The sequence below is a fragment of the Musa acuminata genome, chromosome BXJ1-3 (assembly GCF_036884655.1).
Source record: "Musa acuminata AAA Group cultivar baxijiao chromosome BXJ1-3, Cavendish_Baxijiao_AAA, whole genome shotgun sequence".
Lineage (NCBI taxonomy): Eukaryota > Viridiplantae > Streptophyta > Magnoliopsida > Zingiberales > Musaceae > Musa > Musa acuminata.
The window spans coordinates 28,460,801-28,532,889 of NC_088329.1; the positions used below are offsets into that span (position 1 = coordinate 28,460,801).

At 39.0% G+C, this 72,089-nt stretch overlaps 1 protein-coding gene and 1 long non-coding RNA gene across 4 annotated transcripts; both read right to left on the bottom strand.

The window, feature by feature from the left end:
* Window positions 1–25,133: 25,133 nt before the first annotated feature.
* LOC135624295 (alpha-glucan water dikinase, chloroplastic-like) lies at window positions 25,134–42,141 on the bottom strand. 3 transcript variants are annotated; one of them, XM_065127765.1, is made up of 34 exons: window positions 41,836–42,141; window positions 40,600–40,882; window positions 39,082–39,123; window positions 38,894–39,003; window positions 38,715–38,793; window positions 38,466–38,557; window positions 38,217–38,394; window positions 37,048–37,272; window positions 36,567–36,905; window positions 36,361–36,468; window positions 36,160–36,258; window positions 35,799–35,933; window positions 35,603–35,691; window positions 33,175–33,309; window positions 32,343–32,505; window positions 32,167–32,256; window positions 31,906–32,091; window positions 31,683–31,745; window positions 31,560–31,602; window positions 31,405–31,478; window positions 31,037–31,189; window positions 30,835–30,918; window positions 30,091–30,267; window positions 29,902–30,008; window positions 29,496–29,709; window positions 29,279–29,382; window positions 28,903–29,041; window positions 28,594–28,719; window positions 28,032–28,142; window positions 27,093–27,191; window positions 26,201–26,374; window positions 26,033–26,125; window positions 25,837–25,952; window positions 25,134–25,718 (listed from the first exon to the last, which is right to left on the bottom strand). In XM_065127765.1, the coding sequence occupies exons 2-34, from the start codon at window positions 40,876–40,878 to the stop codon at window positions 25,514–25,516; spliced, it is 4,431 nt and encodes a 1,476-aa protein (XP_064983837.1). In that variant the 5' UTR covers window positions 40,879–40,882; window positions 41,836–42,141; the 3' UTR covers window positions 25,134–25,513. The 3 variants fall into 3 exon arrangements, with proteins under 3 accessions (XP_064983837.1, XP_064983828.1, XP_064983845.1); XM_065127756.1 differs by having other exon boundaries at window positions 31,405–31,464; window positions 31,540–31,602; window positions 41,836–42,140; XM_065127773.1 differs by lacking the exon at window positions 37,048–37,272 and having other exon boundaries at window positions 31,405–31,464; window positions 31,540–31,602; window positions 41,836–42,140.
* LOC135624305 (uncharacterized) lies at window positions 34,542–35,594 on the bottom strand. The gene is made up of 2 exons (XR_010491642.1): window positions 34,831–35,594; window positions 34,542–34,711 (listed from the first exon to the last, which is right to left on the bottom strand). It is a non-coding gene; the product is annotated as an uncharacterized LOC135624305 (long non-coding RNA).
* Window positions 42,142–72,089: the final 29,948 nt, after the last annotated feature.

Here is a 72,089-nt window from a genome sequence, read left to right on the forward strand (position 1 = left end):
GAAACTTATTTACGTCTAAACGCTGATTCGGAAAGTGCAAAGCTTGAAACCCGATCGTATATGCGCAGAAAGCAGTAAGCTTTTGAGGAGGTTTGCAGTAAAGATAATATGCTCAAAGTAAATGCAAACCGAGATTTAGAGTGGTTCGGTCAATCTTGACCTACTCCACTTTTGGCTTCCTCCACCGACGAGGTCACCGACGTCAACTAGAGACCTTCCTTCAATAGTCGAAGGCGAACCACCCTTTTACAGTTTCACTCCTTTTGACGGGCTTAAGAGACAACCCTTACAGAATTTTTTCTCCTCTCTTTAAAGCTCAGAACTTGGAAGAAAAGAGGGAGAAGAACTTTTGGCCTTTACAACAATTTTGAGCTCTAAAAATCACATAACAAGATCAGGATTTCGGTGTATGTTATGTGCTTTCAGTGCTGAATGGGTGGGGTATTTATAGCCCCCAACCCAGTTCAAATTTGGAGCTCAAAACTGTCAATTCCCGAAATTCCGGGATCTGGCGGTTGCACCTCCTGACTGAGGCGGTTGCATAGCCTGGCAGAGCTCGAAGACTGAGCCTCTGGGCGGTGCCACCTCCTGTCAGGGGCGGTTGCACCACCTGCCAGAGCTCGAAGACGAAGCTCAGGCGGTGCCACCGCTTGACTGAGGCGGTTGCACCTCCTAGCAGAGCTCAAAGACCGAGCTCAAGCAGTGCCACCTCCTATCAGGGGAGGTTGCACCGCCCAGTCTCGCTCGTGTTAGGATCGGAGCGGCACTAAGAGGGGGGGTGAATTAGTGCAGTGGATTAAAACATCGGTTTTGACAAATCTTTCGTACGATAAAAATCGGAATCGGAAGTGCTTAACTTGAAAGCGTATTCGCAAAGTTGTGCAGCAAATGTAATGAGGAAATAGAGCAAGTAAGAAGGTTTGCAGTAATGTAAACAGCAGTAATGAAATGCAAACCGGAGATTACGCCGATTTTAAAGTGGTTCGGTCAAATGACCTACATCCACTTGCGAGGCTCCTCTTCGATGAGGCTCCCACCTTCCACTAGCAAATCTCTTGAAAGGAAAGGGTAAATACCCCTCTTACAACTTTTTACAAGCTGTTCACTCTCTTACAGATTTTCAGCAAGAAAGAAGGAGGTGAACACTAGCAAATTGAAAACAAGAAAGGCAAAGACTCTTCTAAGACTTTTCTCTCAATTACTTGCTGCTCAAAAAGTTGTATTCTCAGTTGAGACTTGAGGGGTATTTATAGGCCTCAAGAGGATTCAAATTTGGGCTCCAAAAATTTCAATTCTCTTATGTTCCCGATGCTGGCGGTGCCACCGCCCAGCGCTCGGGTGCTGGGTGCAACCGCCCAGCCCAGGAGGTGTCACCGCCCAGCTCTCGGGTGCTGGGCGGTGCCACCGCCTAGGCCAATTCAGCTCACTGGTTGGGCTCCAAACTTGGCCCAAACCAGTCCGAACTCGGGCCCAATTGGCCCCTACTTGGGTTATAAGATTAACACCTAATCCTAACCCTAATTAACGTGTTAACTACGAATTTAAAGACATTTTCTAAGCTATTACAAAGTCCATAAGTCAAGACTTTTTCCGGCGAGCTTCCGGCGAACTTCCAACGGTTTTCCGATAAACTCTCGGAAACCATTCTGCGGACTCCCGGTAAGCTCCTAGACTTCACGATTTGATCTTGACGAGTTCCAACGAGCTTCTTCAGCAAGCTCTGATCTTTCTCAGTGAGCTTCGCGAACTTCCAACGAACCTTTCGGTGAGCTTCCGAAAAACCCTTCGGTAAGCTCCCTACTCATTCTCGACTAGTTCCGGCAGCATTCCCGACGAACCTTCGGACTTCCGTCGAACTCTTGAACTCGCAATGAATCCTTCATGCTTGACTCCGACGCTTTGTTTTGCTTTATGTCTTCGTCGTTATCATAGTTAATCCTGCACACACAAGCTAAAATTCTACTCCGATCTAGACAATTATTACAACGCGAATTGACATTCTGTTGCCCGGCACGTCATTGGTTGGCGCTTCATCCGATTCTTCGGTGCATCGTCCTCTCTTGCAGCTTGTTGCCCAATCGGCGGTTGACCTCCGCAACGCCGATATCCTTGGCGTAATTTCGCTCTCCTTGGCCCGATGCCCAACGTCCGAAGCCTTCTGCCGTCCAATATCTTGATGTGATCTCCTCCGGCGCAACGTCAATTCCTCCTGCGTTAACTGTCTAATCCTGATCGAGTAGACCTGCATCACTCAAAATGCAGTTAAACATAAACATAATTATCAATTGGTTTCATCATCAAAATACGAGATTCAACAGCTCGGAGACTGAGCCCTAGCGGTGCCACCTCCTGGCTGGGGCGGTTGCACCGCCCAGTCTCCCTCGGAGACTCAGCCCAGGCGGTGCCACCTCCTGGCTTGGGCGATTCAACCGCTTGGCAGAAATCAGGGTCTGAATGGGTTGATCCATTCGGCCCAATTTGGGTTTTTCAGGGGCCCAATTGCCCCAAGATTAAGTTAATGGGATCACCTCCCATTTCCAACTTAATTATTGTGCTAACTACGATATTCCCTAAGACATTTACTGCAACTTGCTCCGGTGCGTCAATCGCTTCTTCCGGCAAGCTTCCGGCGAACTTCCGTCGATCATCCGATGAACCCTCGGTGATGCTCCTGCGGACTTCCGGCAAACTCCTGGACTTGCGAAGATCCACTTGGCGAGTTCCGACGAGCTTCTTTGGCAAGCTCATGGACTTCTCGGATTTGTTCCCGCAGAACCTCCGACGACTGTCCGCACTTTCGTCGAACTCTCGAACTCCCAACATGATCATTGTCCTGACTCCGACGTAACTCCTGCTGCATGTATTACTTTCATCGTAGTTAATCCTGCACACTTATCTCAACATATAGATTAGATAACAAATGACAATTGACTTCATCATCAAAATCTGAGATTCAACGTGAATAAGTTCTCAGATTTATACTTTGGCTCTTTTATCAAATTTAAAATGGATTCTTACATTACAACTAGAAATTTATATGAAAATTTAGAAATCAGGGATGTTACAGGTACCACCGCCTAGGAGACTGTGTCTGGGTGGTACCACTGCCTAGAGTGGCATTACCACCACCTAATAGTCTCGGAGACTGAGTCTGGGTGGTACCATCGCCTGACACAGTCTCGAAGACTATGCCACCGACGATTCCACTTGGTTGAATCTTATATTTTGATGATAAAACCAATTGATAATTGCTTATGATTTTAATCTGCATTTTGAGTGACACAGGATGCTTCAATCAGGATGAGATAATTAAAGCAGGAAGAATCATATTGGGCCAAAGGAACATGTCAAAAGATTGGACATCGGGCAGGAGGATCGGTCGACGTATCAACAGAAGGCTTCGGGCCATGGATTTAGGCATCATGCCAAAAAGAGTGGATATTGCGCCAAGGATATCGAAGTTGCGGAGTCAACTGGCCGATTGGGCAATAGGCCACAAGAGAGGATGATGCGCCGAAGAATCGGACGAAGCGTCGAGGGACCAATAACATGCCGGACAATATGATTAATGCTTAGTATTAATTGTCTAGATCGAAGTGTGTTTTACATATGCAGGATTAACTATGATAGCAAGGCATGAAGCAAAATGAAGTCTCGGAGTCAATGACGTGATTTCTTTGGGAGTTTGAGAGTTCGTCGAAAGTCCAAACATTCGTCAGAAGTTCTAGCAGAACCAACCGAGAAGTCTCGGAGCTTGCCAGAGAAGCTCATCGGAACTCACCAAGAAGATCATCGTGAAGTCCAGGAGCTTGCCGGGAGTCTGCCGGAACATTGCTAAGAGTTCGTTGGAAGTTCGTCGGAAGATCACCGGAAACTCGCCAAAAGAAACCAAGACATAGGGACTTGTTTAGCTTAGCAAATGTCTTAGGAATCATAGTTAGCATGTAATCGGGTTTGATTTGGGCCAACCCAATTAGGGGTCATCTAGGCCCATGTAAGGACTATGTTATGCCTAATAAGAGGCCCAAACAATGCCCCAAGAAGCCTCACCGTCGTGGCATAGTCTTCAAGACTATGTTAGGCGGTGGTACCACCCCTGGCAGGGTGCCAGGCGGTGGTACCGCTAGTCTGGGCAGTGGTACCACCCAGCACAGCCTCCCAAGCGATGGTACCGCCCAGTGTCAAATTGACACTTGCTGTGGTACCCCGCCCGTGCTTGGGAAACCCGGGATGAGATGTTTTTAGGCTCCAAGTTTGAATCAACTTGAAGCCTATAAATACCCCTCTCATCACTGGTTAAAATACATAAGCACTGAGAGCTTAAAAGTGAAGAAACGCTGCTACAATCTCTTTAGAAAATCCCTCCTCCACTCTACTCTAAGTTTAGAATTTTGTAAGAGAGGAGTGAGTGCTTGTAAGGGTTGTCTCCTAAACCCGTGAAAAGGAGAATAGAGGTGTAAGAAAGAGGTTGATCTTCACCTATAAAGGAAGATTGATAGTGGATGCCGGTGGCCTCGATGGAGGAGGAATCGGTGGAGTGGATGTAGGTCATGACAATCGAACCACTATAAAATTGGCGTGTTCTCTAGTTTGCATTTACTTCCTACCATTTACATATTGCAAACTGAATCTTTACTTGCCTACTGCATTCACTTCATAAACGTATGCTTTCAAAGTATTACCTTTACGAAACGGTTTATGTCAGAAACGGTTTTAATCGTATGAAGGTTTTTTGAAGATGTGATTTTACCACTACACTAATTCACTTGGCCTTTCACTTAGTGCCGACCTCTTGATCCTAACAATTGGGTCACTGTTTGGGCCTTTCACTTGGCCCAACACAGCCCAAACTTGGACCCAATTGACTCCTAATTGAGTTGGCCCAATTCCAACCCAATTATACCTGAAACCTACTTTGATCTAGACAATTATTACAAAGCTAATCAAATGTTGTCCGGTATGTCATTGGTTCATCGACACTTCATCTGATTCTTTAGCGTATCGTCCTCTCTTGCGGCCTATTGCCCAATCAGCCAGTTGACCTCCGCAACTCTAATTTCCTTAGTGTAATTTTCACTCTTCTTGGCCTGATGCTCGAACCCATGGCCCAAAGCCTTCAGCCGATACGTTGATCAATCCTCCAGCTCGATGACCAATCTTCTTACATGTTCTACTCCGGCCCAATATGATTCTTCCTGCTTTTAATTATCTCTCCTTGATCGAAGCTTCCTACATCACTCAAAACGTAGATCAGATCATAAAAAATATCAATTGGTTTCATCATCAAAATCCGAGATTCAATAATCTTTCCCTTTTTGATGATGACAATCAATTGATGGAGTTAACCTTAACTCCCCTTATCAATATGCAATATTGATAGAACTCTTGAAAAATCCAAGCAACATATCATCATAAAATCATGCATAACATCATCATACTTCTTCCCCTTTGTCATCAACAAAAAGGAGAAGTGTGACTATCAAATGTTGGAGATATGAAAGTTTTACAACATTTTAAAACATGCAAGCTAGCAAATTTTACATCATTTTAGAGCTTGCAAGCTAGCAATTTTACTTTCTTTGTAATGTTTAAGCTAGCAATTTTTACTTCCTTTGCAATGTTCAAGCTAGCAATTCTAGTAAGTTTTACATCATGCAAGCTAAAAAAATTTTATATCATTTTAGAAAATATAAGCTAGTAATATTTGAGATGTTCAAAAAAGAAACTTTTGCTTCTTGAAATATGCAAGTCAGCAATCTTTACTTCTCTTTTGAGATGAGCAAGCTAGCATGTTTTTGCAACTTTTGAATTATGTAAGCTAGCAAATCTTTCTTTTCTAAGATGTGCACACTAGCAATTCTTTCTCCTCCTTTGTCATTGGCAAAAAGAGGGGAATAATAAAACAATGGTGTAATTAATTTTCCTTTATATCAATTTTTAAATTATGACAAAGATAAAGTGTCATTCTTATTGTAATATGGCATAATTGAGATAAACCTTGAATTTAAGTCAGCAATTTTAATCATGATTCACATCATATGCAATACATCATACACATCATCATAATAAAATCATAAGTATTGCATGCATCATTCTAAATTATAAATATTTCAAATCATAATGGTATCAAAATGTCAAATTACATTACATCCTACCATTCATGATCATAACTTCTCATTTGTATGCATCAACATAATATCATGAGTATTGCATAATTTTATATAATCACATGAAGGATAACAAGAAAAATTTGGTGATGAGATATACTTTATGAATACAAGGAATTATAAAAATCATATCATTAAAGATAAGATCATGTGAATATCAAAAGACATAATTCATTTTGATAAATATTCTCTTTAGTAAATAGCAAAAAGAAACAAGAAGAAAATTATCTCAATTCATAGAAAGATCTTAAGTATCAAATATCGAGAAATTAAGATCGTGATTTGGATTAATAACTCATTTAAATCTAAGTCATCAAAATCACTTTAATAGTTCAAGAGATTTATAAAATAACATAAATAGATTCATTAATCTTCTTTTTTAAAAATCGATAAAGTAAAGAAAAAAAATTTCAAGGAGAAAGCTTTCCTCTTTTTAGTGTTTCAATTCATATGATTGATTTCATATAAGCATGCCCAAATTTTTATGCTAAATAAAAAACATGCATCAACATTTAAAAACGAAAAAGAACTTTCATTACGGTAATGATCGATAAGCCATAAATCACAAGAATCATCATGCATAATTTTGAAGTATAAACTCATTAAGCATGATCATTATGTATTATTAGATCATCAAGCATGGTTTCATTGAACATGAAGTATCTTTAATTAAAATCGAAAAGCTATACGAAAATCATCAAAATATACATTATTGCTTCTTAAGAACATACATAGGATTAATCTTATTAGGTGTACAAGCATTAGATTTAAATCTAATATTTTGTTCCTTTATCATAAAGAGATGAAATTGTCATGATTAATTTTTTTTAATTTTTCAAAAACACTAGAAAGAGAAGCATGATATTTTTTACCCTTTTTTTATTTTTCTACTAACTAATTTAATAACAACTCATGAAAAGCATCAAATTATTTCAAAATAAACTAAGAGGGTTTTGGTTACCTCATCGTCGAAAGCCATTAAGGCATAGTTCCCCACCTTGTCTTTGTTGGTTTGCTTCTCGTCTTCGGATGAGCTCGATTCGTCCCAAGCCGCCTTGAATACTTTCTTCTTCTTTGGCAGCTTATTCTTTTTAAGTTCATTTTTATTCTTTGATTCTTATTTTAAGAACTTTTTAAGCTTTATTGTGAGAAGTTTAAAGTCATCATCACTTGAGCTTTCACTCGAGTGGTCATCTTAAGTTCTAAGTATCAAATCCTTCTTGTTCTTTGAAAGGTTGTTCTCAAGTTCTTCATGTGCATTGCACGTCATTTCGTAGGTCATCAAAGACCCAATAAGTTCTTCAATCAGAAAATGGTTCAATTTTTTTGATTCTTAAATAGCCATTACTTTAGGATCTCAAGTTTTAGGAAGAGATCGTAAAATTTTGATCACAAGTTCAAGATTTGAAAAACTTTTTCCAAGTGCTTTTAAACTATTGATAACATCCGTAAAACGGGCGTATATATCAATAATAGTTTTGCTTAGTTTCATATGAAATAATTCAAAATCACGTATCAAAAAATTTGTCTTAAAATATTTTACTCTACTAGTGCCTTCGTGTGTGGTTTCAAGAGTGTGTCAAATATCGAAAGTGGTTTAGCAAATAGAAACATAATTAAATTCATTTTTGTCTAAGGCATAAAATAGAGCATTCATAGCTCTAGCATTCAAAGAAAAAAAAAATTTCTCCAAATCATTTCATTTATTCATTGGATTAGAAGACTTTTGAAAGTCATTTTCAATGATATTCCATATATTGAAATCTAAAGAAATCAAGAAAACTATAATCCAAGTTTTCCAATATGCGTAGTCCATCTCATTGAACATAGAAGGACGAATGATAGAATGACCCTCTTGAAAGCCGAAAAGAGTCATTTCTCTTGGGTGTTAAACCAAACGAGAAAGAACATAGCTTTGATACCAACTGTTAGGATCGAGTCGACACTAAGTGTTGAATCTCGAATTTTAATGATGAAATCAATTGGTAAAGTATTTGATCTAATCTATATGTTGAGATAAGTGTATAGGATTAACTACGATAATAGTAAGGCATAAAGCAGATGTTGGGCCGGAGTCACAGATCGGGCGATACGTCAAAGATTCGAATGATGTGTTGGAAGTTTGTCGGAAGCTCACCGAGAGTTCGTCGATAGCTCACCGAGTGTTCGTTGGGAGTTCGCTAAGAGTTCATCGGGAGTACGCTAGATGTTCATCGGAAGTTCATCGAGAAGTTCACTGAAAAATCACTGAAAGAGCAATCGACATACCAGACATAGATTGCCTGTTATATGTCTTAATTATCATAGTTAGACTTTAAGTTGAGTTAGTATTGGGAGGTAATTCCACTAACTCAGTTAGGGGTCAACTGGGCCCTTAACAGGGCTGAATTGGGCCAGTTGAATAGCCTATTCAACACCTGAAGTCACGACCGGTGGTGGCACTGCCAGGGCCGGTGGTGGCACTGCCAGGGCCGGTGGTGGCACTGCTTAGTGACTCAGTCTCTCAGGTGGTCTCGGTAGTGTTATTGCCCAGATTGGGTAGTGGTACCGTCAATAGTTAATGTTGCCAAGCAGTGGTACTGCCCTTGTCAGGCGGTGGTACCACCAGAGCTCAATCTCCGAGCTCTGTCAAGCGGTCGTACCGCCTAGATTGAGTGGTGGTACCATCCAATGTCAATCTGCATGCAGTAGTACCACCCAATAATGGCGATGGTACTGCCAGTATCCCGAAAATCTAGGATGAGACACTTTTTGGCTCTAATTTTGAAGTCATTGGGGCCTTTAAATACCCTACCCTTTTCTACATGAAAGGAAACGAAAGTGTGAAAAATATCTTGAAGTCTTGGAGTGTTAAAAGTGTTGTAAAAGTGCTAAAAGTCCTCCTCCTCTCTTTCTAGTGTTGTGACCATTCAAAAGAGGTGTGAGCCATGTAAGGGTTATCTCCTAAACCCATGAAAAGGCGAAAGCACTGTAAAGAGGGTGGTTGGTCTTCGCCCATTGAAGGAAGACCATTAGTAGACGTTGGTGACCTCGACGGAGGAGGAATCAGAAGTGGATGTAGGTCATAATGACCAAATCACTATAAATTCTAGTGTGCTCATTTCCATTCTGCTTTTTACTATTGCTATTACTTTCTAAGTTAACTGCTAGTTCATTTACTCTAAAGTCAAGCGCTTTTCGAAATTAGTTTTCAATGAACGAATATCTTATAAAATCGATAATTTTTTCGCTGCACTAATTCACCTCCCCCCTTCTTTGTGTCACTCTTGATCCTACCACTAAAAGGGGAGGGTGAATTAGTGCAACGGATAAAAACGACATTAGTTCTAAAAAAACTTTTATACGTTTGATGAAAATCGATATCGGAAAGATGTTAACTTGAAATAAGTTTATAAGCGTAGTGTAAGTAAGAATTTAGTTTGCAATAAAAGAAAATGGCAAGAGGTAAATGCAAACCAGATTTTTATAGTCGTTCGGTCGTCGTGACCTACATCCACTCCCGATTCCTCTTCTATCGAGGCCACCGGCTTCCACTACTGATCTTCTTTCAATGGGCGAAGATCAACTACCCTTTTATACTCTTTCTCCTTTTCACGGGTTTAAGAGACAACCCTTACAAGCCTCTCTTTCTTAGACCTGACTTCTCCCTTTAGGCAAACTTCTAAATACTAGGAAAAAGTGATCCTAAATTCTAAGAGAGTTTTTTAATTTTTTCTCAAGTATTTTTTCCCCTTTTTCAACTGAATTTCATGCTCAATTCTTACTACTCCATAAAGGAATTGTTGGCGCTTTTGAGGACCCCAAATGGCTTCAAAATTAAAGCTAAAAAAGGTCTCATCCTGGGTTTCCCGGGTCTTAGCGATACCACTGCCTATGTTAGGCGGTACCATCGCCTACAACACTAACACTAGGTAGTACCACTGCTTAGTCTAGTGATACCACTGCCTAGGAGACTGTGTCTGGGCGGTACCACTTCCCAGACTGGCGGTACCACCGGTTGACAATCTCGGAGACTGAGTCTGGGTGGTACCACCGCCTGACAAAGTCTCGGAGACTGTGCTACCGACGGTTCCACCTGTTGGGTCACTGTTTGGGCCTTTCACTTGGCCCAACATGTTAGTTTGGCAAGTCCCATAGTCCCACATCGGAAAAATCAGGCTTGTTATCTCCTATTGGAACTATAAATAAGGGTCTAGGCTTTGAAGTCAAATACACCACAAGAGGCACCACAAGTGGCACTACAAGAAAAAATTAAGTGTTTGCTTTGGGTTTAAGTCCACACTCAGTTAAATAGTTTGGGCATATAGTTTGATTTTTCTTGTTTAGTATTTTCGGATGTTTTATAGCCTAGGAACATCTTCCTAAGGCATTTGTAATTGTCCCTTTTATAGTAGTGATTTGCTCCTCTTTTGTCCGTGGATGTAGGTCAAAGTCAATTGACCGAACCACGTAAATCTAGTGTTCTTGTCGCTTTTATCTTTTCCGCTTTATTGTCTTTGTTGGGTTACCAAAATTATCCTTTGGTAAATTTCCTAGGGCTAGCTCTAACAAGCTGGTATCAGAGCCTGGTTCTAGGATCTTTTGGCAACAATGACTATAACAAATATCGTTGTCGAGAAATTCGATAGAAATGTCAACTTCGGCATGTGGCAACTTAAGATGGAGGCCATTCTGGTTTAAGACGGAGTTAATTTGACACTACAGGGAGCTGAGAACATTCCACATGGTATGTTAAAGGAAGATCTTGCCGGTATGGATAAGAAGGCCCGATCCAGCATTATTCTAAATCTCTCTGATGAGGTTTTACGGGAGGTAGCTACGGAGACTACGGCTAAGAGCATGTGGGACAAGCTTAAAGCCTTGTACATGAAGAGGACAGTGGAGAATCGTCTCTACTTGAAGCAGAGTTTGTATATGCTTCGAATGACTGAAGGTACATCTATACTCTTACATCTTAATAAATTTGATTCCTTGATTATGGATTTGGAGAATATAGATGCAAAAATTGATGACGAGAATAAGGCCCTATTACTCTTGTGTTCTCTTCCCAAATCTTTTAAGCATTTCCGTGATACTTTGATTTATGGAAAAGAAACAGTTTCGTATCAAGAAATTAAATCTGCACTGAAATCTAAGGAGTAGATAGACAGGAATATCACTAGGGAAAGTAGAGGGAATCAGGTTGAAGGTCTGGTTGTTAGGGGGAGAATAGATAAAAGAGAATTTGATAGTAGTAGATCTAAATCTAGATCTAAATCCAGACATACAAATTTGGAATGCAGACATTGTCATAAAATGGGGCACATTAAGACTGATTGCTTTAAATTGAAAAATAAATTAAAGCAAAAGGGAAAACTTGTTGAGAAAACTAGAGTCCGCTGAAGCTAGTGTAGCATCTGATAAGAATGTTGAAAATATTTTCTTTGCTACTGATGACAGGACGATGTTTAAAAATGAATGGATTTTAGATTCGGGTTGTTCTTATCACATGTGTCCCAATAGGGATTTGTTTTCCACATATGAATCTTGTAATGGTGGAATTATTTTGATGGGCAATAATGCCACATGTGATATTGTTGGTAGAGGCACAATCCAAATTAAAATGCATGATGGTATTGTGAGGACGCTCACTAATGTTAGACATGTTCCTGATTTAAAAAGGAATCTCATCTCTTTAGGCACCCTAGAGGCCCTTGGGTGTAAATACACAACTGAATGTGGAGTTATGAAAGTTTCTAGAAGTGCTCTTGTTGTTATGAAAGCTTGCAGGTCTGGTAGCTTATATATTTTGCAGGGAACTACTGTCACAGGCTCAGTTGCAGTCTCATCATCATCATTGTCTGATTCTGGCATCACCAAATTATGGCATATGCATTTGGGTCATATGAGCGAAAAAGGTTTGAGCATATTGAGCAAAAGGGGTCTACTTTGCGGACAGAGTACTGGGCCACTAGATTTTTGTGAACACTGTATTTTTGGAAAGCAGAAAAGAGTCAGCTTTAATTCTCCGGCAGTTCACAAAACGAAAGGTACTCTTGACTATATTCATTCAGATCTTTAGGGTCCAGCTCATGTTCAATCTAAGGGTGGTGCTAGGTATATGTTGACTTTCATTGATGATTATTACAGGAAAGTTTGGGTTTATTTTCTGAAGCATAAAAATGATATTTTTCTAACCTTTAAACAATGGAAGGCTTTGATTGAGAAATAAACAGGTAAACAGATTAAGCGGCTTCGAACAGATAATGGCATGAAATTTTGTGAAGGTGACTTTAATGAATTTTGCAAAAATGAAGGAATCGTTCGGCATCGCACTGTTAGGATGACGCCTCAGCAAAATGGTGTGGCCGAACGTATGAACAGAACACTCTTGGAGAGAGCGAGGTGTATGATCTCAAATGCAGGGTTGACAAAGGACTTTTGGGCAGAGGCGATTAATATGGCCTGTTACGTTGTCAACCGCGCTCCTTCTGCAATACTTAACTTTAAAACTCCGGAGGAAGTTTGGTCAGGTACTCCTGCTGATTACTCTGATTTAAAAATTTTTGGGTGTCCAGCATACATGCATATAAATAAAGGAAAATTAGAGCCTCGAGCTAAAAAATACATTTTCCTTGGCTATGCTTCTGGGGTGAAAGGTTACAGATTATGGTGTTCTGATCCCAAATCTCCAAAATTTCTAATCAGTAGAGATGTTACTTTTGATGAATTGTCTATGTTATCTTCTAAAGAAGAATTTACTAGTTGTATAAATGATAGTGCGTAGAAGCAGGTGGAGCTTGAGATTGGTAGTTCTAATTCTTTTAAGTCGAACTCTTATATTCAAAGAATGTCAGTAGATGGTCCCGAGTCTACTGACGCAGATGATCCAGAGGAAGAGCAATATTCCATAGCCAAGGATAGACCACGGAGAAATATTCGACAACCACAAAGATATGCAAATTTGGTTGCATATGCTTTGTCTGTTACAGAAGAAACAAGTGAAGTTGATGAGCCTACTTCTTACTCAGATGCAGTTTCTTGTGATAATTCCGCTAAGAGGTTGATTGCGATGAATGAGAAAATTGAATCTCTCCATCAGAATAGAACTTGGGATTTTGTGAAGCCGCCTTCGGGTAAGAAAATTGTTGGATGCAAATGGGATACCATTGCTGAGGGGAAAGTCCTTGTTTAGAAAATTCATACGAAGGACAATCCAGCTGATATGCTTACGAAGCATCTTCCAGTTTACAAGTTCAAGCGGTGCTTGGACTTGGTTGGTGTTTATTGTTGGTGATTGTGTTGGGAAATCATTGGGGGGCGACATCATATGCGCAGCGGAAGAACAAGAAAACAAAAATCTCCGATTCCCAAAAAGATGTTCGTCGTCGTGCGAAGATTGGTGCGCAAAAATCCGCAAAACACAAAACTGCGTATAGAGATTGTGTTACCTAGGGAGACCGTATATCCCTGTTTCTTTGCAGATCCTTAGGAGAGGGTGAAGGAGGCCAAGCGTCCTCCTCTCTAGCGGTGATCCACACAGCAGGATTGCGACGACGCTCCTCAAAACTCCAGGCCTACTCTGAGGTGGAGAGGGAGAGGAGAATAGGAAAGGCAAGCAAAGACTCTAGCCTATGAGGCTGTGAATCCCTCCTATTTATAGAGATCCCGTGTCAAACCCTAATGGGTCCTTCCCTAGTGGGTATTGGATCTGAATCCAATAAGACAAGGGCTCCGTCGGATATCTCATATCTGAACCTCTACTCATCGCAATGCCTACCATATGTATGTGACCCTCTAGGCCCAATATCGAGCTGGCCGTGAGTCATACCTGTCAGAACTCCTTCTAACTCAGTGAATTATTATCTCTGTAAGAGTTCACTCGACTCATCGACTACGGACGTACTAGGCCACTACGCCGTAGTCCCCAAACGATACAGGGGAATCCAATCCATTGGACCTATCTGTCCTCAGTTACCATGTACCTATAGTCCCTCATCCATCTAATATCCCAGAGACCATATATCGAGCATGGTGCTGTCAGACCCATACGGTTTCTACTCGAGTCTCGCTCTAATCGGATTCTCCCGGAGAACTCTTTCTCTCTCAACCCGAATGACCTTGGCCAGGGATTTGTCTGAGCAAGAACACATAGGATATTCCTCTCATGACGCCGAGAGTGGATGATCCTCTATTGACACTCAATAGCCCTCGTAAGGTCGACTACCACTCCCAATGACCAGCTGTACTAGATCTGGGGACAGCCAAACCTATAAGTCTGGTATCAAAGAGTGGAGCACTCATACAGGACATCCTTGGTGTCTCAAGTCTAAGAACCAGATACACCACTAGGACTACGGAATCGCTGTCTGACAATAAGGCATCATCAACCATCCAGCATTCCGTAAGCGGATCAATCAGTAAACTCATTCTCCAATGAGCACCTGTACTGTATCTCTAGTGTCCCTACACGAGCAGCTATGAGACCAGCTGCATCCATCATATGGACGGGTATACAGCACACCAGTCTATCCGGTTATCACGATGTCCCTCTCGAGTAACCTATGACCGGGATTATTTAAGATATGTGTTTAAAGGTGAATCGATCTCATTATCGTGATCTCATCACGATCTGATTCTCATTGCACAAATCCAAGGACATCCCAATATATATATGCATTTATGCAATAGTTATAAAGTAATATACGCCAAAATATAATAAGCAAAAAGATTCTGTATCAAGTCACACGTGTCATCACTCACGTGATTGGCTTGCTGGGCACCTATGACTAGCAATCTCCCACTTGACCTAAAGCCAATCACCTATGTGTCTGATCCCCATCAGACTCCTGTGACGCTTATAGACAATCTGAGACAACGGCTTTGTCAGTGGATCTGCAATGTTATCTTCGGATGGAACTCTTTCCACTACTACATCTCCTCGGGTTACGATCTCTCTTATAAGCTGGAACCTCCTCATAACACTTCTGATGAGACCCGGGTTCCCTTATTTGAGTAATCACCCCATAGTTGTCGCAATATAAGGAAGTCGACTTGTCGCTATCTGTATCGACTCCCAAATCTGTGATGAACTTCTTCACCCAGAATCCCTCCTTTGCTGCATCTAATGCAGCAATGTACTCCGCCTCTGTGGTTGAGTCAGCAGTAGTATTTTGTTTGGAACTCTTCCAACACACTGCTCCTCTATTCAAGGTGTACACATACCCTGAATTCGACTTGCTATCATCGACATCAGACTGAAAACTTGAGTCAGTGAAGCCTTCAACCTTAAGGCTATTACCTCCATATACTAGTAAAAGATCCTTAGTCCTTCTCAAGTACTTAAGGATACACTTTACTGCTTTCCAGTGCTCCAAGCCTGGATCCGCCTGATACCTGCTCGTGACACTCAGAGCATGCGCTATATCAGGCCTAGTACATAGCATGGCATACATGATAGACCCTATTGTTGAGGCATAAGGTATCATATTCATGTTTGCCCTTTGGAATTTTCCATGCCAAACCTTTTGACAATGGTTTCTATGTACCTGGACTGGGACAAGCCAAGCATCCTCTTGGATCTATCTCAATAGATTCTAATCCCCAAGATATAGGATGCTTCCCCTAAGTCCTTCATGGAGAAGTGTCTAGATAACCAAGTCTTTACTGTGGATAGCATTCCTACATCATTCCCAATGATGAGGATGTCATCCACATATAACACCAAAAAGGTGATAGCACTCCCACTTACCTTCCTATACACACAAGGCTTATCTTCGTTCTTAACGAAGGCATAAGATCTGATTGACTCATCAAATCTTATGTTCCAACTTCGGGAAGCTTGCTTTAGTCCATAAATGGATTTAAGCAACCTACACACCTTATCTGGGCAGTTCTTGGACACGAATCCCTCAGGTTGCATCATATACACCTCCTCCTCGAGGTTCCCATTGAGGAATGCGGTTTTCACACCCATCTGCCAGATCTCATAATCATAGTGTGCTGCAATAGCCAATAGAATTCTGATGGATTTTAGCATTGCTATGGGTGAGAAGGTTTCATCGTAGTCAACACCTTGCCTTTGACGATACCCCTTAGCCACTAGCCTTGCTTTATAGGTCTCTACCTTTCCATCTACTCCGATCTTTTTCTTAAAGATCCACTTGCAACCGATGGGTACAATACCTTTGGGTGCATCAACTAGGTTCCAAACCTTATTGGAGTACATAGAATCCATCTCAGAATTCATGGCTTCTTGCCACTTCCCGGAGTCTATACTCATAATAGCCTCCTCGTAGGTCTGAGGATCAATATCCTCATCATCCTCTCCTCTAATATGTCCCACATATCTCTCAGGAGGATGAGATACTCTATCAGACCTGCGTAAAGTTGAAACTTGTGTATTAGGTACCTGAACAGACTCGGGCTGTAGAGTGGTGCTTGAGCTTGGTTCTCTAACTTCGCTCAACTCTATCATTCTCCCACTGTCTTCGCCAAGAATGTGTTCCTTCTCAAGGAACACTGCTCTCTTAGCTACAAAGACCTTTTGGTCCTCGAGATGATAGAAATAATACCCACAAGTTTCCTTGGGGTATCCCACAAATATGCATCGCTTTGTCCTTGATTCTAACTTATCGGGGTTGTGTCTTTTAACGTGGGCTGGGCAGCCCCAAATCTTAACAACCTTAAGATCAGGCTTCTTCACTTTCCATATCTCATATGGTGTAGACACTACCGACTTAGTTGGAACTCTGTTCAGAAGGTAAGCTGCGGTTTCTAGGGCATATCCCCAGAATGAGATGGGTAGGTCAGCGAAACTCATCATGGACCGTACCATATCTAATAACGTACGATTTCTCCTTTCAGAGACACCATTGAGCTGAGGTGTGTAAGGAGGTATCCATTGGGATAATATCCCATGGTCCTTGAGGAACTGAGTAAACTCTATACTTAAGTACTCACCTCCTCGATCTGATCGAAGAGTTTTGATACTCTTTCCAATCTGGTTCTCCACCTCATTCTTATACTCTCCGAATTTCTCAAAGGCCTCGGACTTGTACTTCATTAAGTACACATATCCATACCTTGAGAAATCATCAGTAAATGTAATGAAGTAGGAGTAACCTCCAATGGCATGAGTTGACATGGGTCCACATACATCACAATGTATGAGTTCCAACAACTCAGTGGCTCTCTCTCCAATTCTACTAAATGGAGATTTGGTCAGTTTTCCACGAATGCAAGGCTCACAAGTTGCATATGACACATAGTCGAATGGATCTAGATATCCATCATTTAGCAACTTTTGAATCCTTCTTTCATGGATGTGACCTAGCCTACAATGCCACAGGTATGCACTGTTCAACTCATCTCGTTTCCTTTTGGACACATTTACATTCATGATATGTGGAGTAGTGTCTAACATAAATAAACCATTATGCAATGTTCCTTTCGTGATGATCTTATCATCTAATAATATTGAACAACCATTGTTCTCAAAAACAAATTTATATCCACTAACTGTTAAACATGAAATGGAGATAATGTTTTTGATAATAGAAGGAACAAAATAACATGCATCTAATGCAATAAAAGCTCCACTAGGCAGATGTAGGGCGACCTCGCCAACAGCTAATACAGCAACTTTTGCTCCATTACCCATCTTGAGGTCCATCTCGCCTCTCTCTAGTCTCCTAGGCCTTGCTAGAACCTGCAACGAATTGCATATATGATAAGCACTACCGGTATCCAATACCCATGTGTTATCATAAGAGTCTGACAAATGGAGACTGATCATGAATATACCTGAAGCTTCATCAAGCTTTTGTTTCGCCCTTTCTGCAAGATACTCTTTGTAGTTTCTCTTCCAGTGCCCATCTTTACCACAGTGGAAGCATTGGCCTTTGTCCTTTGTTGGGTCTTTCTTAGCAACCTTTGCTTTACCTTGTTTGCCCTTGCCCTTTCCCTTCTTAAGGGACCTTTTTGCTTTCCTTTTCTTTCTGGTCTCACCAGTGTAGAGAACTGGCTTCTCTTTCTTAATAGTACTCTCTCCCTCCCTCAACATATTGAGGAGCTCTGGGAGAGTCACCTGAAGCTTGTTCATATTAAAATTCATTATGAACTGTGAAAAGGAATCTGGTAGGGATTGAAGCACAATGTCCACACACAAGTTATCCTCTAGGACCATTCCTAGACCTGTGAGTTTCTCTATCCACTCAATCATCTTTAGGACATGGTTCTGAACCGGTGTCCCCTCAGTTATCCTAGCGCGGAAAAGGCTCTTGGATATCTCATATCGTTGAGTCCTTCCCTGTTCCTCAAATAATTTGCGGACATGTAGGAGAATGGATCTGGCATCCATCTTTTCATGTTGTCTCTGTAACTCTGGAGTCATAGAGCCCAACATATAGCACTGAGCAAGAGTGGAGTCATCAATGTACTTCACGTAGCGAGCGATCTCATCCTCGCTTGCCCCTTCTTCGGGCATAGGCATCACTGTATCAAGGACGTACACGATTTTCTCCGCTGTGAGAACAATTCTCATGTTACGGAGCCAATCCGTATAATTTGGACCAGTGAGGCGGTTGACATCAAGTATGCCACGTAAGGGATTTGAAAGCGACATTTTCTGAAAATAAATATGTAGCAGAAATGAATAACATGCAGATTTTGCAAGAAATAAACTATCAAGATATGGACTTCTATCTTAATATGCTCCCACTATTTTACTATCGAGTCACGCGACACCCTCAGCACGTGAAACGGAAGTCTCCGGCAGACTTCTAGTGGGGATCAGGATCCAATCAGCGTCTTAGTGTAACCTCGAGGGACTCGACCAATCACACTAAGCCTAAAAGGTAGGCAACTCTTGCCGATCACAACTCCTTGTGATTCCCGTCCTGTTCGACCTCCGAATCACCATGGCCTCGAGGGACTCGACCAACCATGATGCTCGGTTAAGTCAACACCTTCGTTACAAGATGAGTCTGATTTGATGATATACCCTCGAGGGACTCGACCAAGCATACCATGCCCTCAGGTCACCGGTGACATCTCTATGTCGTAAGCAAGATAACGAATCGCGATATAGGTGAGTCTCGAGGGACTCGACCAACTCAACCTACACCGGGAATCGGTTCCTACTCATAACGATGGAAGGCCACGTGGGTCAATCTAATTGCCTCACGTTTACCGACTTAATATTATCGAGAGATGTTTCTATAATTTGGTCTCCTAATATGACATGTCACACATATACATATTTAATATATATCTACATCGCATGCAAATATATATACATATCTAGTATGTGTATAAGCAATCACACCAGATGATCATGGACCACAACCTAATATGATTAGGCCCGAGCCAGTAGGCCTAATCACTCACATCAAGATCTATGTGTGCAACGGTGCATCTTCATGCCCTGTGATCGTCCATCTCGTCCTCGTCGGTTTCGTCGACATCTTGATGCATCTCCATGCATCACGATCGTCCGTATCGTGGGTCCCGCTATCGCATCCACGCTCCCGCTGCGCCTCCTCATGTGATTACAACTTAATCATAGGCACGCAGGCCCGACAATAAACAAGAAATATAATGGAGGTTCGCAGACCTCAATAATAATAATCACAAGTACACACATCACACGGTCCATGATCATCCGTCCACACATCATACATCACATGTATAAATAATCATCATCATGTAGGACTACTAGATAATAATAAAAATAATAATCAACTAAACCTTTTAATTAATTAATATTTTCTGAAATCAGGGATATATAGGGAATTTCTCAATTCCTAAGGGTATTTTCGTAATTTTGACAAAAGACATAAACTGAAATTTCTCAAATTCCGAGGGGCAAAACTATCTTTTTCCCAGAAAACCCTAATTCCCTCTTTCTGCTGCCGCTGCCGCCGCCGCCACCCTGTTGGCGGCGGCCTATGCGGCAGGGCGAGGGCACTGCCCTCGCTTGCAGGCGGCACGCTCGCTGGCGGCGCTGCCGCTACAGGTGGGCTCCCCCTTCGGGCGTCGTTGCCTCCGCAGGCGGTGCTGTCCCGCCGGGCGGCCGCCCCTGTGGGGGGGGTTTCGCCCGCGGGAGCAGCGGCGGCAGGGGCCGCTGCCCTGCGGCGCCTCTGCCCGTGGGCTGCCAACCCCGCCAACAGCAAGCCTGCTGCAAGCAGACCGCCGGCCGGCTGCTGCAGGCACAGCGCTTGCGCATGCGCCGGCGCTGTGCTGCCTGGCTGCGGCTGCGGCTGCCGCTGCAGGTGGCTGCAGGCATGCAGATCGAGGGCAACAACTGTTGCTGCCCTTCCTCGCTTTTGCGTCAACGATTTTGACGTCAAAATTCTTCCTAAACACAATACACGCAGTTCAAAACCAATCATTCGCACGAACAACCTGGCTCTGATACCACTGTTGGGAAATCATTGGGGGGCGACATCATATGTGCAGCGGAAGAACAAGAAAACAAAAATCCCCGATTCCCAAAAAGATGTTCGTCGTCGTGCGAAGATTGGTGCGCAAAAATCCGCAAAACACAAAACTGCGTATAGAGATTGTGTTACCTAGGGAGATCGTATATCCCTGTTTCTTTGCAGATCCTTAGGAGAGGGTGAAGGAGGTCAAGCGTCCTCCTCTCTAGCGGTGATCCACACAGCAGGGTTGCGACGATGCTCCTCAAAACTCCAGGCCTACTCTGAGGTGGAGAGGGAGAGGAGAATAGGAAAGGCAAGCAAAGACTCTAGCCTATGAGGCTGTGAATCCCTCCTATTTATAGAGATCCCGTGTCAAACCCTAATGGGTCCTTCCCTAGTGGGTATTGGATCTGAATCCAATAAGACAAGGGCTCCGTCGGATATCTCATATCTGAACCTCTACTCATCGCAATGCCTACCATATGTGTGTGACCCTCTAGGCACAATATCGAGCTGGCCGTGAGTCATACCTGTCAGAACTCCTTCTAACTCAGTGAATTATTATCTCTGTAATAATTCACTCGACTCATCGACTATGGACGTACTAGGCCACTACGCCGTAGTCCCCAGACGATACAGGGGAATCCAATCCATTGGACCTGTCTGTCCTCAGTTACCATGTACCTATAGTCCCTCATCCATCTAATATCCCAGAGACCATATATCGAGCATGGTGCTGTCAGACCCATACGATTTCTACTCGAGTCTCGCTCTAATCGGATTCTCCCGGAGAACTCTTTCTCTCTCAACCCGAATGACCCTGGCTAGGGATTTGTCTGAGCAAGAACACATAGGATATTCCTCTCATGACGCCGAGAGTGGATGATCCTCTATTGACACTCAATAGCCCTCGTAAGGTCGACTACCACTCCCAATGACCAGCTGTACTAGATCTGGGGACAGCCAAACCTATAAGTCTGGTATCAAAGAGTGGAGCACTCATACAGGACATCCTTGGTGTCTCAAGTCTAAGAACCAGATACACCACTAGGACTACGGAATCGCTGTCTAACAATAAGGCATCATCAACCATCCAGCATTCCGTAAGCGGATCAATCAGTGAACTCATTCTCCAATGAGCACCTGTACTGTATCTCTAGTGTCCCTACACGAGCAGCTATGAGACCAGCTGCATCCATCATATGGACGGGTATACAGCACACCAGTCTATCCGGTTATCACGATGTCCCTCTCGAGTAACCTATGACCGGGATTATTTAGGATATGTGTTTAAAGGTGAATCGATCTCATTATCGTGATCTCATCACGATCCGATTCCCATTGCACAAATCCAAGGACATCACAATATATATATGCATTTATGCAATAGTTATAAAGTGATATACGCCAAAATATAATAAGCAAAAAGATTCTGTATCAAGTCACACGTGTCATCACTCACGTGATTGGCTTGCTGGGCACCTATGACTAGCAGATTGCCCATTGGGGCTTTTATGAAGAAGGTGGAGCAAGTTTTGTTGGGACATGCCAAGGTGGAGATTTGTTAGTTTGGCAAGTCCCACATCGGGAAAATCAGGCTTGTTATCTCCTATTGGAACTATAAATAAGGGCCTGGACTTTGAAGTCAAATACACCACAAGAGGCACCACAAGTGGCACCACAAGAAAAACTTAAGTGTTTACTTTGGGTTTAAGTCCACACTCAGTTAAATAGTTTGGGCTTATAGTCTGGGTTTAAGTGTTTTTCTTGTTTAGTATTTTCGGGTGTTTTATGGCCTAGGAACATCTTCCTAAGGCATTTGTAATTGTCCCTTTTATAGTAGTGATTTGCTCTTCTTTCATCCGTGGATGTAAGTCAAAGTCAATTGATCGAACCACGTAAATCTGGTGTTCTTGTCGCTTTTATCTTTTCCGCTTTATTGTCTTTGTTGGGTTGCCAAAATTATCCTTTGGTAAATTTCCTAGGGCTAGCTCTAACACAACACAGCCCAAACTTGGGTCCAATTGGCCCCTAATTGAGTTGACCTAATTCCAACCCAATTACACATAAAACTTATTTCGATCTAAACAATTATTACAAAGCTAATCAAATGTTATCCAATATGTCATTGGTTCATCGACGCGTCGTCCAATTCTTCGACGCATTATCCTCTCTTGCGGCCTATTGCTCAATCGGCCAATTGACCTCTGCACTTTGATTTCCTTAGCATAATTTTCGCTCTCCTTGGCTCAATGCTCGAACCCATGGCCCGAAGCCTTCTACCAATATGTCGACCGATCCTCTAGCTCGACGTCCAATTTTCTAACATGTTCTACTCTGGCCCAACATGATTCTTCCTGCTTTTAATTATTTCTTCCTGTTCGAAGCTTCCTACATTACTCAAAACGTAGATCAGATCATAAACACTATCAATTGGTTTCAGCATCAAAATTCGAGATTTAACAATATGGTCGAAATGTCTGAAGAGATGGCTCTCGATAGTAACATGGTCAAACTATCTAAAGAGGCAATTTCCAACATTAACACAATCAAATCACATGAAAAGATAATTCTCGACATCAACTTGGCCGAGCCACCTAAAGAGGTTATTCTTGACACTAACATGATCAAACCACCTAAAGAGGTGGCTCCTAATACAAACACAATCGAACCTCCTGAATAGGTGACTCTAACATCAACATGGCTGAACCATCCAAAGATGTGGCTCATGATTCCAATACGATTGAGTTGTCTGAAGAAGCAATTCCTAACACCAATATGGTCGAATCATTTAAAGAGATGGCTTTTGACACCAATATGATTGAACCGAAGAGGTAGCTCTCGACACCAATACAGTTGAACCATCTAAAGAGATAATTCTCAACACCAACATGGTCGAATCACTCAAAGAGGTAGCTCTCGACACCAACATAGTCAAACCACCTAAAGAAGTAATTCCCAACACCAACACAATTGAACCACCCCAAAGTAGCAGCCCCTAACACCAATACGATTGAACCACCTAAAGAGGTGGTTCTCGACATCTTTATGGCTAAACCACCCAAAGAGGTGGCTCTTGGTACCAACACAACCAAACCACTTGAAGAGATAGTTCATGACACCAATATGGTCGAACGGTTTAAAAGGGCAATTTTGAACACCAACATAGTTGAACCACATGAAGTGGTGGCTTCCGATACCAACACGTCCAAATCACCTAAAGAGGTAATTTCCAACATTAACGTAGCCAAACTTTCCCAATATAAACAGGGTTCAACTTCTTGAAGTGATAAATCCCCACAATGAAATGGCCAAACCTGACCATAAAGCATCCCTTTACAATAATGCAATCGAATTAGCTAAGAAGTATCTTTCTATAATAACATGGCTAAACTCGACTATAAATCATCCCTTGGTGATGTGTAGTCAAACCCGATCATGAGGCATCTCTCGATAATGATATGATCAAACCCGACCATGAAATATTCCTCTACAATGAATACAACCAAAACCTGCCAACAAGCATCCCTTAATAATGATGCAACCGAATTCGACCATAAAGCATCCCTTAACAATGACAAAATCGAACCTGATAATAAGGCTTCTCTCGACGATGACATAGTCAAACCCGATCATGAAGCATCCCTTTACAATAACACAATCAAGTTGGCCAAGAAACATCCTTCTACAATGGTGTAAAATTTGATCATATAGTGTCCTTCAATGATGACACGATTAAAACGCTACAAAAGGGCATCTCTTAATAATAACACAACCTAAATTGGCTCGAGGGGCATCTCCCAATAGCAATGTGAATGAAATGGCCCAAGGCGTTATTAATGACAATACGGTCGAAATGGTCCAAAGCACTATTTTGATGATAGTATGATCGAAACAATCTATGGTGTTATTCTAATGACACCACGACCGAAATAGCCCAAGGCGCTATCTCCCAATGATAGCATGGCCGAAACGACCCAATGCGCTATTCTAACAATATCATGATCAAAATGATCCAAAGAGATATTCCAATAGTAACATGATGGAATCAACCTAAAGTACTATTTTAATGATAATACGACCAAATCGACCCAAATGATAATGTGGTCGAATCGATCGCGTTATTCTGATGACAACACAATTAAATCGACCTAAACCACTATTTCTATAATAGTGTGATAAACCACTATTTCTATAACAGTGTGAATCAACCCGAAACAGTATTCCAACGACAATTCAATCGAACTAGTCCAAGGTACTATCTCGACGATGATGTTGGAAGTAAAGATGAAGGGCATCATTGGGAGTAAAGAGCAGAAGCTACCTTAGAAGCAGGGTGGAGAAAGACAGGACTCACAATAGGACGACAGCAGCAACAGGGCAAAGGCAACAAAAGTGAAACTTTTTCAAGAGAATCGCCCAATAATAAAAGATGTATAACAAAAGATGAATGAAAAGAAAAGAAAATAAAGCTAGAAAAAGAATCAAAATATAGGAAGCGAGATGGAAGTTGCAAAAGCAAGGGAAAAATCAAAAGATAATTAATTACCTGTACAAGTCTCAATAACTTAAAAACATACTATCTTTATTGTTATTTAAAATGTCTTTACAATGCAGTCTATCGTGTATGCAAGCCATCACAATCTACACGGTTGACTATCCAGAAGGCATTTTTGTAGGTCTCGGGTATTCAATCCCCAAGGGTGCACCACAATTTATTGGTCCGATCATAAATAATACTAAAAGGACTCGATATCTTTGTCCTGTTACAAAAGAACATCTAAATGCACTGGTCGTATAATTTGTTTGAAAGAATATGGAGTATAGACCTCCATCCTCTCATATTTGTGGTTCTATAAATAATATCTGTGGTCTTGTTTGGCCAAACAAAATCTTTCCATCCTTGACAATACCTTCAATGTCCATTTGTGGTGGTTTTATAAGTCACATTTGCGGTCTTGTTTGGACAACATAAATCTTCCCGTCCTTGACAACACCTTCAATGTCCTGCGGGGAGCCGTAGAGCTCCTCGATAGCATGTCCTGCCTGTGCAATGCTGGAGAGGATTGAACTGCAGAAGTTTTTGTCCATGATCAATGGGTCAGATACATAGTCGAGCACCACTTTCTCTTCCTCATCCATGGGCACACTGCGTTGTGATCGTAAACAAATAATCAATGCCAACGCAATCAAATATAATACTGTAAAAGTAGCTAATTAAGTTGAAAAAAAACTACAATTGAACATAAAGGAACAAATGATCTGACCTGTCATACAGACCAGCTCCAGCATAGCCTTCTAGATCTTCACCATTAGAATCAGATCTAAAAATAATGGATCTTCTTATGAAGAGGCCAATTGGCTTGCTTGGGTAACCAAGTACCTAAAAATGAAAAGATTTGTTCATGAGAAAGATTCTTAAATGTCATAAGAAAACTGCACAAAAATGAGTGTTGTTTGTACCTTTGGAGTATCGAGATCATTTTTCTTACAAATAAAACTCAAAGCACGTCCTGGATAGGCTCCAACAAGAGTTTCTCCAAGTCCTTTCACCACCTTTATCAGTAAAAAAATATAAAGTGAGGATCCCTTAATTTAGTTGGGAGCTTGTCTCTTGAACTGTATGCTTACCTCTGCATATATTTCTGATGAGTCTCCAGAGGATGGGTTTGTAGTATGAATGACAAATGCATAATCGGCACTTATGATTTCTTGAACCAACACTGCCATACATAGGTAATCATGATCTAGCTTTACTTTCCGTGTGCTGAAATATGCCCTCTCATTCCACTTTGAAGCCCATACCTTGGTGAGACAATAGATAGTGGTTAGAAAATAATATAATAAGCCTTTAGAGGATGAGATAATCAAGCTGCTATGAAACTTGATGCAACATAAATATATTATTAAGAGGATTTATTTAAAACATTAAGTTTGCCATCTTAATTTAACGTGCTGGTTGAAGTAACAAGAATTTTAAGTTTAACTGATTTGATAATTGACAAATGATGCACGCTCTCCTCTTCTCAGTTTGCATATGAATTAGTAATGGAGAATCCAGATGCTGAAACAAACTTAGCAAGGTTCCCTTGTGTCCTTGCCAATAACCATCATTTAGCTAACCTAGCATTCTTGTCCCTTGGACCAACAGGGGTTAGTACTTTAATATTCACTTATTGTCAGATTAGGTATATCACCAAATACAATAGAAACTTCAACACTATATGAGAATGATCTGAAGTTGTTTCTACGGGATATGAATATGAAAGATTGTCTTCAATGGCAACTAGTCCAGAGTATGCAGGAAGAGCAAGATCGTGAATTTATATGCATAAACTTCCTAATGGAAACAAAATCACTAAGTAAAAGGAAATGATCACTACAACTAACTAGTATTGCAAAAGTCTCTGTTTCTTAAATTGACAACTCTATATTCAACATGTTAAACCCGGTTTGATAACACCACCAATGTGATGCATTAAGTGAGATCTTTATGATATTTTCATGTTGGAATTATCCTTACCCTCTTTATTGCCAACCAAGCTTGTTCCCATCGATTTTCACCTTCATCACCAGGCCATGGCATTCCTGATCCCTCCATTTTCTCCTTCAGTTCTTGTACCTGAAGCAGAATTATGCACCACTGTTATGTTTTGATGCTTAATGAAATAATATTGATGCAGATATCAACAATAAAATTTGGCTCCATAACACAAATGGGAAAAACATGAAATTCAATAAGCAGATAATAAGAGTAGTGAAATTCAGCTGATATTAAATTCAAATGTTAATATCACCAAGCTTTCTTGGTATTCTTCTCCAAACACATTAAGCTTTAGCAAGGACTTAAGAATGCGAAAAATGAAATGTATGCAGGACTTTCTCGACACACAACTTCTTAATAAAGCAAGTTCTTTTATAAAGTTAAAACATAAAAATGGCATCCTTATGAAATCTTTGGACATTCGTATATTAGTTAGTGCATGCATATAAGTACATATAAACGTATAGACTAGCACATATGAGTGTATTGACACATAATAACATATATTTAGATACATATCCACACAAAGAATGTAGAACACCCATACACATTGATTTATCAACCTAATAACAAGGAATTGAAGTCACAAATTAGTCTACATGTGTAGAGGGTTTTAAATTTTTAATTGCTTCGAATGGGCTTGACTTTATTCGGTCACATGCTATACAAAATTTTCACTGCATATCAAATTCAGACTAATTTATTTTCATAATCATGCAATCAACACTCTTAATTCACAAAATACATGGTTTTCTATGGCAAAGAGAAAAATATCTTCTTGACTTCTGCAGTCTAATGTCAACTTGAGCCAACTTTTTCTTTGACATTTCTGTCTATGTATTCTAATAAAACTTTTTTTTTTTTTGAAAAATGTATTGTAGTAAACCTGATGCCTGCCAATAGATGCAATAGCTTTACCAGTACTCGTGGAGCTGCTAGCTGCAAAATTATCTCTCGTATCTCAACAAGTGCACCAAATTCTCCTAACACTAACTTTTCTTTCAGCATCTGCAACTTGCTAGCTACTTCCTGTACATGAGGAATTAAAAAAATTGAAGTGTCACAATGAAAAAAAACACTAATACATGACATCCATTTGCAAGTTGATAGAAGACATTTAACCTAACTGAAGTATCATTTCCCGGTAACCAGATGGGACTGATTTCACTCATGAGATAAAAAGAAACATTTGATGCACATGCTTATGAATTAGAGCACAATAATAACATGAACTAACAATTAAGATGGATAAAGGATGAACTACTTTCTACTAATCTGCAACATACATGCTACTATCTCATGGTTTGTGCATGACTATGGAATGTCAAATTTAAAATAAATTAATAAATCACTTTAAGAAATTATCCTAAAGTTCATGGAATTCAACCACAATGTTCAAGCAATACAAACAAGTATATCAATTCCAGCAATACAGTATAGCAATAACAATCACAGACAGCAGCAAAAATACAAGACTTACCTGGTTTATGTCATCTGAAAGAACTTTCTCAAAGACTCCAAATGGTAGAGCAACTGATGTAGGGACCCCCACCCAAGAAGGTACTTTTCCCTTTAGAAATGAGATATTTCGTGACTTGGCACCAACCTAGGAGCAAATGAAAGAGGAGGGTTGCTTAGGAAACACTGTAACCAAAGCCAACATTCAATGTAACTTCTAGTTTATGGTAGTCTCACTTTAAATTATCTTAAATAGCACAATGCAAATTCACCACAATTATTGTGCTAAAAAGATCTGATTCAAAAATGGAATTTTTGATTTGAAACACACCGTTTCACTGGTGAATTCGTCAGCTGATATAGCATATCTACCACTAAAATGCTTCCTGACCAAAGTCACAGATGGTGATGATTGATCATGTCCATCTTTAGCTGAACTGATATCATCAAGTTCACTCTTGTCTATCTCACTGAATGGGACACAAAAAATAGAATAAAAAAAAGGTTACATAATAAGAAATTCATGTACCACTACTATACTAAGAGATGCTATGAATTGATATGGAAACTAACAACTAATTTCATGGAGAAATTATAACATTTAAGGGTAAAAAGACAGGTTGTATTAGTGCAGAAGAAGGTAACTAATCAGACTTCATTTTTCTTCAGCTGATATATTAGTTCAATTATGACAGCAGCGAAATTACCTATACACTATATCAGCAGATGTGGGCTGTAGCCGAAACAGTTTCCCTTCATTTCTCTGAAATTCAGCCAGGATATTGGCATCAAAGCATGTAGCAAAGCAGACCTGCATGGTGGCAACATTATAGTGTCGAAGCCATAAACAAGAACTCCAAATGATCAAGCAAAACTTGTAGAAAATAAGAATTCATCATCATTCAAAAGCAGTTAACTAAGAACCTTGCTATTTCTAGCTCGGACAGAGACATGAGATAGAACATCTGGCATATCAGGTGTTAACACGGCCACTGTGCCATCTGGTATTTCCTCCTCTCCCTTTACACTTTTTGCAACCAAAATTGTTGGCCGTGTGTAAGATTTATTCTGAACAGCAAGCAATTCATCTACGACATCAACATATCCAGTAACTTCAACAGGGCTTATGACCTGCCAACTGTTCCATCCAGTCATAGATTTTTAGTAGAATTAAAATATAAAGAACCTAAAATTCATCCAAGTTAATATTCAGAAGATACTAGATCAAATATGCTTCCAAACACCAAATGTTGAACTATAATTTAAGTCTAAGATGACCGACCATGTTTGTTATCAAATAAATATGGAAATTATGCAGTTTTTGACCAACCTTCCTAGATGTGCCACTTTCCGAAGGACAGGGTCAAGTCGATTAAGAAGTGCTGATAAAGAAGCAGCCGATCCAGCACGAATAATTTCTTCATTGAATATGCTTGCCTACAAAAATAAGTCCTTGCCAATGTGAACCTCAAGTTCAATTAAGACTCCCAAGGTAATAGAACCTGTTTAATTTACATACTGCCCACGGTTCAACACCAAGCAATGATCCAAGGTATTCAGCTGAAGGTTGTAAAATTTGATGGTAATATTCTGCCTTGCTTGATAGTGCAAGTCGGGTTCTATCAAGACATGATTTCGCAAATAGTGCCCATTGATCATCTTTTTGCTTAGACATCTCCAGTGCATGGTTCCACCCCTTTAAGAGCAATACAAGGTTAGAGTAACTCACTAATGGACAATACTAAGAAGTAGTTTCTTAATTAAAATCCTAAGCTATATGGTATGAACAAGGGTGCAAATGGCACAGGATTGATCAGCATAAACATATCAGCTTCCTCTATTTAAAGATTCTAAACCTGCACTTAAGTGTCATTTTCATAGCCTTCATAAGGATGATGTTTACATAATTAAGGGCCAAAAGATTGGTCAGAGAGAGTTATTATCTTGTCAAAAGTCCAAAATTAGGTCTCCAGTTGACATAATTTTTCACTTGTAATATATAAAAGAAAAGCACTAAGACTTGAAGAAAAAAATATTTTAATTATATGTAATAACTCAGAAATTTAAAATCAATCTGAAAGCAACTAGTTGTGTGTTCAATCACTTGCTGCTTTAGGTATCCAGATATCTTCCAAAAGTAAACTATAAGTGATGAATGGATCTTCTTTGCCTCAGAACAAAGTGACGAATGGGTTATTCTTAAATGCAAGGTTCACTTAGTAATAAATGATATATGAGGATATAAAACTAGATAGTAGATTACCTTTAAGCAATATATGAGATCCTCATTATCATCTGTAGACAATGCAAGATTTTCAAGAACCAAGGTGATGAGGTACATTATTTTCTGGCACAGAAAGCACGCATCTGAGTTTTAACATTATTCATCTAAGATAAAATGTGAGACACACCACAGAAAAATAAATAACAGAATCAGCATTAAAATGTAAAGGTAGGTGAAAGACCTCCGATTCAGCATTATTCAACTCCTCGTATGCCCTCTCAACTGCTGTCCTTACAGTAGAATCAAGGGCAATATCCAAAAAGATGAGATCCTTCAGACGTTCATGGGAATTGAGAAGCAATGGCCTAAGTTCCACTCGTGCTTCCAGCAAGGCCTGCAGGGCCAAATTTTTGGGATTAATACTTTGTCAAAAAATAGAACTCTCCCTAATTTGTATCTGATCTTTTGAGGTTACAAATTTTGTTCAGCAACAATGAAGACTAGAGGATTTATGTAACAGAAACTCAAACTTACTGATACAATTCAATGATTCATTCTCTGTTGTGTTATAAAAGGAAGGAGAAAGGCCTTGCACATATTGATGCTTACCTCAAGCAAAGGCTCCACCATTTTGTCTTCAACATGTTCTAGTATAAATTCCATTAGGTCCTGTTCAAAGACAGCTGGTACATCAAAGTGGAAAACCTCAGTAATCATTCAAAAGGATAAAGACAAGATAATTACAGAAAATCCAGATGGCAGACCCCTTATAGGGTTTATCTGAACCCCAACCATAAAGCCTTGACCCTGAAAAGGATGAAATGAAGTTCCATCAGACATCATGAATAAGAAGTTGCCAGAGCGTAAGTGTCAAACAAGACAATTACCTCAGACTTGTATCCCATACAAGTTGCAATGGCAGACTCGAGATCAGCACCAGAGTGAACTGCCTAAGCATAAGAGAAAGAAGGAAACTTAGATTATCATGTTCATACAGAGTGCTGTTACAGTGACAGAAATATTAAACTTATGAAGTCTTTTAGGCAAAAGAAATTCCATTCAAGAAATTTCCATGACAAAATGCATTTGAAGAAAAAAGTATTTACTGACCTTCAAAGTCCTCATGTAATTTCCTAGGTCACGTAAAAGACCTTCCTTTTGATCCCTCCTGAAATTTGGTTCAGAATGAATAGCCCGATCATAGCTTAGTAAACGTTCTTTGGTAATACCATTTCTATTCAAAGTTTCCCAGTATACGCTGATATCAAAATCACTTTTAATATAATCAATAAGTGCCTGCAAAAAGAAACCTCAGCTTTTCTCTTGCAACATAGGATGTCAACCTTCATAGTACATCCATATATCAAGTACCTGACAGATTACGACATCATCTGGGCTCGTGTTATTATGGAGCTTCTGATGCCATTCCTCCATCAGTCCGCCCTTGCAGTCATTATTTCTCTAAAATGAAAAGAGTTATGGTGATTTCACGATTTCAGAACAAATCATTGTTACAAATATCATGCTTGACTTAGGTACAACTATACCTGGATTACCAAGATTTCATCACGTATACGTTGCCCAACATCACCTTCTCCTCCACGGCCAACCGAGGACATGATCATCCTCAATATCTCTCTATGTTGTGGGAAGTCTTTGTACACATTCTGAAGAAGGTCTGTAAGCCTATCCTGAGCTCTACTAATCTCACTGCAATTAGAAAATTATAATTCTGCATGTATCAAGATACAGCTGATCTCCGGATAAGTGGTGAAGATGTTTCATTATTTCAGGCCTCAGGTGGTTTGTGAAGGTAAAAGAAAAATAGAATTTTGAGAATTGGTAGCAACAAGGAAAGAATCTGCTGCAGTAATTAATTTATTCTTATTAAGCTTATGGAAACCAAGCAACAAAATATGATATCTTAGAATGAGGGGAATGAATGTAGAGAGGGAGTTAGAGAACACAGAAATTGGATAAAGAGGACAGTCGTACTCGTCCTAATATTTTTAAGTTTTCAAGGTGCAACACTTGTTAGATGGACTTTGGGGCCCAGAAGGACATGGATCAGGTATTCCATGGATCCCATGGATCAGTTTCTCAACTTGATGACAATAAATAAATTGGAGCTATCACCTGGGCATTGTTCCCCAATATTGTGTATTGATATTTTATTGACTGCTCCCTTGGTCTAATATTCCTTTCTTTCAAACCAACCAGGAGTTGAATAATTTATAAAATAAACAATTTATCTTGTTAGTTACAATATGAAGGATTTTATGGTGGCAAAAGATCCATGCAGCCGACCCCAAATAGTTGGGACTTACGGCTTTGCTGTTGTAATGGTTATAATATGAAGGATTTTGAGAAAAAAGGTACCGTGGCTTGACATTGTAGTTCTTATTCCAAATGAGTTGTCTCATGGCCATAAATCTCATCCAAATGAGAAGACCAACAAGACCTAGCTGCCCAGCGTCTCTGGCTTGTTCGACGAGATCTGCTGCAATATTAAACCTGTGGCAGGATGAGAAGTGGCCAGTTCAGTAGATAAGCATTGCTGTAACTTGTTAGTTTTTCCTTTATAAAAAAGATGCGCTGAAGAAAGCTCTCACAGGAGAAACAACTACAAAATAAGGTGTATATCGCTTACAAATGTTGTAAAAAAAATGATATAGTTGCACATAAATTCACATATAGGTATGCCTGTAAAGAAATAGGCTGGCCGAACGGTTATCCAAGAGCTTAAATGCCAAGAGCAGCCTAGGATACAGTACAGTTGGAGTTTGAAGAATTTTTTGGCTTTTCTTTAAAATAGTACTTGACTCAATCTATCAAGAAAGGCTTTTTTTTTCTTCTGACATTTAGCTAGATACACGATAAATACATAGATATGCTTCCCTAGGTATATAGTTAGGGATTATGCCTACTGCAATTGTAAATATAAAGCATCATACTACAGTAGATCAAGTGAGCAATAATTTCCTTGCCACTTGATTAATAACAAGTTCATAGTTTCAGTTAACTGTCAATTTTCATTCACACTAAACATGAACATCTGGAAGCTGGTAAACAAGCTAGCATCATTGAGATGAGAATGTTGGGTGAATGTGTGGAGTTATCAGGAAATACAGATAAAATAATATTTTCATTCATAAACAATTAAGTATAGCTTTGACAGTGAGAATTTTGTCAGATGGCTGACATTTTCTACAAAGATTGTCCTATAAAGTTTAAATAAATACTATTGTGTTCTTAATTATAATATGATATCACTTTGTATAGAACTCAACAATTATAATAAGATCAACCCCAAATAATTGGGACATTATGATTTGTATTTTGTTGTATTGTGTTGTACCATGTTTGTCTCCAACGTCCTTGGATTTGAAAATTAATTCCCTGATTTGTTTCAAGCTTATTAAAACATAAAACCTAAACAATTATGTACTTTGCTCCTTCCTGTTTAAGTTCCATGACATTGTCAATAGAACAAAGAAGAGAAAATTACTTATATGACCTTGAAGTTATACTCTATAAGAGGGAAAAAAATGTGCATTTTCAAGCTTTCTGTATTTTCAATGTTTCTTCTTATAGGTTATTATTTTCCTTCAATCCAGCATCAAAAGCTTTATAAGCCTAGCCAAACTTCCAAAATCAGACATGTGTCCCTTCATGTCCATGAAATTATATCCCTGACTTTTATATAATTTAAATAAAACAATATAAAATTGAGATAAATTTCTTACTGGAAAGAAAAGAGAAGTCAAACTTTTATCCAGATACAAAGCCTCATAGGTACACTCACTGTGCGGAAAAGCAACCCTGCACCTAAAGAGTTTTGTCCTCAGAAGCTTTTTGTAATGGGTCCCATGTTTCAACTTCCCACAACTCCGAGTTTCTAACCCGGAACAGCTGCCTACATTAATATGACACAATGAAGACTTGTTGTCAAGCATGGTTAACGACCATTAGTGTTCTCTTGACACTTTCTGTACAATGGGTGTATCAAGGGGTAAATCGCTGGAGAACAAGTACCACAGGGAAGCTAGCAGTGGGCATCTTTCTGAAGTTTTCTGGTGAGTGAATCTTCATTCCCCTTGAATAAGAGACTGTGGCAAGGGTAATCCCTAGGCAATTGATGGCCCGCAAAAAGCAGTCACAGGAGGGCAGGTTGTTTTGCAAGTGAGAAATGAAAGAACATTTTGCATTTTTACTGTTTTTGTTGTTGAATGAATATTGGATTAGATTAGAGTTTGTGTAGAAATTTAGAGATGGTGCAGAAGATCGAAAGAAAGCATTAAGACCACAAAATTTCCAAGGAAAAGAAAGCAAAAATTTTCAAAAGATCAGCATTACTTTTTAAGCAAGCTTATTATCGTGATAAATTCAAAGTACTAATATATTATGGTTTAAGAATTCCTACATACTGTGTTTAAGTGAAGGAACCAACATATCAAGGTCCACATGTTATGTGATCATGTTAATAAGCTTGAGAACAGAAAAGTTTTACTAAACAACTAAACACCATGAAGCAACTAAAAGTCTAGCGGATGCAAGGAAGATAAGATGACAGAATAATCTATATTTTTAGTCATCAATGTACTAGCATACATTTGTTTTATTTTTAGCACTCACAAGAATTATATCTCAAGAGTAAACATATTATAAATGTGTTAATAACAAGATATTTTTGTACTATGAAAGTGTATTGCTATCTATATCATCTATCAGATTTCAAAAATTGTTTTAGAAGAAGCTGCCTACAGGAACCAGATGAAAACTGAGAACAAATTCAAAGATGATAAACCTGTGCATAAGAGATCTTTGGGCTTCATCCTCCAGTTCTGCAATCCTGTCAAGCAATGATTTAGCAGTGCCTTTTCCATCACCAGCATCCTTCAATTTACAAGGAAAACAAAAATTCAACATCCAAATACAAAGATATCAAATCACGTGAGATTTTATCCATAATAAATTTAAGAGAAATGAAAATGTACAGAGACCCTTTTACTCTTGGTAATTTCTGTATCCAACTCAATGTAAAAGTCCAAGCCATTATTCTTCATCCATTTTTCATCAGAACGAAGGACAAAGGGCATTCCAGCATAATCATCACTGTCAATCTCTATCTCAATAACCTGAAGTCCAAAATCAACATCATATGTGAAGAATTATTTAGATGAAGGATTTTAATTACATCATTTCTAGATTAGTATTTCCTTAACAAAAAACTCAAGATTAAACTGCATTTTCATCGTCAATTGTAAGGATTTAAATGTTCTATGATGTCATAACTTATGGCACCAGTTTATGCTCTTTAATGTTGCCAAGTTGTCCCATGTTCCAAAATAAATATGGTCACACCTGGTAAAACATGTCTCCCAGTGATGCCTCAGTAAAAGGGGTCTCGCATGACTTGTCCAGCAATACTGAACCTGAGGGCATTGCACTTGAAGGGGGCACCTGGATGATTAATAAATCACCCCATAAATGACAAAATTGTCACTAGCACAACTTTTTATTGGATGCTAAGCAATAAAGAAGTATTTGAGGTTAGAAACTCACCATCCACTCTCCTGACTTCCTTGATAATGCCCAGTGAAGAATAAGTGGCCCTCTCTGATCTGTAGCCATAAAAACTTTTGTCCTAACAAGAGGTTTGGTTACAAGTACCTTCAAACAGTGAAAGCAAGATTATAGATAGACAGCAAACTAGGAATAAAGTTTTTAGGAGTACTTAACAAAGTTTTTAGGAAAAGAAATAATCAAACCTGCAGCTCCTTATCCTCCAGCTTATATTTTTTCTTGTTCAAAATTGAACCACCATCATTCTCACTTATAGTCTTAGACCAGTGTTCTAGTGCTGTTGGAGATTTTTGTAAGTGGGAAACTTTTTCTTCTGCAATTTCTACAACAGTTTTATTTAAAATATTCATGATGTCCCTTCTTTTCCGCTGAATTCTTTCAATGCTGAAGTACTTTTTAGTCTTTAGTTGCTCGGAAACTTTTGTTTGTATGTTCCCTTGGTTGATCTTTTCCCTTAGCTCTGCAAGAGAGGTTCCTTTATCTAACTCATGCTGCAGCTCTTTCCTTGCTTCCTCAAACTCCATCTATTTGATGACAAACCAAGTCCATATTAAGAAGTAACCAACAAATATATTGCTACTGAAACTAAATATTTTCTAAAAACATTTTTATAGGTGGTGAAAGGAAAACAAATAAATAGTTAAGTTGCATGCAAAAAAGCATCACAAGCTGCTTCTCCGGAGGATAATATGGTTTCCCAGCTTTTTCCCATCGGATGTATGCCTGTACTTGCACAAGATCATCCGGAATCCCACTTTTGATAGTTTCAACTTTGACGGATTTGTCCGCTCCAGCAGTGGTGTTTTTTGTCAATTTAGATCGGAGCTCCTCTACAGAAGTACCTCTACTTAGTTCTTCTAGCAACTCAGTTCTAGCTGCTTCATACTCATCCTGAAAGATACTTTCTTCTAAATGTCAAGAAATTTCACTTAAAGATGATACGAAAATTGAGTTGAAAATATAGTTTGAGCAAGTGATGGATGCTTCTTTGGAATAGTGCTACCTAAACAAGAAAATATTTTGATAAAAAGCAATGTGATATTGTGGTTACAAACAGAAGGAGATTTCTAAAGCCCAACTGGACATACATGAGGATTTATGGAATGGACATGTATACAGCAAAATAAAAATAGATACCATTTGCCTAATCCAGAAAATAACAAGATTGATGGATGTGTGAAAACCAAGTAATTGCTTGCATTTAAGTTATAGCAATTTAGACACCAGAGTATCACAAAGCAATGGAAAATGGAGCAAGCAATAGTGTTTAAGTTACGTACTCTCCTGAAATTACAACCAAATAAGAAAGAAAGTTCCAAATTTTCAGTTCTGTGAAAAAAAGGATGAAAAAACTAAACAACCTTGACAAAGGGGCTAGAATCAATGACAAGGTAGTTGCTATCATATAAGCATGAGAGCAGTATGACAAAAAACCACCAACTAAAAAGATTGGTAGCTTTTTCTTTGTGCTAATTGTTAATTTAGGACTCAGGTCAATAAGGATACCTTGCCTGCAAAAGAAAACCATAAGGCCAATTAAGCAAATATGATGTTTAACTAAAACTGCAGATCTAAAATCAGAGAAGACCAATAGCTGCAAATACATATGGCTGACTCTCATGAAGAAGAAAATTGAACGATAGGCTGAACCTCTCCAATGTCTGGAGATGCCTCAAAACATTGACATAAAAATCTTTTTCTAATGGGCAGAACAATCAACAATACATTTATACATAAGAACTATGGATTATGAATGTCTAACTTCATACATGTTACTAAAATTAAAGTTCTAAACCTTATTGAATGGTTTTATTCACAAAATAGATAACACTTGCCTTTTCTTGATCAGGTGTATATGTTTGCCTACCCTTTCTCTCCCACCTAAGATAAGCTTGAATCTGCACAAGTTCTTCTGGCAGTGAAACATTTGGATTTACAGAGGCCAAAACATTTTGATTTTGATAGCCCTGTTTTAATAACTGGACATGGAAATTCTGACCATTATGTTTAAACCTGTTCAAGAAAACATGTATTATGAGTATGCCAAATTTAGTAGACAAACAACAAGGATTGCGAAAACTCACCATTTGTTTTCTGACTCGTCAAATATGAGAAACTCAACTGCTTGTATTTCAGGATCATCAATCTCCATTTTTACTGATGATGTGGAACCAGACTAAATATAGATAAAATATTTTAACAATATCAGTTCATATGGAAGATGCGATGAGTCTCAAAATGCAGCATATGAATATGGAATTTATTAGAGACTGAAATCACTGAGCACACAGAACATAATCATAAACTAAAATTTACCACCTTCAGAAACTTACTTTTTTAAAAGGTGTCCTGAGAGCTCGGTTTTTGTATACTTTTGTTCCATCAGGATGACGAGAAGGAAGTGACCAGTTACTAAAAGATAGTTTTATCGAAGTGTAAGAAGAGGCAATAGTAGGCTCAGGTGAAGAAATTTTGTTAAACAAAGTAATGCAAGCATACAGACTCTTCTTACTTCCTTCTATTATGAATTGCACCCCAATGAAGCACCAAGTAGCCACTGCTATTAGTTACTTGAAATTCAATCTGTACAGGAGACCCCGAAGTAGGGACATGAACAACAACCTGTATGATTGTACAGGGTCATCAGAATAAGATAAAACAACTCCATTTCATCAAATATTAACCAAAAGGAATAAGTACCTCCAATTCAGAATTTGTGTCAAGCTTGAATTTTCTCCTTAGCTGCTCAAGAAAAACTTGTCAGGAAATAGACATTTAAGCATTTCAATTATTTACATGTAGCATTTTATGCATGGTCTTCAATAAAATATAATGCACAAGAACACAAGTTCTGTTATTTTTCTTTTCAGAGTTCTAAGTACTTATGCTAAAGAGACTATCAAGGTCAATAACAAGTAAGGAACAAGGAAAAAAGAAAAAGAGATAATAGAAAAAAGGAAAGATTTGTTCTCAGATGCTCATGATGCACAAACTCATTGACCAGCTTCTAGGTCAAATAATGGAATAGGATTGACATTTAAGTGAAAGGACGAAAGAAAAACATTATGAGTTAAATGTGAGGAATATGCGCATTATGGTCCGACCAAAAATTCTGCAGGTTATATTATAGACGATCCTAGTGAGAGTTGGGAATGCTGCCTTTTTGAATAATTTTACTTAATTGTGAAGTTGATCCACTAATTTCCAATTCTAGGTAGCTTCAAGCCTCCAAGAATATCAGGTTTTCAGCAATCTAAGGTTTGGTGGATCACATATAGTCAAAGAAAATTGTAGGACAGCAGGGATTTGGGGGCTTTAAAATTATGTATTGGTGAAATCTGGGTAGCATGATAATCGGGGAAGAGAGGAGAGAAAGATAAAAAATTAGTAATTTTCTGGACTCACTCCAAGTCTTCCAAACTCACTTCAGAGATGGATTATCGCCTCACACTATTCACACTTATAGTAAAAAAGAAAACAAGAATTCATTTGTTCTTTCCTTGTTTAATCAATGTTCTTGCTGCGATATCCTTTCACCTTGTTATAGACTCTGCAATACAAGAAGAAAAGGAATATACAGAAATAAGGAAAAGATACAATTACATCAAGTCAAATCAATCACTTATTCTTTCCTTCTTCATATAAGATAAATATTTAGATTTTATTAAAAAATAATTATATTTTATGATATATCTGATTCATAAGCTTCCCTTTCTATATGATGAAAAAAAAATTCTTGTAATGATAGATCTTCAATCAAACAACTTCCTTGTAAAGATGGAACCTAACAAGTTAGTCAAGATTTTGTGATCTTCTATCAAACCAAATTTTGTATTGTTTTGATTGATGGCCAATGAAATGGACTTCGTTCTAAATGCTCATGAGAAGGTGAGCCAGGTCCTAGTACTTCTGAGCATGAATTAACATGTTAGCCAGTTGGTCTTGATTCCAAAATTAAATTTGCCAGAGACATGAGTAGAAAAGAAACAGAAAATATGTCAGCAGCATGAAAGTTGACTGTGACCAACACAAGGAAAGATAGAAAGATACGAATTATATCCTACAGAAGGCATAAAGTATGAATGGTACTTCGTTTCTGATGAAGTTGGTAGGTGCTCAATTAGATATAGTTGTTTACAAGTTAATCTAGCAACAGTCTGCAATAATTGTATGTCAAAAAAGTAAGGTATACTTTTTAAAACAAAGAGACAAACTCACCTCTGAAGCAGGATCTGCAGCCAACACAGCACGAGGGGTCATAGTGACTATGCTTGGATTTTGCTTTGGTGGGATTCCTTTGATGAGTTTCTTTCCCAGGGATCCGGTTGAAAGCAGTGACCTAGAGCTGTATGACACTGCATTTTCCACCTTAGATCCTAATGGAACTCCACACAAGAAGTTTGCAGAAACTCCTTGACGAGCTTTACTTTGATTTTCTTTGATAGAAGGCTGGTAAAGAGCTTGCTGGGGTAAGGTGTGTCCAACAGTATTGCTCATGTTCCTGTATCATATACCAACTCTTAAACCCAGCAATAACAACTTCAGAAGGTAATTAAATGCAGACTGAAGCTCAAATTGAATGTAGCGCTTTACACGAACTACTACAAGCACCACAAAAAATATTTTCCTTTTCACAATCTAGAAGTTACCTTGGTGCTAGTTCTAGAAATAATATAGTAGGAAATAAAAAGGACAGGTGAATGCAAAGTCTATGCAGGGTACCCTGCATGGGAGAAAGCTATGAAGGATCTCATCAAAACCAATAATTCAATCAGAAAGTTGTATTTCTGGTCCTCACGAAAAATTCATGACCATTCTGATATATGAAAATATTCATAAAGCGCAAACAAAAACTTTACTGAAACAGTTTGTGGCCGTAAGGAATTCTGGGACATGGGACCTAAGCATAATTAGAAATCACATATTTGAACTTTGAGTACATGGACTTGATAGAATGTCATAATCAACGAACTCAACGGAAGCTAATTAATCTTGAGGACATCCGATCAGATCGAACATGGATCTTCTTGGCATTGCAAAATTCAAAAATATCAAGAAGTTGAGATTGACAATTGAACCCACCAGTTCCGACAAAAAGAACATGAAGAAAGTAAGATTAATCAAAATTTTGTCTAGACTACTGGCCCGGCTTTATTTCATGTCCAGCGGAACCAAGAACCGGAACGAGCAGGAAACGTTAAAATCGGACTTTGCAGCTCCAGGGACCGCATCAAGTAGGAGGACGAAGGGTCATGGAAGTGTGACTAAGATTTATATAATGCTCGAGGGCGAACCCTAGAATTATTGCGAAGAAGGCCATAAACAAATAAGCTCAATTTTTCTTGAGACTTAATTATTTTTTCCTTTTGATCTCTGAATTTTTGTTCCTGGTATAAATAAACGAGGAGGAGATTATGGTTTTCGAACCCCGAAGAATTCACTTAAGAAATTTACCTTCGCAAATAAAAGAAAGGTTTCCTTGACACGCCAAGAATGTCGATTCGCTTAGTCGGGGGCGGGGGTGTGAGAAGTCGAGAGAGGGAGAGACGTTCCTCCTGAAGGAAGAGCTTCTTGCTTGCTCTACTTCGGAGGGTATTAATAGGAGAAAAGAAGAAAGCGATGACGGTGATTGGCGGAAGAAACCGAAAAAGAAGGACGACGACGACGGAGGAGAGAGAGGCGCAGAGTGACTCGCGGGAGAGAGAGAGAGAGAGAGAGAGAGAGAGAGGCGCAGAGTGACTCGCAGGAGGGGAGAAAGAGAGCGAGATAGAGAGAGAGAGAGAGAGAGGCGGGGAAAAGATCAACGCCCCGATCACGCACGTGACTAGAACCGGGCGGTACGGCTCACGTAGCATACTTTCGTTGGAGGGACATCCCTGGTTCCTGGACGACCTCAGGATGCCAGGGCGGAGTGAACCGGATTTATACCACGTGGTGTGCTGGTAGTGGAAGAGAATGGTGTGTTGGTGTGTGAGGATGAGGTGCTGGTTCTGGACACGAGTAAGTTAAGGAGAGCCCCACCGTAAGGATGATCGACAATAGAGGAGTCTTAGCGTGATATTTTTGTTTACACGTGGTTGCTTGGGAGAGAATGATGGCGGCCACACACCATCATGTGATTAGATGTTATACGAGGGGTGGGAGGCACGGCACGGGAAGGTTGTGACTATCCGTGATATTTGTGCAAGTGGGGGAAGGGTAGAAGAACATCTATCGATATCGAATGAGTGCCTTATACAGACCACTTGATAATTAATTATGACAGGAAAAAAGAAAATTCAGGTTAATTAAAATAATTGATCCTACAAATTCGAATCCGAGATACATCTGAGTTAGCATGTAAACCATCGCTCCTCACCCCATCTGCAACGGCGCTTGATCCAAGAACAAGGCTCGTTATTCCTCGCACTTAGCTTCTCTAAATGCATAGAGAGATGGGGTGTCGTTGGAAGGTCCGGTCTTTGGGCAAATTCCCATGGGCGGCGGACCCACAACCCAAAGAAAGAAACAAAGGTGATAACGGGGAGGCGGTGGACGCCACTGTGGGCTAAGCTAAGAAGGGACACTTACTTGCTTACCACGGAAGCGATTCCCGCTCGCCCGCATTCCGCAAGAAAAGACGATAGATAATTATGTCGGGCGCTCGCTTATCTCACTCGCTTACTTTTTGTTCTTTTCTTTAGCCTACTATTTGTTTGGGTTTCCGCAGGAAACTTGGACTCTTTGAACGAACATGATGTTCTCGTTGGAAAATAAATCGGATTACGTAAAAAAGAAATTTAGAATCATATTTAACTTGGTATTAAGGTAAATCTAGTAGTCATGGGATGATATATCTAACGAGAAGAATGATGTTTGGAAAATTAGTGTCACTGTATCACAATCTCATCTAATGAGATAAGTGATTCTTGATTAAAAATATTTAAACTTAAGTTAATAATTTTATTTTGAATACGAGACTAATCGAGATATTATAATCTCTTCTATTTAAATATTTGATATTTTTGTTAAGGTTTAATATAACATCGATCAAATTCAAAGTATTATGCATGTAAGACAGTGATGACTCTACGATGTGATGCATGTAAGGCATAACTTACAATCTCTCTAGTGATGTGATATGTCTTTTGTACGAATAAATTTTTCTTACTTAAATTTTTCATCATGTCTCAATATTTAGTCAATTATAATATCAATTATTATAATCCGATCTAACGAGGTCATTGACTTGTTAACTTTATTAAGTCGAAACTATTATTCAAAATATTTAAATTGATATTAACATGGTATATTCATTATAAATCAATCTTAGTTCACTTCTGATTTGATTAATTAGGATATCATAATAAATATAATATTTCTAATTTTAGCAAAGGAATTGATTATAAATAAAAAAATTATAGGGATTAAATCATAAAAAAGTGATCCAAAAGAAAGAAAGAAGAGGGAAGTGGAGGGAAGAAAGATAGGAAGAGAGAGAGAGAGAGAGAGAGAGAGAGAGAGAGCAACAAAGCAGAAGAGGGAATTTAAGAGAAGAAAAGGACAAACGACGCGAAGAAGAAGCGGAAAGGAAAGATAAAAAGGAAAATAATAAGAGGAGAAAGAGGAAATGGCTTTGGCGCACGAGAAGAAAAATGAATAAAGAAAAAGAGAAGATGAAGAAGAAGAAAAAAATAATTGAGGATTCGTTTTGGTGCCAAATGGATTCGGATCAAGCCTAGAAAAATTATAATATATATAGTTTTCAATTCTCTACCTTTCCTATTAATTAGATTTGTATATTGGATTATTGATTGATTAATTCTGATATACTTAGATGATTTGATATCTATGTTATGAAGGATATATATATATATATATATATATATATATATATATATATATATATATAAAGGAAAGATCAAAATATATTTTTATCAAAGATATGCAATCAAGGAAAGTATCTCAGGATTTCGTCTAATCTATTTTTGAAAGTATTAATGTATGTGTTTCTATTTGAAATTGGTAAATACATACAAGAATTTATATGTTGATAATTTAGAAAAATATATAGTTTAAACCATGATTCGTCTTATCAATTCATATTGGTGTACCCACCAACCATCGATACAGTATGTACCGAGTCATATTGATATATAATACAATAAGATATATCGAGCAATATGTTACGATACGATAAACCTTAATTTGAATAATTATTTATTATTTTATAAATATTTTTAAAGTTATCTTATCTAAATTTATATAAAAATATCTATTCAATATTATATTTGAAAAGAATTTAAAAAATGATATATGATTGAATCCATTTTGAAAAGGGCATGTGATATGGCTAGCCATTAATAGTATTATGACTTCTATTATAACATGTACACTTTAACTATATTTATGCTTATGAACCTTTGGCTATATTTATATGAATGATTGTCTTTACGCTATAATTTTTATGTTATGATATATGACATTAGTTATACTTATGCTTTCATTACAAAAATATATTTCAATACATCTTGCTTTGAAAAGTATTATTAGAAAGTTATAATTTAAAATGCATATGGAATTGATATTTTATAAATTGTATAAGCATGATGAAGGATTTGGTATTCAAGCATTTTACATTAGCAACATGACCTGGAAATTTATATAAAATTTAAATTTTTATAAATTATATGAAAGTATTTGATATTTATGCATATTTTTAAAATATATATTAAATGTATAAAAAAATTATGTATTTTTAAGCAAATATTTATTTATGTAAGTTTTGAGTAGCATGTGAGTCACGATATTTATTGAGTTATGACTTACTTATATAATTATCTTTCATTTTTTCATAGAGTTACACAATAAAAACATGATGGATCAACCATTAATGGAATTATGTAATTAATTTATTGAGCGTGTTATGAATATTTATGGTAGATTGATTATTGATTGGAATTATGTAATAATTATTCTAACCTATAGGATTAGAACATTGTACCGTCTCTAACTTTCTGTTGGGTTGGGGGGGCATTACAATCAGAAAAGGAGGTTTTATTATTTAAGTAAATATTTTGAATCTTTAATTACATATCTGTCATTGATTATTTGGATGCTGAAAACATAGAAATCACTATCACAAAGGAAAATAAAGCGAAAAGAAGAAAAGAAGGAGGAAACAGAAAACAAAAAGAACTTTTTTAATTACTCGATCAGAGATCAAATTAAAATTGGTTTTTTTTTTTAATTGATAAAGTTGGCATAATCAATCAAGTTTATCATACCAAACATTAGGGGATTCAGAATTGAGCATGAAGGAATAAAAATTTTCATTGGTTGAAATATGAATTACATTTAATTAATAAAGATATCTCTCTTTGATATTACAAATTTAGATGTGATCATTATCTTATATTCAAATTGAACATCCAAGTATTTACTAATTAGGATTCACTTAATATCATTTATACATCGTGAAGCACGAGTGTTTTCCGTATATGATTCTAAGAAGATAATCATTCTTTATCAGTATAATTGCAAATATGTATGTATATTAGCACCAAAATTGAACTATCGTTGATTAGATTTATAGAGAAATGAAGAGGATAAACCTAAATAATGAGTCAAAAGTTTGTCATTCATTCATGTTGACTTGAGGTATTGGTTTGAAATAGTCGTTCAATAAGAATAACATTATTTTATGCATTAGAATAATTTAATTTATTTAACTAAATGCATAAATAATTATCGAAGCATGTGCATATGAATATAATAACAACCGCAAAATCTAACAATTGGTGGAATATTAATAAGTAAATAAATAATTATAAAATTCAATGTGGATTAACAATAAATTCTTTGAAATAATGCACAATTTTATCATAAGGTAACAAATTTTTATTTCACCTTTTAATAATAATACACCAATCGATTAATGAATCAAATATGAGAACAATATTTGTAATCAAATTTTAAGTGAGGTTTAGATCCTTGTTATATTCTTAATTAAGCTCCGAGATATGAGATTTCCCTTGGATTGTTCATTTACTAGACTTAATCAAGTAATCTAACAAAATTATATTTTTAATAAAAAAAAAGTTATAGATAAGGAACTTGGAATCGCATTCCATGTAGTCCTAAGGCAAATCTCACCAAGATGACTCAAAATATGATTGGAAAAGCCCTTCCTACACGCACGGGTGTCAAATGATGATAGGTTCTCTTTTGATTTGGGAAACAGATAAAGATTCAAAAAAAAAGAAAAAGGATGAATATTTATAATGAGAAAATGTTCGATATCATTCGATAAGGAAAAGCCGAAGACGGGGGATCTCTTCTTTATAAGGCAGATCCAGGTAAGTAAATTTGAATGCTTAATGACCCAAATGATCAGACATCAATTTGCATGTTGAAAACGTGAAAATTGTTAACATGAGGAAGGCCAGTAGAAGGAAACAAAGAGAAAATAATAATAATAATAATAATAATAATAATAATAATAATAATAATAATAATAATAATAATAATAATAATAATAAATAAATAAATAAATAAATAAATAAATAAATAAAATTATTATAATTTTTTTAAAATTTAATGATCATTGACAAGAGAAAAAAGAAGAAATTTTACATCACGTTGAGTTGTATCTTCGGTTACAAAACCCTCGAGCAATGACATTCTTAGAGCCTTACGACTATGCTCCTATTGGTTTATAATAGTGTTGAATCTCAGATTTTGATGATGAACCCAATTGATAAGTGTTTATGATTTAATCTACGTTTTGGGTGACGTAAGATGCTTCGATAAGAGAGAGATAATTAAAGTAGGAAGAATCATGTTGGGCCGGAGGAAAACGTGTCAGAAGATTGGACGTCGGGCGAAGGATCAATCGACATATCGACAGAAGGCTTTGGGCCATGGATTCGGGTATCGAACCAAGAAGAGCGGATATTACACCAAGGATATCGGAGTTGCAAAGGTCAACTAGCCAATTAGGCAATAGGCCGCAAGAGAGGACAATACGCCAAAGAATCAGACGAAGCGTCGATGGACCAATGACATGCCAGACAATATGATTCATGCTTAGTAATAATTGTCTAGATCGAAGTATATTTTTGTATGTGCAGGATTAACTACAATATCAAGGCATAAAGCAAAATGAAGTCCCGAAGTCAAAAACGTGATTTTGTTGGGAGTTTGAGAGTTCGTCGGAAGTCCGGACGTTTGATGGAAGTTCTGCCGGAACCAACCGAGAAGTCTAGGAGCTTTCTAAAGAAGCTTGTTGGAACTCGCTAAGAAAATTGTCATGAAGTCTAGGAGCTTGCCGGGAGTCCATCGGAACATTACCGAGAGATCGTCGGAAATTCGCTAGAAGATCGCTGGAAGCTCATTGGAAGAAATCGGACTTATCTTGCTTAGAATATGTCTTAGGAATCATAGTTAGCATATAATTAGAACTGAGATTGGGAGGTAATCCCATCAACTCTGTTAGGGGCCAATTGGGCCAGAAGTTGGAATGGTTTGGGCCGGATTCAAGGCCCAACTAGGGTGCTGAAATCCTGGCCGACGGTGGCACCGCCTGGGGAACAGCACCCCAGGATTCCTAGGCGGTGGTACCACCGGTAGCAAAGCTGCCAGCGATGGTACCGCCCAATACCAGATCCTGCGACGGTAGTACCACCTAGGAACAACGATGGTACCGCTAATACCTAAGAAACCTAGGATGAGACCTTTTTAAGCTCCAAGTTTGAATCAACTTAAAGCCTATAAACACCTCTCTCATCCCTGGTTAACAAACACAAGCACAGAGAATTTAAAGAGGGAAAAATGCTATTGTAATCTCTTGTGAGAATTCTCCTTTTCTAGTCTAAGTGTTAGAATAGTTTGAGAGAGGAGTGAGTACTTGTAAGGGTTGTCTCCTAAACCCAGTAAAAGGAGAAGAGGGGTGTAAGAAGGAGGTTGATCTTCGCCTATTAAAGGAAGATCGATAGTGGATGCTAGTGTTCTCAACGGAAGAGGAATAAGAAGAGTGGATGAAGGTCACGATGACTGAACTACTATAAATCGGTTTGCATTTCTATTTTGCTATTTATCTTAACTGCAAACTGCCTTCCTTGCTTTAAATCAACTACACTTATATATGCTTTCAATTTAAGGATCTTTCTGAAACGGTTTTCATCGAAATCAGATTTTATCACACGAAGGTTTTTTAAACCTACGTAATTTTTACCGCTGCACTAATTCACCCCCCCCCCCCCCCCCCCCCTCTTAGTGCTGACTTGTTCCTAACAGTTGGTATCAAAGCCTCGTGATTTCTTATTTGGTTTAACATCCAAGAGAAATGACTCTTTTCAGCTTTCAAGAGGGACTTTTTCAATGGGATAAACTACACTTATTGAAAAACTCGAATGAGAGTTTTCTTGGTTTCGATTGATTTAAATTTATGGAATATGCTCGAAAACAAATTTCAAATGTCTTCTCTTCCAATGAATGATTGGAATGATTTTGAGAAAAAGACATTTTCACTAAATGCTAGAGCTATGAATGCTCTATTTTGTGCCTTAGACAAAAACGAATTCAATCAGGTTTCTTTATGCGAAACGACTTTTGATATTTGGCACATTCTTGAAACCACACATGAAGGCACTAGTAGATTAAAAGTTTCGAAGATTAATCTTTTAATACATGATTTCGAATTATTTCATATGAAACCAAGTGAAACCGTTGTTGACATGTACACCCGTTTTACGGATGTCGTCAATGGTTTAAAAGCACTTGCTAGAAGTTTTTTGGATTTTGAACTTGTAAACAAGATTTTACGATCGCTTTCTAAAACTTAGGATCTAAAATAATGGCCATACAAGAGGCTAAAAACCTAAATAATCTTCCACTCGAAGAACTAATTGGGTCTTTAATGACCTACGAAATGAACAATGTGGTAAAAAGGAAACTCGAGAACAGCCTTCCAAAGAACAAGAAGGATTTCAGACTTAGAACAATTAAAGACCACTCAAGCATAAGCTCAAGTGATGGTGAACTTGAACTCCTTGCTAAGAAATTTAAAAAGTTCATAAAATAAAAATTAAAGAACAAAAAGAATACAACTACTTGCTATGAATGTAAGAAAAAGAAGGTGACTTTGGATGAACCGAGCTCATTCGAAGACGAGGAGAAAATCAACAAAGACGAGGTGACAAACTACGCCTTAACGACTTTCGACGGTGAGGTAATTAAAATGCCCTTAATTTATTTCAAAATTACATAATATTTTTCATGAGTTATTTTTAATTTAGTTTAGAATTAATTTTCTTAAAAATTACATGTTTAATAATGAAAATAAAAAAAATAGTAATCATGCTTATCATTCTAGTAATTTTAAAAATAATCATGAAAATAACATGTTTATGATAAACAAAATGATTTTGATTAAAAATGCCTTATGAAATCATGTTTGATGATATTATACCTAATAAATTTATTTTTTAAAATTATGCATGATAATTTGAAGAAATGATGAGTTTTGGGTAATTTATGGTTTATTGATCTTGATGATTTCCATGATGATATTTGCTCTTTCGATTTTAAACTATGATATATGGTTTTCATACGAAAAAAAACTTTAACATGCTTATATGAAATTAATTACTTAAAATGTAACACATAAAAAGGAAAATATATTATTGGATTTAAAATCATGAGTTGTTATGAATTTTGTGAACCATGAAATTGATTTTGATGGTTTCAATTTAATGGGTTTTATCAAAATCACGATCTTGATTTCTCGAGATTTATAACTTGAAATCTTTAATGAATCAAGATTTCTTACTTTTATTCTCTTGCATTTTGAGAAAATTTTCAATATGAATTATAAGAGTTCTTATACATGAATTGAAATCTTTTTCTCCTACGTTTCCTTTTACGATTTACTAAAGAGAATATCTTTTTTATAATTCATGACTTAAAATTTTATTTGAATATCTTTTATTATTTAATCTCCTAAGATCTCTCTTTGAATATTTAAAAAGGAGAATTTTCTAGATGAATCATGATTTTTTAGATTTACAATTTTTATGATTCATAATGAATTAAAAGATTTTATATGTATGAATTAATATCTTGTTCTCCTACAAGATTGAATGAATTTTATCTATATCATGATATTCTAAGAATTATTTTCATTATTTATTTAAAAGGAGATTTGTTAAAATGAATCTTGGTTTCTCATGATTTCTCGGAATTATAACTTAAAAATTCTTTTTATAAATCAAGATTGTGTATTATGATTTTTTCTTTTCGCTATTTGTGTTATCCAAAAATAATCATAATATGCCTCTTGATATTCACAATTTATCTTCATGATTTGTATATCTCATCACCAAAATTCTCTTGATATTTTTCATATGATGATATGAAATTATGTATGAAATACTCATGAATTTATGCAAACAAATTAGAAGTTATGATTATGCATGATATGATGTAATATATTTTGATATTTAGATACCATCATGATTTAAAATGTTATGATTTATTTCTAAAACGATGTATCATGAATGCGTAAATATCATGTATGATATGCCCATGGTGATTGATTTATTTATGTCATGCATGAAGTAAGGATACCATATACAAAGTTTTGAAATTGTGCATGTTGTAAATTGAAACCATAATGATGCACAAACATATTGAAATAATGATTGAAACATTAATGTAATTATGAGTGATGATTTTATATTATGCATGCAATACTTCAACTTATGATAATGATGCATGCAATAATAAAATATTCATGATGAAAAATTATTTTGACATTCATAACTTGATTATTCATCTTTTGTCATGATTTGAAAATTATTATAAAGGGAAAAAGAGATACAAAAATGTATTCTTCCCTTTTCTTTTTTACAATGACAAAGGGGGAGAAATATTGCTAGCTCATGCAAATTTTGGAAACTTACACATTGCAAAAGAAGCAAACTTGCTAGCTTGCTCATATCAAAAGAGAAGCAAGAAGTGCTATCTTGCAAATCTCGAGACGCACAAATGCAAACTTGTAAAATTTGTAAATTTGCACATCATTAAAATTTATGATGATTTGGTGATTATGCATGTTCTAAAATGTTGTAAGATTCACTAGCATGATGTAGAACTTACTATTTTGAACATCACCGAGAAGTGCTATCTTGCCTATCTCAAGCAGAAAACAAAAAGTGAACTTGCACATCTAGCAAAACTTATATTTCAAGAAGCAAGAGTTGTTTTTTTGAACATCTCAAAATTGCTAGCTTACATGTTTTAAAATGTTGTAAAAATTTTTCTAGCTTGTATGTTGTAAACTTGCTATCTTATTACCTAGCATATCTAAAACTTAAGAGCTTGCATGATGTAACACTTGCTAAATTTTCTAGCTTACAAATTGCATGATGATAAAACTTAATATTATATTTTTCATGTAATGATTTGAACTTACATCTCAAACACTTGATAGTTGGAACTTCTCCTTTTTGTTGATGACAAAGCGGGAGAAGCATGATCATGTTACGCATGATGATGTGTTGCAAATATTCATGATGAAATTTGTAACGACTTGAATTCAGCTTGAATTCAAGGTTCTATCAATATGACAAATTGATAGGGGGAGTTTGTTTAAACTCTGGGAGTTAAGGTTAACTCCGTCATCAATTGTTTGTCATCATCAAAAAGGGGGAGATTGTTGAATCTTGGATTTTGATGATAAAACCAATTGATAAGTGTTTATGATTTAATCTACGTTTTGAGTGATGCAGGATGCTTTAATCAGGGAGAGACAATTAAAGCAGGAAGAATCATGTTGGGCCGAAGGAAAACGTGTCAGAAGATTGGACGTCGGGCTGGAGGATCAGTCGATGTATCGACAAAAGGCTTCGGGCCATGGATTCGGGCATCGGACCAACAAGAGCGGATATTGTGCCAAGGATATCGGAGTTGCGAAGGTCAACTGACCGATTGGGCAATAGGCCGCAAGAGAGGACGATGCGCCGAGGAATCGGACGAAGCGTCGATAGACCAATGACATGTCAGACAACATGATTCATGCTTAGTAATAATTGTCTAGATCAAAGTATATTTTTGTATGTGCAGGATTAACTACGATATCATGACATAAATCAAAATGAAGTCTCGGAGTCAAGAATGCGATTTCGTTGGGAGTTCAAGAGTTCATCGGAAGTCTGGACGTTCGTCGGAAGTTCTACCAGAACTAACCAAGAAGTCCAGGAGCTTGCCAAAGAAGCTTGTCAGAACTCGCCAAGAAGATCGTCGTGAAGTCCAGGAGCTTGTTGGGAGTCCACCGGAACATTGCCGAGAGATCGTCGGAAGTTCGCCGGAAAATCGCCAGAAGCTCGCTGGAAGAAATCAGACTTATCTTGCTTAGAATATGTCTTAGGAATCATAGTTAGCACATAATTAGAGTTAGGATTGGGAGGTAATCCCATCAACTCTGTTAGGAGCCAACTGGGCCCGAAGTTGGACTGGTTTGTGCAAGATTCATGGCCCAACTAGGGTGTTGAAACCTTGGCCGGCGGTGGCACCGCTTGGGGAACAACACCCCAGGATTCCTGGGCGGTGGTATCGCCGACAGCAAAGCTACCAATGGTGGTACCGCCCCCGTTCGGCGGTGGTACCGCCCAGTACCAGATCCTATGGTGGTAGTATCGTCCAAGAATGACAATGGTACTGCCAGTACCCAGGAAACAAAAATAAGCACAGAGAATTTAAAGAGGGAAAAATATTGTTGTAATCTCTTGTGAGAACCCTCCTCTTCTAGTCTATATGTTCAAATAATTTGAGAGAGGAGTAAGTGCTTGTAAGGGTTGTCTCCTAAACCCAGTAAAAGGACAAGAGGGGTGTAAGAAGGAGGTTGATCTTCACCTATTAATGAAAGATCGATAGTGGATGCCGGTGGCCTCGACGGAAGAGGAATCGGAGGAGTGGATGTAGGTCATGACGATCGAACCACTATAAATCGATTTGCATTTCTGTTTTGTTATTTATCTTAATTGCAAACTGCCTTCCTTTCTTTACATCAACTATACTTCAGTATGCTTTGAATTTAAAGATCTTTCCGAAATGGTTTTCGTCGAAATCAGATTTTATCATACGAAGGTTTTTCAAACCGATGTAATTTTTATCACTGCACTAATTCACCCCTCTCTCTTAGTGCCGACTTATTCCTAACAAGTAGATACTTGTCGTAAGCTAGTCATCATTGCACAATAAGGTTTCTGTTCAACCAAACCCTCTCATGCATGCAACTTGGAACCTAAGGTTCAAAAGTTTAACAAGTGTGTACACATTGAAATTGTGTTTTGCAATTTGATACGGCCACATTTGATAGTCAATCAAAACTTGGGATGTAGAATCTAATCAAGTCATGGGTAACCAATCAAGATTAACTTATGGTCCAAATAATGAAGCGATAATGTGACACCCAATCAACAAGATGACGTGAATATCAATTAAACAGGCATAGTCAACATGGCATAAAAGGTGAATATGCCGATGACTCAGCGGAGGACCTCTCCGAGTATGTAGACACTTTGAATTCTCTAAATTAAACTTATTTAAGAATATGAGTTATTTTGTGGATTAAGCACAATGGGAATTGTCAGATACACCCCAATGTGATTTTATAGGATCTTTTGGTTTTAAAGGAGCTTGTCATTAAGGAGGCAAGACATATTGAACGAACTAGCTTAAGCATTCTCAAGAGGCATAAGGTTATCAACTGTGATATCATTCGACAAAATATGTCACGTCGAGTCAACTTTTATCTCGTCAAGTTAACAATAAAAAATAACACTAATATATTGGTGTTACGAGGACTTGAAGAAGAATGTTATAATTATATCATAATCAAAACACCCTCTTAGAAGGACAATATCGGATTAACTTAATCTCATGCAGCAGTTAATGATAAAATAATAATAATAATAATAATATATTAATACTAGAAGGTAACTTCATCTCATGTAGTTAATGATAAAAATAATAATAATAATAATAATAATAATATATTAATACTAGAAGGGCTCAAGAAGAATAATATAAGAAAAATCAGAATTAAGACAGAATGTAGCAGTTAGGAAACTCGTTGACTTTCTCTCGACCAAGATGGTTGTTGAATTTCAGATTTTGATGTTAAAACCAATTGATAGTATTTATGATTTGATCTGTGTTTTAAATGACGCAGGATGTTTCGATCAGGGAGAGACATTTAAAGCAGGAAGAATCATGTTGGACTGGAGAAACATATCAGAAGATTGGACGTCGTGCCAAAGGATCGATCAACGTATCGACAGAAAGCTTCGGGCCATGGTTTCGGGCATCGGGCTAATAAGAGCAGATATTATGCCAAGGATATCGGAGTTGCGGAGGTCAATTGGCCAACTAGGCAATAGGCCGTAAGAGAGGACGATGCACCAAGGAATCGGACGAAGCATCGATGGACCAATGACATGCCGGACGACATGTAATTATCTAGATCAAAGTATGTTTTTATGTGTGCAGGATTAACTACGATAGCAAGACATAAAGCAAAATGAAGTCCCGAAGTCAAGAACGCGATTTCATTGGGAGTTCGAGAGTTCGTTAGATGTCCGAACGTTCATCAGAAGTTCTGTCGGAATTGATCGAGAAGTCCTAGAGCTTGCCAAAGAAGCTCATCGGAACTTGCCAAGAAGATCATCGTGAAGTCCAGGAGCTTGCCGGGAGTCTGCCGGAACATTATCGAGAGATCGTCGGAAGTTCGCCGGAAGCTTGTCGAAAGAAACTAGACTTATTTTACTTAGAATATGTCTTAGGAATCGTAGTTAGCACATAATTGGAGTTGGGATTAGGAGGTAATCCCATCAACTCTGTTAGGGGCCAATTGGGTCCGAAGTTGGGCTGGTTTTGGCGGAATTCAAGGCCCAACTAGGATGTTGAAAGCCTAGCCGATGGTGGCACCGCTAGGGAGACTCAATCTCCCAGGTGGTATGGGTGATGGTATCGCCAGCAGTAAATGCTGCTAGCGATGGTACCGCCCCTATCAAGCAATGGTACTACTAGAGCTTGGTCTCTGAGTTTTGTTAGGCGGTGGTACCACCTAGTGTCAGGATGCCAGGCGGTGGTACCATCCAACACAGTCGGTGGTACCACCCGTACCCGAGAAACCCGGGATGAGACATTTTTAGACTCTAAGTTTGAATCAACTTGAAGCCTATAAATATCCCTCTCATCCCTGGTTAAGACACACAAGTATTAAGAATGAAAAAGAAAAGAAACGCTATTGAAATCTTGTGTGGACTCATCTCAAAAGATCTAAGTGTTAGTATACTTTGAGAGAGGAGTAAGTGGGGGTATAAGAGTTATCTCTTAAACCTAGTAAAATGATAATCGAGTTGTAAAAGGTAGTTGATCTTCGCTTATTGAATGAAGACCGATAGTGGATGCCGGTGGCCTCGACGGAAGAGGAATCAACGGAGTGGATATAGGTCACGACGACCGAATCACTATAAAATCTGGTTTGCGTTTTCCTTCTTGCAATTTACTTTTATAGCAAATTGTCTTACTTTCTTACTATGCTTTTACTACGCCTATGTTTACGAACAAGTATTGAATTTCAAGTTATCTTTCGAGTTCATTTTTTATCGTATGAAATATTTTTAGAACCGACGTTTTTACTGCTGCACTAATTCACCCCCACTTTTTAGTATCGACTGATTCCTAACAATGGTGACCTAAAGCTAACTATCTTGGGACTCACTTTTATATGCCCAAAAAAGAGAAACACCGATGATTGAGAGAACTCGAGTAGTTTCGCAAGAGATGGGGGATGCCCTAGCTCCCCCTCCTTCCCCTCGAGTGTGAGATTTCCTTCTCTCCCCTTCCTGCTCATGCTTCCTCTAGGAGTGTCGTGTGCTTCCCTAGAGTGGCGGGTCATCTACTCTCCCAATGGCTTTGATTGCTTTGGTGGCTCCGGTGAAGGGGGTGATTGATCCTATAGCAAAGCGAGAACTCAAAACTAATTGAGCCCATACCTCTCCTTCTTCTTCTCCCCCCATGTCCTAGGCTCAATTAGTTTTGAGTTCTCACTATGCTACTCTGTCAGGCTTGCTTTTGTCATCTATCGTTTTTTCTTGGATTCGTGATTCTACTGTTAATTTTGTGGAATTCAACCCAAAGTCTCTTGAGGACCTACGTAAGCCTTGGACCTTCAGCATTCTTGGATGTTTCCTCCATCGTCGTTGGACTTTCTCAAAGTTGCTATTTGAAAGCTATTAGAATGCTTTCTTTTTCGGTTCTTTACTGGAGCCGATGGTGTGCGTATTCTTATCAACGGCCCTTGGACCATTCGGGGAGAAATTCTCCAACTGATTCCCTAGTGACCCAATTTTCAACTCTTTACGTGATTCAAACTACTCTGATTTGGGTTCATTTGATTAGGCTTCCTATCGGATATTGGGAATGTAACTCCATTATTCACATGTGTCTCTTCTCAGAAGGCCTCTTCGTGTGGATGATCATTCTTTCGCCTTGGAAAGAGGTCAACATGTGCCAGTTTGCATTGAAATAAATATTTCTAAACCTTTAAAATAGGGCATGGATGCCCCGTGAGAAGACTAATTTTCATATTCTTGCTCTTTTGTGGTTTCGAAGCAATCGCATGGTAGGATCGAGTCGGTACTAGGAGGAGGTGGAGGAGGGGGGGGAGGGTAAATTAGTACTTTCGTTAAAAACGCGTCAGTTTTGAAACACTTTCATTCGATGAAAAATCGTATCGGAAAGATGCTAACTTGAGAGCGTACGAAAGTGTAGTGAATAAGCAAATAAAGTAGTTTATAATGAAAGTAAAGAGCTTAAAGTAAATAGCAATAATAGAAATACAAACCGAGTTTTTAATGGTTTGGTCATCGTGACCTACGTCCACTCCCGATTCCTCTTCCGTCGAGGCCACTGACATCCACTAACGATCTTCCTTCAATGGGCGAAGACTAGTTATCCTCTTACAACCCTTTTTTCTTTTCACGAGTTTAGGAGACAACCCTTACAAGCCACTCTTTTACAAGTAGTCCCTTACACACCTCCCTTAGGACTAACTCTAAGCACTAGGAGGAGAGAATTTAAAGTTTTGGTAGAGTTTACTCAGTTTTTTCCTCAAGAATTATTGCTCATTTCTTGCTGCCCAAGTAGAGTATTTATGCAGTAGAAAAGATCGAATCACATGAAATAGGAAGGATCAGAACACTTGCCTTTCAAAGATTTTGATCTAAAGATCCGAAGAAGGTGTAAGCCCAAATCCTTCTACTTTTCCTCTATGTCCCCTCCCTGTTTCGTTTTTTATATCCATTTTCTTTCTTCCTCCACAACTGTAGCTCATGCATTACATAGAGACACAGTCACCTGCTCTCCTTTACTCTCATTCCTCTGTTTTTTTCTTTCCCAAATTGTGTTTGTCGCAGTCACTACTGTTGCCATTGCCACAATCGTAATCGCACCCGCAGCCACAGCCACAACCATTCTCACAACCACAGCCCCTTCCACTGCACTACTTTCTTCCTCCACTTCTTTCGTAGATGCAGCTGCTGCAATCGCAACCACGACCGCAGTCCCATTTTTTGTCCCTTCCTTTCTTTCTCTTTCCCAAACACAACTACCGTAGCCACCGTCGCTACCGCAGCCACGCCACTGCCGTTGCCGCAGCCACGCCACTGCTACTGTCGTAGCTGCGGCCACAACCACCTTCCCCTCTTCCTCTTCTTCCCTCTCTTCTCACCTTTCTTCTTCCTTTCCTTCTCTTCTTTCCCAGCTGCAACTGCCGCAGTCGCAGCCGCAGCCATGGTCGCACCCACCACAGCCGCAACCTCTTCTTCCTCCCCTGCTCTTCTTCCTCTCCTTCTTCTCTTCCAGCTGTAGCTGCCACTGCTGCAGCCGCAACCCCTTCTTCTTTCCCTTATCTTCTTCTCTTCTTCTCCTTCCTCCCCTTCTTTTCCCCAACGCACTCTGCCTCTCTTCTCCTCTGTTTCCTCTTGCGAGGAAATAGAGGTGCCGTAGCCTCTTCTCCCACTTCTTCTTCTCTTCCTCCTCTTCCTCTTCTTCTTCTTCTTCTTCTTCTTCTTCTTCTTCTTCTTCTTCTTCTTCTTCCTCTCTTCTTCTCCTCTTCTTCCCTTCTCCTCCTCGATGCCCCATACCTCCTCTGTTTCCTCATGCAGGAAACAGAGGTGCTGCCGCCCTAGCTGTAGCCACCTCCCTTTCCTCTCCCTCTCCCCTCTTTTCTCCTTCTTCTTCTTCTTCTTCTTCTTCTTCTTCTTCTTCTTCTTCTTTTCTTCTCTTCTCCCTCTTCTCCCGAACACCCCATAACTTCTTTCTCTCTGTTCCCCATGGGAAACAGAGAGCGTGGGAGGCGATGGGATAAAATCATAATTTTTATTTTTATTTTTATTTTTTACAGCCTAACACTTTGATCACTGGATTTATTACGTTTATATATAGGTTATCCGAGTTTGAAATAGATCCTTATAAATAAGTTAAGTTTTCAGAAGTGAGGGATATTACACTCTCCCCTTCTTAAAAGAAAATTTAGTCATCTAAATTGATCATATCTTAATCAATGAAAAGATGAGGATTACGTTTTTCTTCATCTCCTCCTCCAGCTCCCAAATAGTTATATCAATAAAATGCAATTACACAATCATCTAAGAGTGACTGAAATATCCTCCTCCTTAATCTTCAATAGGTGGTAACTCGACTTCTAATCAATATTGAAAAATACTTATGCACCATGCAATTGATCAACAGGTCACTCCTGGGTAAAGGATACTTACTTTTTATGATTACCTGATTCAATTGTCTATAATTAATATAAATCCTGAATGTTCCATCCTTATTCTTAACTAACAATACCGAAGCACACTATTGTCACGGACAAACTTCTAAATAGGATGTTTGATGTAATGCTTATGTATGTCCGTGTCTTTTGGTATGTTCATAACTTGTACAGCATGTAGAGGGACGGTCGAAGGCTTAATAGTCCCAGTTTTAGTTAGGTTGGTGGCCTCTTTAGGCTTGTAAATAAAGGTTGTGTCATGTGGACACGTGTGAGAGATTTTTGATCTATAATGGATCATTTTACCCTTTGTTGTACAACTATTCAGAGCTTGTAAAGTCTGTTTGTAATTTACATTGTCTATGAAGTGTTTTCGGAAATGTTTGCTTGTGGATCCCGAATGAGGCGTTTTCTCTATCCCGTTCTCTCTTTCGTGGGTCCTAAGGGACATGGGAGGCTTCGGGGAGGCTGACTTTTGCGGACAGACACGCAAGGGTGTCGCACGACTTAGGCAAAACCAACTAAGTCCGTGACAGATGGTATCAGAGCGGGACAAGCACTCATAGAAACACTTAGCATGTAAACCTGGGGGACCTAGCGGGGCTGCGTTGAGGACAGTCAGCACACGCGCGACCGTTTGGGGGAAAACGGGCATGGAGATGTAGGGAAAAGGAGTCGCTCGGAGGAGCGGACATCTGACATTGGCATTCAGAGGAATGGCCAACCCTTCGTGCAAGAGGCACCATGAGAATAGGCAAGCTTGGAAGAATGCGGAGCGCACAAAGGTTGGGATGGTTGAGTTTGAGCTACGGCTCAACGTTGACAACTATACTTGATGGTGCTCAAGGCAAGCGAGGCGCTTGGTAAAGGATGAGACCATGCAAGGTGGAATGAGTTGCTCAACGACCAAAAGAGTTATGCAAAGCTCACAGAGGTGAGGGGAATTGCTAACTCGAAGAATTTGGTACTCATGCATGGGCTTGTATGCGGACGATGGAATGTTCGTGGCCATCCCAAGGCGACCGAAACTCGGTGCCATGGAGCATTGAAACTTTCTCTTCGGCATGTGAAGGATATGTCCGTAGGAGACTGAAGGGTGCAATGAATTCAGCATGTTGCTAGGCCTTGAGTGGTGCAGCGAGGGCTGTATTGACGTGGAGTCACAATCTAGCAAGTGCGTTTGCAGGAGGCAGAACAATGCACAGTTTGTTCAGTAGATCGGAGTAGTCCAAGGGGATGGTGGTCTCCGAAACGAAGAGAGATGTTGCTCCAATGGGACAGTTATCCAAGAGGGATAAGTCCCGGCTCTCTAGAGGGAGAATCATGTGGGACGAACCTCACATGTTGAGGAGGAGTACCTCAACAAATAATAACTCCACGAAGCTCAATGGACTGAGCAAGCGGCGAGGAGTCATCGCATGATCTTGCTTGAGAGAATGCATTGGTGGATGCATTGCGAGATCAAGTGGGGGAGCGACCCAAAGCAATACAAATGAAGGCACACTTGGAGTCGATATGGAGATTGGACTCAAGGGAGGGCTAACACGTGGAATGGTGGGTACGAGGGCCACCATCGACTCAATGCAAAAACGAGGAGCGGAGCAACTTGGGTGTAACTTGGCAAAGTACCCAAGCCGCATGAAGGGAGCCAGCATAGAAGTTGAAACATGGAGCGGAGGCATAGTGCTTTCCTTAGACAGAGGTCAAAGACATGGACTCTTGCAGAGGCAAGAGTAGAATCATGTTGTTCCATGGGTCCTTCATTCTAACGGAGTGGACTCATCTTGCATGGTGCCAAAGACGAAAGGAGCTTCTGGGCACATGCACCTTATCTCAGAGAAGCATTTGATGGAGGAACTAAGGCGACTCAATTTGCGAAGGCGAAATTGGGTTCAGAAGGCCTTAGCACGGGGCAAGAGGACTTAGAGGTGGGTACTCTTGAAGAATATGCCATAGTGTTGCCATTCAAGTTGCCATGAAGGAAGCGGTGCGCAGCGGAGATTATGCTGGTAGGGGTAGAGGCCCAGGATCCAGACAATGGTGCACAAATTACAGTGAAGTCGGTGGACTTCGGGAGCTACTAGGCGACGGACCGTCCTAGAGCGGTGCTTCATCTAGATGTGACCCAAGAGTGGGTGGATGAAGGTCGATTGCCAAAGGAGCGAACAAAATCGAAGGTGGAAGAGACCCTGCGATGTATTGGCAGAGGCCACACATGGAGGGTTCATAATTCGAGTTCATCCCACAAGGATTAGAATGCAATAGAGATGTCACTAGGAGGCGACATGGTGCAGCGGATCGTGGTGGAACAGTTCGTGGCAATGCGATACACATGACATAGTCCCGTGAGGGATTAGGTCATATGGAGGTATGATCGGGAGCTATTGGAAGCTCCACTTCGGTGAACAACACGACGGCAAGAAGGGCTATGGATTCAAGGAGTGAAGGCCATGGTACCGCAGAGGCGGGTTTTTCGTGCGTGCATCGAATTTTGCATCGGATGAAAACCTGTGTCATCAGCATATGGGGGCTGGGTTCCACCAAGGGAAAAGTTCGAATGCAAGTACCAGTGAGTCCCATGGGAGGGACTTGATCACGCAGAGGTATGATCGAAGCAGCTGGAGAGTTGGACTGCTCCAGAGCTCATTTTCGCTTAAGGGAGCCCAGCAAGTCAGAGGACAAGGTCGAGTAAGCGAACATTGTTACCAAGGAAGCTAAGGATAACAGAATTGGTGCAAACCCTACAACGTGATGGCAGAGGCCATGCATAGGAGTTGCAGTCTGTCTTTCCATCGACCAGAGGGAGCTGCTTGGAGAACACAGAGGTGTTGAAGTAGGGGGTCGAAAGGGGCGAGGAAGCGACGACGAGTCCAGAGGGACTTAGATACCCAAAATCAAGCATCAGTTAGAATGGAGGTGGACTCAGAGGAGTGCCACGGAGACATATCTACTGATCGTAAAGAAAAGAGATGCAGATGCGACGCGACATATAGTAGGGCCATGGGCATGGTAGCTCTATGGTACCGTAGAGGCGGGACTTCCGTGAAAGTCATTGATCCCTTGCTCTCATGGAGGGAGAGCGCTTGGTCATGAAAGGGGCCGAGGAGGTGGAACATGCAGAAGCAATCTCCAAGTACCGTGACAAGGCTGAAGGGCAGAGGCCAAGGAACTTCGTAAGACCGGTGTCAACGAGTTTCTAATCAAGATAGCCGAAAGTGAGAGACTTCGGGTCATGAAAGAGTGCACGACCAAGGAACGAAGTAGGCAGTACGTGGTACTGTACCTTCGCTACTCAGGGGAGTAGGCGGCAAGGTTGATGGAGAAGACGGTACAATCCCAAAGGCGACCTCATCTATTAGAGAATTACTCCAAGTTGGGGTGAAAACTTCCCGCATTCCAGAAGTTCGATGGCATTGAGAAGGTGAATCACAGTAGCTAACTCAACGCAAGGAGTGCAAACACTTCAAGTGCTTCAGAAGTGTGAGCAAAGAGTAGGTGAAGGCCAGTAACCAGCTCGATGCATGAAGTACAACATCGAGGAGGCGGGCGAAGTCAAGTAACCTTTGCCTTCTCAACTCTTAAGAGAATGGGCGAAACCAAGTGCCCCAATTCTCTTATCTATCCAGTAGAGGAGCTCTGCACAAGTTCAAAGATCCTTCGAAGATAATGAAAGACAATAGTTGTCAAACCCTCACCAACGGTGATCAGTGCTACTAAGAGTAGATTGTCCGCTTCATTTCCCAACGAAATGCCAATCAAAAGCGGAAGTGATGCGAACCTACTTGGATGTGACAACTAAGTGAAAGAAGAGTCAATGAGCAAATTTTGTGGAGGAAGGATCCAAAACTTCAGAAGTTTGCGAGACGATGCTCGTTAAAGCTCCAACAAGCATCCACCCAGTTCAAGCAGCATGAGGAATTTGAGAGACTAGCGTAGTAAGGATGGTCTTTTCCTTCATCTAGGGGATCCGCAGGAATCAACAAGGATCAACACAACTCAGCCAACCCCACACCAGAGTTAGAGTCATTGGTGAGTTGAAACAGCATGGCGGATAAAAGGTTCGACTACTCAAAAACAGCAGCGGAGAGCAGTTGGGAGCTAAGAGGCGCATTGCAGCTGGAGTGAAAGATTGAAGACTCAGCAAAGGCAAGGAGTTGCAGTGTTCACAAAGGCTTCGACGAGGACGTCGAAGGAATAAGTGGGGGAGAATGTCACGGACAAACTTCTAAACAGGATGTTTGATATAATGCTTATGTATGTCCGTGTCTTTTGGTATGTTCATGCCTTGTACAGCATGTAGAGGGACGACCGAAGGCTTAATAGTCCCATTTTTAGTTAGGTTGGTGGCCTCTTTAGGCTTGTAAATAAAGGTTGTGTCATGTGGACACGTGTGAGAGATTTTCGATCTATAATGGATCATTTTACCCTTTGTTATGCAACTATTCAGAGCTTGTAAAGTCTGTTTGTAATTTGCATTGTCTATGAAGTGTTTTCGGAAATGTTTACTTGTGGATCCCGAATGAGGCGTTTTCTCTATCCCGTTCTCTCTTTCGTGGGTCCTAAGGGACATGGGAGGCTTCGGGGAGGCTGACTTTTGCGGACGGACACGCAAGGGTGCCGCACGACTTAAGCAAAACCAACTAAGTCCGTGACACCATGGTGAAACACTAGGCCAAATAAAACCCTTATCTAATAGTCCTTGTAGTTGCTTTTTCAATTCCACTTACTCAAATGGTTTCATTATGTAGAGAGGCTTAGATATTAAGATTATCCCAAGGACCAAATCAAAAGCGAATTCGCCCTCTTTGTCTAGAGATAATCCGGGCAAGTCATCTTGGGATACATCAGGTAAGGAGGCAAATCATACCCAATACTCTCAAAATAAAAGATAGGATGATCTAGTATGCAAAAAGTGATCATTTTGTATAACAATCTATATTAGTATGATAGGAAAATAGTCAATCCATACAAAGTATAATATCAAAACTCCAAATCTCTAAGAGAACCAAATCAATAAGAAGTTTGTGTTCTCCAACAGAAATCAAACAAGATGACCAGATCAAGTTTGTTATCAAAGAATCCCCAATGGTTATATTTACATATAGCATATAATCCAGTGGTCTAGGTGGAATGCCTAAGTTGTAAGCAAAATATTACGAATCAAATCATAGATGAGACCCATGATCAAACAAATATTTACATTTTTTTAGAAATATGAATAATATCTTCGACCACTAATTCAGAAGCTTTAGAATCATATTCAGTGATAACATACACTTTGACATGGGCTGATGATTTAGGAGGTAGTGACTCTTTCTTCTTATTCAAAGGGTAGTCTTTTATTTTATGATCTAATTTTTCACAAGCAAAATAGACTCCAGTCACTTAAAAACATAAACTTGTTTTATAATGTAACCCGCATCTTACACAGGATTGAATCTTTTGTGATGACTTCCCTTTTTAAATCTAAATGTCTTAACCCTCTTATCATCACTTTCGGATTCATTTCCAATCGTATTTTTATTAGTAAACTTGTCCTTGTTATTCCTGACCTTGATCTCCAGATTTTTTTTTTTATTATCAGAACAATTTTGTATATTAAATATCTTCACCATTCACATCATCCATTATTCTGCCACTATTCTACCACCAATATATTAGGTTCACAACGCTTCCGCTGCGCCACTCTAATTTGATATCCCCAATCAACTCGTTTATCCCACTTAATTAATCAAAAGCAAATGAAGTAAGAGGATCAAATGTCCTCGTCATCCTAGATTCCTAAAAGGCATCAAAGAAATTTTCATCGATCACTATAATTTTCTAGACCTTAATATATTTTGCACGTCAATATATTATATATTTTAGTGATTCTCAAACCATGCTCTGATACCACCTTTATCACGCCCCCTCAAATAGATAATATTAAAATTTTTTATCACAAATCAATCCATAATCCAAACTAGCATTTGAGGACACTGAGAAACATTCAGTCAAATTCATATCCATATAACCTGTATAGTTTATAATCATATATCACATCACTCGATAATTCACATTTATGGAAACCGAAGCCAACTTAACAAAACATTAACAATACTTTTAAACCACAAGCTAAACAATTTGTACAATCAGAACTACAACCATTTATCACCGGTTCATATCATTGTAAACTAAACTTAACATTCCGAAATTCCAAATAAGAGAGATCTTCTAATACTTTTATACGATATATCCATTCAAGTTCATCGATAATATTTCATTACATACAAAATATGCTTATACAACAATAAGCATAGGGAATAAGGAAGGACTTAGCGATATGAGATATCCAAGAGCCTCTTCCGCACTAGGATGACAGAGGGGACACCGGTTCAGAACCATGTCCTAAAGATGATTGAGTGGATAGAGAAACTCACAGGTCTAAGAATGGTCCTAGAGGATAACTTGTGTGTGAACATTATGCTTCAGTCCCCACTAGATTCCTTTTCACAATTCATAATGAATTTTAATATGAGCAAGCTTGAGGTGACTCTCCCAGAGCTCCTCAATATGTTGAGGGAGACAGAGAGTACTATTAAGAAAGAGAAGCCAGTTCTCTACACTAGTGAGACCAGAAAGAAAAGGAAAACAGAAAGGTCCCTTAAGAAGGGAAAAGGCAAGGGCAGACCAGGTAAAGCAAAGGTTGCTAAGAAATACCCAGCGAAGGACAAAGGCCAGTGCTTCCATTGTGGTAAAGATGGGCACTGGAAGAGGAACTGCAAAGAGTACTTTGCAGAGAGGGCGAAATAGAAGCTTGAAGAAGCTTCAGGTACATTCATGATCAATCTCCAATTGTCAGATTTTTGTAATAGTGCATTGGTATTGGATACCAGTATTGCTTATCACATCTACAATTTATTGTAAATTCTAGCAAAACTGAGGGGAGATTGGTGAGAGGAATATTGCATAAAGGTTTGTTTATGCTAGACACTATTCCACATATCATGAATGTAAGTGTGTCTAAGAGGAAACGAGATGAGGTGAACATTGCATACCTTTGGCATTGTAGGCTAAGTCACATCCATGAAATAATGATTCAAAAGTTGCTAAATGATGGATATCTAGATCCATTCGACTATGTGCCATATGCAACTTGCGAGCCTTGCCTTCGTGGAAAACTGACAAACTCTCCATTTAGTGGAATTGGAGAGAGAGCCACTGAGCTATTAGAACTCATACATAGTGATGTATGTGGACCCATGTCAACTTATGCCATTGGTAGTTACTCCTACTTCATTACCTTTACTAATGATTTCTCAATGTATGGATATATGTACTTAATGAAGTATAAGTCCGAGGCCTTTGAGAAATTCAGAGAGTATAAGAATGAGGTGGAGAACCAGACTGGAAAGAGTATCAAAACTCTTCGATCAGATTGAGGAGGTGAGTACTTAAGTACAGAGTTTACTCAGTTCCTCAAGGACCATGGGATATTATCCCAATGGACATCTCCTTATACACCTTAGCTCAATGGTGTCTCTGGAAAAAGGAATCATACGCTGTTAGATATAGTACGGTCCATGATGAGTTTCGCTGACCTACCCATCTTATTCTAGGGATATGCCATAGAGACTGCAGCTTACCTTTTGAACAGAGTTCCAACTAAGTCAGTGGTGTCTACACCATATGAGATATGGAAAGGGAAAAAGCCTGATCTTAAGGTGGTTAAGATTTGGGGCTACCCTGCCCACGTTAGAAGACACAACCCCAATAAGTTAGAATCGAGGACAGAGCGATGCAAATTTGTAGGATACCCCAAGGAAACTTGTGGGTATTATTTCTATCATCTTGAGGACCAAAAGGTCTTTATAGCTAAGAAAGAAGTGTTCCTTGAGAAGGAACACATTCTTGGTGGAGATAGTGTGAGAATGATAGAGTTGAGCGAGGTTGGAGAACTAAGCTTAAGTACCACTCTACAGCCCGAGTCTGTTCAGGTACCTAATACACAAGTTTTAACTTTACGTAGGTCTGATAGAGTATCCCATCCTCCTGAGAGATATGTAGGACATATTAGAGGAGAGGATGTTGAGGATATTAATCCTCAGACCTACGAGGAGGCTATTATGAGTATAGACTCCGGGAAGTGGCAAGAAGCCATGAATTCTGAGATGGATTCTATATACTCCAATAAGGTTTGGAACCTAGTTAATGTGCCCGAAGGTATTGTACCCATCGGTTGCAAGTGGATCTTTAAGAAAAAGATCGGAGTAGATGGAAAGGTAGAGACCTATAAAGCACGACTAGTGGCTAAGGGGTATCGTCAAAGGCAAGGTGTTGACTATGACGAAACCTTCTCACCTATAGCAATGCTAAATTCTATCAGAATTCTATTGGCTATTGCAGCACACTATGATTATGAGATCTGACAGATGGATGTGAAAAATCGCATTCCTCAATGGGAACCTCGAGGATGAGGTGTATATGATGCAACATGAGGGATTCATGTCCAAGAACTACCAAGATAAGGTGTGTAGGTTGCTTAGATCTATTTATGGACTAAAGCAAGCTTCCCGAAGTTGGAACATAAGATTTGATGAGGCAATCAGATCTTATGACTTTGTTAAGAATGAAGATGAGCCTTGTGTGTACAGGAAGGTAAGTGGGAGCGCTATCACCTTTTTGGTGTTATATGTGGATAACATCCTGATCATTGGGAATGACGTAGGAATGCTATCCATAGTAAAGGCTTGGTTATCTAGACACTTCTTCATGAAGGACTTAGGGGAAGCATCCTATAACTTGGGGATTAGAATCTATAGAGATAGATCCAAGATGATGCTTGGCTTGTCCCAGTCCAGGTACATAGAAACTATTGTCAAAATGGTTTGGCATGGAAAATTCCAAGAGAGGTCTCATACCGATAAGACATGGGATATCGCTTTCTACGAGTATATCCCCAAAGACTCTAGAAGAAAGGGCGAACATGGATATGATACCTTATGCCTTAGTAATAGGGTCTATCATATATGTCATGCTATGTACTAGGCCTGATATAGCGCATGCTCTGAGTGTCACGAGCAAGTATCAGGCGGATCCAGGCTTGGAGCACTGGAAAGCAGTAAAGTGTATCCTTAAGTACTTGAGAAGGATTAAGGATCTTTTACTAGTATATGGAGGTAGTAGCCTTAAGGTTGAAGGCTATACAGGCTCAAGTTTTCAGTATGATGTCGATGATAGCAAGGCGAATTCAGGGTATGTGTACACCTTGAATAGAGGAGCAGTGTGCTGGAAGAGTTCCAAGCAAGATACTACTGCTGACTCGATCACAGAGGCAGAGTACATTGTTGCATCAGATGTAGCAAAGGAGGGAGTTTGGGTGAAGAAGTTCATCACAGATTTGCGAGTCGTGCCGAGTAGCGAGAAGCCGACTTCCTTATATTCCGATAACAATGGGGCGATTACTCAAATAAGGGAACCCAGGTCTCATCAGAAGTGTTCTGAGGAGGTTCCAACTTATCAGAGAGATCGTAACCCGATGAGATATAGTAGTGGAAAGAGTTCCATCCGAAGATAACATTGCAGATCCATTGACAAAGCCGTTGTCTCAGATTGTCTTTGAGCGTCACAGGGGTCTGATGGGGATCAGACACATAGGTGATTGGCTTTAGGTCAAGTGGGAGATTGCTAGTCATAGGTGCCCAACAAACCAATCACGTGAGTGATGGCACGTGTGACTTGATATAGAATCTTTTTGCTTATTATATTTTGACATATATCACTTTATAACTATTGCATATATGCATATATATATTGTGATGTCCTTGGATTTGTGCAATGGGAATCGGATCGTGATGAGATCACGATAATGAGATCGATTCACCTTTAAACACAGATCCTAAATAATCCCGGTCATAGGTTACTCAAGAGGGACATCGTGATAACCATACAAACTGGTGTGCTGTATCCCCGTCCATATGATGGATGCAGTTGGTCTCATAGCTGCTCGTGTAGGGATACTAGGGATACAATACAGGTGCTCATTAGAGAATGAGTTCACTGATTGATCCGCTTATGGAATGCTGGATGATTGATGATGCCTTATTGTCAAACAGCGATTCCGTAGTTCTAGTGGTGTATCTGGTCCTTAGACTTGAGACACCAAGGATGTCCTGTATGAGTGCTCCACTCTTTGATACCAGACTTATAGGTTTGGCTGTCCTAGATCTAGTACAGTTGGTCATTGGGAGTGGTAGTCGACCTTACGAGGGCTATTGAGTGTCGATAGAGGATCATCTACTCTCAGCGTCATGAGAGGAATATCCCATATGTTCTTGCTTAGACAAATCCCTAGCCAGGGTCATTTGGGTTGAGAGAGAAAGAGTTCTCCGGAAGAATCCGATTAGAGCGAGACTCGAGTAGAAACCGTATGTGTTTGACAGCACCATGCTCGATATACGGTCTCTGGGATATTAGATGGATGAGGGACTATAGGTACACGGTAATTGAGGACAGACAGGTCCAATGGATTGGATTCCCCTGTATCGTTTGGGGACTACGGCGTAGTGGCCTAGTACGTCCATAGTCGATGAGTCGAGTGAATTATTATAGAGATAATAATTTACTAAGTTAGAAGGAGTTCTGACAGGTATGACTCACTGCCAGCTCGATATTGGGCCTAGAGGATCACACACATATGGTAGGCATTGCGATGAGTAGAGGTTCGGATATGAGATATCCGACGGAGCCCTTGTCTTATTGGATGCAGATCTAATACCCACTAGGGGAGGACCCATTAGGGTTTGACAAGGGGCCTCTATAAATAGGAGGGATTCAGAGCCTCATAGGCTAGAGCCTTTGCTTGCCTCTCCTATTCTCCTTCCCCTCTCCACCTCAAAGCAGGCCTGGAGTTTTGAGGAGCATCGTCGCAGCCCTGTTGTGTGGATCACCGCTAGAGAGGAGGACGCTTGACCTCCTTCACCCTCTCCTAAAGATCTGTAAGGAAATAGGAATATACGATCTCCCTAAGTAACACAATCTACTCTATACGCAGTTTTAAGTTTCGCATATTTTGCGCACCAATCTTTGCATGACGACGAATATCTCTTTGGGAATCAGGGATTTTGTTTTATTGTTCTTCCGCTGCGCATATGATGTCGCCCCCAAGATTTCCCAACAGGATCTCCATCCAACTACCTAAGCCTCTTAGATTAGTGGATCTCTATCCAATAATTTCTCATTGGCTCTTATTAGATCTCATCCATAGGATCCAATAATTCAAGGGCTTATTGGATATCCAATAAGATAGGGGCTTCGACGAATTTCTCATATCCGAACCTCTACTCATCACAATGCCTACCACATGTGTGTGACCCTTTATAACCAATATCGGGCTGGCCATGAGTTATACTTATCAGAACTCCTTCTAGCTCAGTGAATTATTATCTTCATAATAATTCACTCGACTCATTGACTGAGGATGTACTAGGCCACTACGTTGTAGTCCCCAAACTATACAGGGGAATCCAATCCATTAGACCTATTTGTCCTCAGTTTCCGTATACCTATAGTCCCTTATCCATCTAATATCCCAAAGACTATATACTGGGCATGGTGTTGTCAGACCCATACAGTTTCTACTCGAGTCTCGCTCTAATCGGATTCTCTTAGAGAACTCTTTCTCTCTCAATCTGAATAATCTTGGCTAAAGATTTGTTTGAGCAAGAACATATGAGATATTTCTCTCATGACACCGAAAATGGATGATTCTCTATCGATACTCAATAGTCCTCGTAAGGTTGGCTACCACTCTTAATGACCGGCTATGCTAGATCTGAAACATCCAGACCTATAAGTCTGATATCAAAGAATGAAGTACTCATACAGGACATCCTTGGTGTCTCAAGTCTAAGGATCAAATACAACATTGGGACTATGAAATCGTTATTTGATAATAAGGCATCATCAACCATCTAGCATTCCACAAGCAGAACAATCAGTGAACTCATTCTCCAATGAGCACTTGTAGTGCATCCCTAGTGTCCCCACACGAGCAATCATGAGACTAACTACATCCATCATATGGATAGGTATACAACACACTAGTCTGTATAGTTTTCTTGATGTCCTTCTCGAGTAATCGATGACCGGGATTATTTAGGATCTGTGTTTAAAAGCGAATCGGTCTCATTATCGTGATCTCATCACAATCTGATTCTCATTGTATAGATCCATAGACATCACAATATATTCAAGCAACAAATAATATAAAGTGATACAATTTTAAATAATAATAATAAGTAAAAAGACTGTATGTGAAGTCACACATGTCATCACTCACGTGATTGACTTACAGGAAACCTATGACTAGCATATTATATTATAATATTTTATATTATCTAAACTTAATTAATTAAAAAATAAAAGTAAAAAAATAATTATCAAATTAGAACTTTTTATTAGAGAAGAGAAGAGAAGAAGAAGAAGAAGAAGCAAAGTGTGCTTTGGCTTGACTATTTTGTGCTAATTCAATATATTGAAAACTTAAGGCAAGCGTTTTATCAGCTCCTATAGTATATCTTAACTTTAATTCCTTCTTAATATGAGTAATTAGTAGAACTTTGCTCTTTCTAATTGCATCAATCTCAATTGATTTGCAAACTTACTATTCTAAAATTTATAAGAATCTTGATATATTTATATTGTTTTAACTATAATATTTTGTACGAACCTCTGAATTATGCAAAAAATAATAATTAGAAAATAGACTCTTATATATTTCTTTCAATATCTTATTTGAATAATTTGAAGTATAAATACTTGTCCAAATATACATTTAAATTGATTCATTAAATTTTATTTAATAGAGGTAAAATAACTTAACATATCTGTCTTGTTTCAA

Excerpts from the sequence above, each read along its gene's own strand:
- LOC135624295 (XM_065127756.1), bottom strand. The coding sequence starts at position 40,878 with ATGAGCAATACTGTTGGACACACCTTACCCCAGCAAGCTCTTTACCAG. Across the intron at positions 32,092-32,166 it reads ATGATGTCGTAATCTGTCAG|GCACTTATTGATTATATTAA; the intron begins GTACTTGATATA and ends TTCTTTTTGCAG. Across the intron at positions 31,465-31,539 it reads GTCTGCCATCTGGATTTTCT|GACCTAATGGAATTTATACT; the intron begins GTAATTATCTTG and ends GTCTTTGAACAG.